Source organism: Rattus norvegicus, chromosome 2, assembly GCF_021556685.1.
Source record: "Rattus norvegicus strain SHRSP/BbbUtx chromosome 2, alternate assembly SHRSP_T2T, whole genome shotgun sequence".
NCBI classification, from domain to species: Eukaryota; Metazoa; Chordata; class Mammalia; order Rodentia; family Muridae; genus Rattus; species Rattus norvegicus.
Window position 1 is genome coordinate 46,552,496 of NC_141535.1, and position 72,089 is coordinate 46,624,584.

Consider the following 72,089-nt stretch of genomic DNA (forward strand, 5'->3'; position numbering starts at 1 on the left):
AGGTACTTAATCTCAGGCCTACCCTGAGAAGGAGAATATGGTTTTACTCATCCACAATAAATGCCTCAAAACCATGACTGCCTCTTTTTATCGGGATCTGCAGTGGGGAGCTGTGGAGAAGGCCTTCGCCTACAGAGCTGCTGTCTAATCTCCCACAGAAGGTCTCTGTGCTCCCCCAGCCACTACCATCACCAAGCCTGCAGCCCACCACCTGCAAGCCAAAGATTCCCTCTGTCAGCATTTCCGTGGCTCTCAGCAGCACCTGGGTGTCCAAGAGCCTGAGAACCAGACGGCGCAACCTCCTTGCAGGCCTGGGGATCCCTGAGCCAGCTCAGGCTGCCCTGTGCCTCAAAATGTGCTTCCCTACCCCTGAAGCGGTGTCCCCTGCAGCTTCCCTAGGCCTGACACCGGCAAGGTGATGGCCCGGGGTAAGTGCAGTCAACTTCCCTCGTCCTGCCTCCTGATTGGCTTGTGCCCTGTGTCGGAGCAGACAAGGAACCCCATAACCCCTACATCTGAGTACCTATAGTTGATAATACTTTATTGGATAACTAAGTATTTTTAAAAGCACTTTACACATTAAAAACACCTTAAAAATTCTTACTATAACTTAAAACATCCTAATAGTTTGGAGTGACTTGTCAGAGTGTGGATACCTGGATGAGGTACCATTACTGCCTTGTGTGGATACCTTATTGCCCTTTGAGGAGTATGGATGGAGGGAGGGGAGATATTTCTTGATATCCATAAAGACAAACACAGACTTCCACGTTTTATTTGGAATGAAACCAGAGTGATAAAAAGAAATCATTAATACAAGTGAGAAAAGAATATGGCTCCCTAACAAAATGAATTTCTAAGGAACAGAAATATACCCCAGCTGTGCCATGCTCTCCCTATAACCAGCTACCCCCGAAGAGAAAGCCAGTCTGCAAGCTTGTCCTGGAAAAAGAAGCAAGTGACTGGCAGATCCAAGAAAACCACTTGTCATCTCAATGTGCACTCGACGGGGCAAGCTTGCTTTTGATCCAGGTCTGATATTTCTTAGTCAACAGGGTGTAGACTCCAGGCTTGTTGGAGATGCCACATTTATAGCCCCCAGAGACTAGGGCATGGAAGACACCTTTGCAGATCAAAGGACCACCAGAGTCACCCTGGAAAAGGAAAACGGGCAGATACTTAACCACAATCTGAAGGTAAAGTTCCCTAAAGCCACCGTTGTTTTCAAGTGTTTTTAACAGTCTTTGATTTCTCTTTTTTTAATATTTATTTACTTTACATATGAGTACACTGTCACTGTCTTCAGACACACCAGCAGAGGGCATCAGATCCCATTACAGATGGTTGTGAGCCACCGTGCGGTTGCTGGGATTTGAACTCAGGACCTCTGGAAGAGCAGTCAGTGCCCTTAACTGCTGAGCCATCTCTCCAGCCCCAGCCTTTGATTTCTTTGTGACTCAGAGTGCCTAGCAATAGCCTCTTATTCAGAAAAGGCTCTCATGGCTGTGTCTGTCTGTCTGTCTATGAATGCCTCTCTTTGTGTTTGCCACTCTGTCTGTAACTACGAATTTGTCTCTCTGTTCATTTTATGCTCTGTTCTCTCTGCCCTGTGTCCATGTACACAGCCCCTTTGGCAATCGGTGAGTTTGGAGCTTTGCTAGTTAAAAAGCAGGTAGGCATAAAGTTTTAAATTATCCACCGGAACTAAAGAAAATCTCAAAGTTGTGAATTTCAGTTTGACACTAGTGGGCTTGGAATCAAATTATCATTGAGCCGGCAGAAAAGAAAAGCAGAGAACATTAAATGTCAGGATGGAAGAAGATGTACTTCACCTTAGTTCTCCCCCCTTTTGTTTGATTTTGTCACTCTTGCACATTTGAAGATGGCGTTGTGCATGTGACCACTTGGTGCCTGGGGTGGTTAGAGAGGACCCACTTTAACAGATCACACAACCGAATCCTGTCACAAGTGAAGCACCCACAGAGGAGTGCTGTGGCCTTTTGGTCAAAGAGTTGGCTTTCAGATATGAGGACCAGCTAAGGATGCTTACCTTGCAGGAATCCTTTTGGCCTCTGGCATCCCCTGCACAGATCATGTCCTTGGTTATAACAGGTTTATGGTTGTAGTAGCTCTGGCTGTTGCAGCGTTTTCTACTTATGATGGTAACAGTGACTTCCTGCAGTGTATCAGAGGTGGTTAACACATCTGGCTTGGTGGATCCCCAGCCAGTAACCTGGCATTTAGTTCCATCTCTAATATAGTTTTTGGATCTCAGGTGAAGCAGTTGGACATGCTTGTTCAGTTCTGCAGCCGTGCGAAGCTGACCGACAGAAAAATGAGTCAATTATTCTTCCCCAGCCATTTTCTGCAATTAGATCTCATTTGACTGTGCATTGGGTGTGTGGTCCCTCCCACACACCCAATGAGTCTGACGCTGTAGTTTTGACTGTTTTTTTCTGAATGTGCTTTCCATTCTCCATGGAGAACACTGGTGTTTGGGTGGGGGAGCTTACATGGAGTATGAGTTCCACCCCGTCTGGAGCAAACTGGCCTTTGCCCTGCATTGGATGGTTTTCTGCGGAATGACATGTATAGGTCGTGACTTTGTGGGCTGGGCTGCTTCCTGCTGGAGAGGGCCCCAGAGTATGGTCTAGACTACATTTGGACTGGACAAAGCGTGGTCTAGACTGAGTTTTAACTTATTTCTGATTCCCCGAAGTTACTTGGTTGGCTCTGTTACATAAACAACCGTTGTAGTTTTCAGTTGCTAATGTAAAAAGCATTTGTGGGAAAGCATTTCCTGTGAATCCCTGGGTCTGCTGACATGTTGCTCTTCTGTACGGTGAGTGGTAGTGTTGGCTTCTATTGTACAAACACACCTTTGATGCATTCATGATTTTTTTCTTTCAGGAGAGGATATGGGATAACGTGAGCCTTCATAGACTATTTCAGTCACCACAAACATGGGAGGGTGCTGCCGAAATGCCTTCATGTGGTCAATTAACTGAGCGACCCCATGTGAGAATGTTGAAGGGATAGAGGGAGGCAAATCTACCTACCTTTATCAGCATGATGTCATTCGTTCCAGACTTAAATCCTGAGAACGGGATGAATTCCTTAATCTCAAATGTCTGTTTCATGGGCTCATTCTTTGAAAGAGAATGTGCTCCTAAAACAACCGTGGGAGAGTGGCCTCTGGAAAACATGAAAGGGCAAAGACAATGGAGGCAACACAGTGGTGGCCAAACCTTCCAGTCAGAGCAGGAGATGACAGAGAGCCAAATGCATGAAGGACCAAGGATAGACTCCATGATGTAGGCCCCAGTATCCCATCATGGATCACTGGTATCCTGTCCGTGGGCTCCATTACTAGTACCATTGCGTCTTTCCAACAGTGTTAGATGTTTAGATGACTAAGGCGCGGACACGATTACACCGGCTCATCTGTCTGAGGCGATTCCTTTTAGGTAGCATGGGGCCTGTTACATAGCAACCAAGGACACTGGAGTACATTCATAGCCAGAGGTGGGAATAGGAATGGTTTTGCTCTGGGGAGTTTTGGCAATGTGTTGGGACCATTTGTGGGTTGCAGATTATTTCCTGTTGTAGTGTATTTCCAAAAGCCACTTCAAATAATTTCTGGGTACAAAGGTGCTAAAAATGACCAAGATATAGCCTAGTGGTTAGAAGGCTCCTCTGCCATGCACCATGCTCAAGGTCCTGTACTCAACACACACACACACACACACACACACACACACACACACACACACACACACACACACACAGGAACAAGAAAAAAAAGAAAGAAATATGCCAATGCCGTTCCCATCATAAAAGACTAAGGCAGGATTACTACAAATTTTTCTGTAACTCAACTGGTTACATAGCCTTTCCTTAAAAGGAAACTCTTATGTTTTGGAAACTCTTATGTTACTGGAAAAAGAAATCGAGGCAGGGCACAGCAGACACACATGCACTCACACACACAGATCTGTGTTCTTAAAATTAAAAGGGGACACGGGAATGTAAAGCAAAGGAAGGGATTTTGTTTCGAGTTCAGAGACCGTGCCCAGGCCTGCTGTGGGAGGTTGTGCACATGGCAGACCTGTGACTGCCTGGAATTACCACTTCTTGGTTTCTACCAGAAGGGCTTATTTTGAAAATTCCAGCTCTATTTGTTGAAAAGTTTGCCTATTGCAAAATCAGAATGCGGATGGAATTTCTCAGGGGATGCAGATTGGATTTCCTAGGATTGATTCAAATTCAAATCCAACAGGCCCACTAACCCAAAGCTCTGGAGGGCTAGGAAGATACAAAACCCCCAGGATCGACAGGCTAACAGGAAAGTGTGCGTGTCTGGAACAGCTCTCCCATGGACAGACAGACAGACAGACAGATGTGAAGTCCAAACCCTGCTGGGAAAGGTAGATTTGGACGAAGGGAGATGACCAAGACCTCTAGGCCTCCTTCGGCTGTCACGCAGTTCCTCGACTAGCTATTGACTTTGAGATGTTTTGGTTAATTTTGTCTCCTTTGTTACAGGCTAACTAGCCCAAGCAGATCATTGATTTTCAACTGTCCTACCATGGTCAAGCTTTCTGCCTGTGGAGTAAATATAATTACCTGAATTACAGAATTCTCTTTTTTTGTTTTATTTTGTTGTTTATTTGTTTGGAGACAGAGCTCTTCCCCTCCCTATTCCCCGAGCCCCCGAGACAGGGCTTCTCTGTGTAAGTCTTAGAACTCACTTTGTAGACCAGGCTGGCCTTGAACTCACAGACATTCACCTACCTCTGACTCCTGAGTGCTGGAATTAAAGGAGTGGTCACCACCACTTGACTGATTCTACCTCTTTAAAACAACAACAACAACCCCTTTTTCTTTAAACGCACACACTCACACACACACACACACACACGCACACACACACACGCACACATGTACCATGGTGTGTGCACAGAGGTCAGAGGACAACTTTCAGGAGTCATACCTTAGGTCATCAGGCAGCTTGGCGGTCAGCTCCTTTACTTAATGACTCCTCTCCCAGAACTCCATCTCTTTATTTGAGTCTAGCTATGAATTCGCACAGAAGAGAAGTAACTGTGCCAGGCTCATTGATCTGTACATCACACAGTATTTCTAGGAGTAGCCTTAAGCATGCGGAGGGATTCGTATGGAGTTCCCCGAGTCCCACCCTGACTGTCCTGTAATAGAATTACATGCTGAGTAGAAGCACACTATTGCTTATAGCATGTTTTATCCTTCACTGTCTGCTGTAGATGACTGTCAATACTGCCTCAATGGAGCCCAACAATGCTCTAACCCCGGTGAAAGTCACTGGGTTGCATTTGTCTCATTAGACCTCTAATTGCTTCAAAGCGACCCATCCCACACAGAGAGGGCACAGGAGCCAAACCCTGGGTTTGTACACCAAGGATAGTAGGATAGTGTTGTTTCCATGCTGCCAGCCTCTCTCACTCTTTTCCCTGTATCAAACTTCTCTAGCATCTTGCTTCTCTGGCCAGTCTGTCTTGATGTTGAGCAGAGCTCCTGGTTAAAGCCGTTCCTGAGGTCTGGCATCAAAGGCCGGGTTCCGGTGTCTTCGGATCTCTCAGACAGAGAAACGTGGCTGGCTGTCAGAAAGCAAAATACTCCCAGTCTTGTCCCATCATCCATACAAGAGGACCATCACATTCATTGCCACGAAAGGCCACAATGACAATAGGTGATAACGTTTGCTAAGGTCTTGGGCTTTGCCCACTGCTTTTCATACATTTCCTTCACTAAAGCAGCAGCCTAGTGAGGTCCTGTGAAGATGATCCTCATTTTACAGAGGAGGAAGCAGAGATTCAGGTAAATTGAACCCAAGAATGTAATAGGTGGAGGCTCTGGGATGTTCATCCAGGCAGGATAAGAGCCCCTGATTTGGGCAGGGGATGTAGTAGGACAGCACCAGGATAAGAGGTTTGCTTTTGATCTGTTAACGTAAAGTATGCAAAAGCACTTTTCTCTTAATGTATTTCCTCTGCCTTTCTTTCTTGTAGACAGGGTCTCCATAGGTGTTCCAGGCCAGCCTCGAACCAGAAATCATCCTGCCTGGTCTTCGGAGTGCTACCATGGATAACTGGCAAGACACTGAGGGAGGAATAGAGCACATGGGTGGTGGAGAGAGAGAGAGAGAGAGAGAGAGAGAGAGAGAGAGAGAGAGAGAGAGAGAGCCTTTCTCCCAAATTTGGCTCACTCTGTCACTGTGCTGAAAGGGAGGCCTGGCTGGGTAAACTGTTCCCTTGGGAGCCTTTGAGTACATTTGTGGGAAGCCACCATTGAACTGTTTCATAAATATTTTGAATTTCATAAGGCTTAATATTTTTCCAAGCAGTGATCTGCCTACATTTTTACACCCAAATGTCCCTTGGAGGAAATTCGATCCACATATTTTGGAGTTGTTTATATGCCAGCCATTTAAAATAATATTTAGCAAGTTTTTTTTTCAAAAAAAAACAAAAACAAAAACAAAACCCTTTTTTAAAAGGTCCAAGACCACATTTCAGTTCTTCCTCCCTCTATTCCTCCCTCCCTCCCTCCTTCCCCTCTCTCTCTTTCCTTCCCTCCCTCCCTCCTTCCCTTCTTTTTTCTCTTCTCTTTCCTTTATCATCATCATCACCATCATCACCATCATCACCATCATCATCATCATCATCATCATGTTTTAAACTATTTCCTTCCCTCAATTTGGGAATATGCTTTTCTTGAGTTGAATCTTCTAGACAGATTTTTCTTTTTTTTCTTTTCTTTTTTCTTTTCTTTTTTTCTTTTTCTTTTTCCGGAGCTGGGGACCGAACCCAGGGCCTTGTGCTTGCTAGGCAAGCGCTCTACCACTGAGCTAAGTCCCCAACCCCTTCTAGACAGATTTTTAATAATATCATCGCCTTCCTGCTGGGACTTCATACACCATGTGCCACATTTCACACTTAGCCCCACCCTGAACCCTCTCCTTTGTTTATGCTGCCTGCTGCATTTGTTGAACATATCTACGTTTAGCTCCTTGTCTGGGGAGCTGTGAGTGGTCGCACATCTGGAGAGACCTTTGCCTTGAATGAAATTTTCTAGTGCTGCAGAGAGAAAGACAGAAGTCTGTGTGGGCGGGGGAGGGGGTGCAAGGTGAGTGAGGATATGGTGGGATCCAACAACTTTGTAGAAACAGAAAGGGCGTCTTTCCCTTATTTTCAGTTGTCTGAGCTTCCAACATGGTTCCATTAAAATGGGACAACCATACACTATCCAAAGCAGGGGGAATCAGAGTCAGTTGTTTTCTTTAGATGCTATTGATGTCTATATATAACAATCTTTGGAAGCCATGTATATATATTTGACAGTGCCTATCGATCCTTGGCTAGTCTGGAGTTCAGTTTTCAGACCAGGCTGGCATTGAACTCACACAGATTGCCTGCCTCTGCTTCCTGAGAACTAGGATTAAAGGCATATGAAGCCATGCCTGCTCACTTCTTACTGATTTTATCCACGTTATTTTGTGTGAGTGTTTTGCTTTATGTATGCTTGTGCACCACGTGCACGTGTGCACTGATCAGAAGAGGGCATTGGATACCTGTGACTGAGTTAACAGATGGTTGTGAGCCACCTTTCGGATTCTGGGAATGAAACCCTCATTTTCTATAAGAGCAACCTGTGCTCTTAAGCAATGAGCTATCTCTCCGGTCCCTAAGATAAGTTTCTAAGTGAAGGGCTACACTGTTGTAAGGAAAAGAGAAGTGAGATCCGGGATCCAAGCTTTAAAAAGCAAATGGAAACAGAAGAAACAAAAGCAGAATACTCAAGGGGTCGCCACATCAGGGGGGTCTACTGTCTTACCTTTGCAGCAAGGTAGATTTTATACTGCATCTTAAGCTGAGAGGGACTTGGAGGTTGTCCTCCATGGTCTGAAAAGCTTCCCTTTAAATACCCCCAAGCCCAATAATCTGCTCTGCTTTTTATAAAGCCTCTGAAGTGGCGCTCCCCCAACCTCAGGAAGCGGCTGTCTCTTACTGCTGTGATTTCCAATCTAGGAATTCTAGGGTGAAGGGTAAGGCTGGGGAAGTAAGGAATCTGCAAATCCATCGTGAGTGCACACACGCAGAGTGTCCTCTGCAACATATCTGTGCTTACTAAATGTGTCAGTTATTCTGAAATACCTTAAAAAAATAAAAACACCAAGTCTCAAAACCGCACCAAGAAAGAGACAGTAACTTTCCCTTGCACCCAGGCTTCCTTTCAGCAATTTCAGTTGCTTGTGGTCAACTGCTGTTGAAAGATTACATGAAATATTCCAGAGACAAATGATACATGCATTTAAAATTACATGTTAGAGTAGATTGATTTAATTGTCCTTTTATCGCCATTGTTAATCTTACTGTACTCAGTTCCTTGACTAGACTTTATCTTATGCGTGTCATTTATCCTGGACATGGACCACCACATACATGGAAAAGCACAGGGGACTCACCGAGAGTAGCAGTGGGCGGCTGTTAGCACCCACTGCGGATGGATCAGGACTCCTCCACAAATATGCTTGCCGCGGTACTGGATGGAAGCCATAAAAGGCCTGGAATGTGGCTGTACTTCTCTCCCTCCAATAATTTCAGTATGGAAACCTGCAAAAGTTAGCCAGAAGATTTTTACATGATCCAGCAATGGCATCTAGTTCCTCTGATAGGAGACAGCATTATCCTTATATTCCGTTCCAAGACCAATAAAACAGCGGTGGTACTCAACACTCTACTTCTCCTGGTTAGCAGTTGTATAAACCGAGACAGGTAAGAGGGACAACACTGTTTACAACATAATCACTGAAGACTCACATCGTGTGCACACGAGCCGGGGATATGAGATACTTACTCTCTGAAGACATATAAATCCCGGCCACAAGGAAAACCAGAGCAGATGAAGAAAAGCTCATAATTACAGGGCCTCGGTGTCGAGGAGCGCCGAAGAACTGCCTGCTTCGTGGTTGATGAAGGAGATTCTGAAGACGGGTTTTGGTTCTTGTTGTTCTTGCAAGTTTCTCACCTCACGTCCCCAGACGTGAGCCTTTTCACACCCCAGGTTTCAAAGCATCTATCGGTTTGGGGGTGGGGAGTTTTAGTTGCTGTCAGTGTGTGGTGGATGAGGGTTCCTGGTACAAATGGTGAAGGTATAAAATCTACTCAAGCTATGAGACCCCAGTGAGTTGTTGACAGTCCAAAGCTATCCTTTGCTCTAAAGCCGTGGTTCTCAACCTGTGGGTCATGACACCTTTGAGAGACTCATATCAGATATCCCGCATGTCAGATATTTGCATTATGAGTTCCTACAGTAGCAGCACAATAAAGCTGTGAATTATCAATAGAATAATTTTATGGGTGGAGGTCACCACAACATGAGGAACTGTATTAAAGGGTCACAGCCTCAAGGAGGTGGAGAGCCAGTGCTCTAAAGCCTTCTTCTCCTCAGCATGAAATGGCGCCTATCAGGTTTAGTTCCTCTCTGCTTCTCACTTGGGCACGGGTTTGTGATGGAGAAAGGCAGAGCCTTGCACAGATCCTCATGGCTTCCGGTGTGACTCAGTTGTCATGTGACTATCATCCAGGGAAACCCATGTGTTTCGTAGCATGCACATTTCCTTTAAATGTGACCAGATTTGGTTAAATTTTAGTTACATTTTTTTTCTGGAGATTTAATAATGTTATTAAAGAGGAATATTGGTAACATATTTTAATTCAAACTCTCTTTGACTCAATTTTAATTGAAAATGACCACATGTTTACCCAGGGCCTTAATAATTCTTTAAAAAGAACTGCATTTCCTCGTTCTTCCCAGGAACAGAGGACAATGCAAAGCTGGGTCTCTTCATGAACATTCTATCCATCAGACTCAGGGTTCTGCGGAATTATTTTCATACTTAGTATGCAAGTTCATACATTATAATGTAGGTTCAAGCGTACTTACATAGATTAAGCACGAGAGCCCTAGCCTTTTCTTTTTAAGATTTAAAGATTTCAAAAAAAAAGTATTAAAACCAAGACTGTTATGCTTTGTAGATGGCAAGAGAAGCCTATAAAATTGTTCTCGTTTGACAAGAAAATAAGATTGAAAGTTAATATTATCCATTACATAGCATAATTTAATGATAGGTAAGTTGAATGCCTTAAGCGGATGTTCAAAATTCTCTTTCATTTGTATCTTCCTGTCTCTCTCTGCGTGAAGAAGACGGGACAGCAATTGTACGTCCGCTACACTTGAAAAGGCAAACTGCTAGAGGTTCATTTGCCCAAGGCCACAGTGTTGGAACTGGGCCAAATCTCCTGTATTGCCTGCAGTTGCATGGAAATTAATAATCTAATGTCAGTACTGGGTAAGTAGTATCCCATGCAACCCTGCAAAACTTTCCAAACACTGAGCCAAAGGAGCACACCCAGGGCAGTGACTTCCTACTACACTCAGAGAGAAAAAGGTGAGATGGCGGGAGGGAGCTTGAGAAAAGCCACAGGCTTACCAAACCAAACCTGTTAGCACCACCCAAATGTCCCTCGAACTGTCAACCGACCTCCAGTATTACTGACATTCCCTCTACTGATCCCTAGTGAGCCTTTTCCCCAAGTTGCCAGGTGGGCATGATTGTAGCTGTTCTTAACCATATCTTCTTGATGCCGGGAACAGACAAGGTTGGTTGATTTGTAAAAATGATTGGGATGCAAGTAAGATGTGAACTGTAAAGAATGGTTTCAGCATGGCGTGGTTGAAACATCTCTGCCAGCTTACTTCTTTACAGTAAGGACTCGCACCTGCATAGCTTTTGTTACAGATGGCTAAACGTTTCATCTGGATTTCCAGGGAGGTGGCTGCCCCTTCACCTTGTTTTATGGGTGGAGAAACTGAAGCTAAGACGGTCTAGATCACCCAGCTAGCAGATAGCCCCTAAACCCGTATGCGCTGGCTCCAGACTTCATGTTTCCTTCAACCTGACTACACTGTCTGCCCCGTTCCCTCTAAGAAGCCCCTGGCTTACACACTTCAGGAGGTAAGCTGGCTGTGCCGAAGGGAAAAAGGATTTAGCTTTGGACACTGCAATTAGACATGGGTGAGATTTAGTTCAGTTGAGAGGAGAGGCTTGTAACTCTTCTTTTTGTTGCTGACCTGGAAAATTCTGAGAATTGTGTAGGTCTTTAATAATGAGTTACTGGGTTTTGGCTCTAGACCCCTGTGCTAGTTAATAGTATCGTCTGCGATTGTATTTGGGATCCTGGATTTGAAGACTGTAACACGATGAACTGGGTCATCTCATTGATTTCTGGGTGTTGGTTTTTTTATTCTGTTGAGTCTGCTGTGGGGAGAGCTATGTTTGCTTTGGATGGCTTTTACGGCAGCTGTACTCGTCAGAGCAAGTGCACGGTGCTCAGCCTGTGACCGGATCCGCACATCGCATCCGGGCCTTGCGGTCCTCTGCTGTGTTGTTTAGCTGTCACCGTTAGCTGCTCTGAGAGACGTTTGTGACGATTCTGTATTTTACCTGACAAACCAGCTGTCCTGATGCTTCCAACACCACATGTTTGTCCCTTGGGGGATGTCTTTTGTGGCTCAGTCACCTGTGTGCTGAGTCATAAGCCACACTATATAGGGACTGTACCTCTTGAGGTGTGGCTGATAAACTTGCCAGTTCGAGACCTGTTTATGATTCATTAGGAGCTAGACAAAGACAGAAACTGAAAGCCAGCATTTGAACAGTTCCAGCAATTCAACAAGGCCTTACATTGATTTTTAAATGAAACATAGTTTACTCAATGATATTAAAAAGTTAGGCATGTCTTTTGTATGCCTTTGTTGTTTAATTAATTGTTATACTCATTTGTATTGAACAAGAGTGTCAGTCCATGATGGACTAAAGGTCAAAACAAGTTACAACACACACTGCTGGCCTGCCCCAGTATAGGACGAAGAAGCTCTGAAGACATGACTTGGAAATAGATGAGTGTCAAAACTTCCTGGTGATTTCCTGTCTGTGTCCTTTTAAAGCTGCTCTGTCTATGTGGGAGGTCAGGGCATGCAGGTGTCAGAGGAGGTCAAAGGGCACCGGATGCCCTGGAGCTGGAGTTACAGGAGGTTGTGAGCCATCTGACGTGGGTGCTGGGAACTCAACTTGGGTCCTCTGGAGGAGCAGAAAGCTCTCTTAATTGTTAAGCCATCTCTTGAGCCCCATTTTAAAATTACTTTAAATTCCATTTATTTATTAAGGTGTGTGTGTGTGTGTGTGTGTGTGTGTGTGTGTGTGTGTGTGTGTGTGTGTCTGCACACACTATGGCATATGTGGAAAGGACAACTTATGGGAGTGGATTCTCTCCTTTCACCATGTGGACCCAGACGTTGACTCTTGGTATCAGGACTGGTAGCAAAAGCCTTTACCCACTAGCCATTTTTCACGCCACGCACACACATACTTCAGAATCTTTTAAAAGAATCTCTCATCATGTCCCCAACTCTGCAGCCCTCCCCAGCCTCAGATTCTTGAGAATAGCGCTAGTAGAATTTTACTGCATCCCCCTCTTAGAGACCTCCATTGTGTATGTGTGTGGCGGGGGGCGGAGTTGATCTCTGTCTGGTAGTGGTTTAACTAATTTGTTTATTAGTTAAACTTACAGTTTAATTAATTCACTTGGCAATAGTCTAATTAATCTGTTAGCAATTATAGTGAAACTGTGGTTTGGCAATTGAACTTGGGAAGAACACTGGGTGCTATATTACAATACAATGTTCAAAGGACCTAAGAAAATGTAAATCCTATAGCGGGTAAAAGCCGTCTTGCCCACAAGGGTCTTGACATGAGTGACCTTAAGAACAAAAACAAAACGTATCAAGGTGAACAAACAAGTGTGCCCTGAGTGTCAGAGCTGCACTTTGGTATAAATCGGGCTGAGAGGCTGGAGGCTGGGTTAAGGCGTTTCCTACGCTGCTTTAGAAGGCTGCCGTGTGTCCTCTCTTGGATAGTCATGGTGATGAAACTTGTTTTATCCTCCTCTACTTCGTCATTTAGGCAGAACGTATTTCTGCACTATTATCTTTATTTAATATTAAGGATTATTTTCTAACCTCCACCACTGCTTCAGAAATACAAGGAACACTTTAACACCCTCCACTCTTGGACCTTTCCGAGTCACTTGTGAACTAAACGGGAAGAGGACAGACACTGCCTGCCCTGAGAAGGTCTTGACCTAAGCAGAAGCCACAGGCGAACACCTCAAGGGCCTGGCCAGTGGGATGTCTGTTGGAACGGCCTGCCTGGTTCTCCTCATCTGCCTACTTCTTCCTCCAGCCTTCAAGCTGCTGCTTTATGATACGTCCTCCTGTTCTTCTTCAGGGTGGCCTTGAATTCCATTGTCTGAGTTCAAATGTTGTGAAAGAGATGGGGAAAAGTCCCACAGAGGGTGGTCCCTATGATGTCACTGGACCCAAGGCAGGTCGCTCACACTGTCTGCAATGTTTTTCTTAAAAGATTTACACATGTGAGAATCCTGTCAGTAGGGATGACTGCCAAAGAAGGTCTGCAGCCTTGACCTCTCATCCAAACTCCGGTTTTATTGGAACACAGGCCTTGCACTGAGGAAAGTGAACATTATTTGGGCATAGCAGAGTGTTGGGGAGAAAACTGGGGTCAAGATGTAAGAAAAACTAATTGTGTGTGTGTGTGTGTGTGTGTGTGTGTGTGTGTGTGTGTGTGTACATATGGAACACTTATACTCATAGGGAAGTGTAGCTATCACACCTCATCAAAAAAGCTTTCTCCTCCTCCTCTTCCTCTTCCTCTCCTCTTCCTCCTCCTCTTCCTCTTCCTTCTCTTCCTCCTCTTCTTCTTCCTCCCCCTCTTCTTCTTCCTCTTCCTCCTCTTCTTCTTCCTCCTCCTTCTCTTCCTCCTCCTCTTCTTCTTCCTCTTCCTCCTCTTCTTCCTCCTCCTCTTCCTCCTCCTTCTCTTCCTCCTCTTCTTCCTCTTCCTCCTCCTCTTCACCTTCTTCCTTTCCTCTCTCTCTCTCTCCCTCTCTTTCTTTCTTTCTTTCTTTCTTTCTCAGCAGATGGAGACCATTACAGAAACCTAAAACTGGTCAAATTCAGAGAACAACCACATGGTGCCAGTCCTAAATGATACATCTACTACACAACCCTTACTCATAAGGCTGAGGGAACATGATGGAAAAGGGGGTGAAAAGATTTTAGGAGCCAGACGACCAGGAACTCAGTCATGAGATTGAGTCTTCCATATTGACAGGGAAACTACTACATACTGAAATTTCAAGAATATGCTTAACTAAATAAGACCCAAACAATGCCAATATCAGTTGACGCACCAATTCAGGTGAGGGAAATCTCACTGGGTGCTGCCCCCAGATAAAGAGAAATTAACAACTGATGGGAGATGGAGAATTTGTTTTCACCTGGCTGAGTCCTCTAATTGGTTATTCAAATACAAAGTGATCATGCTTAAACCATATACATATGAGCATCACTAAATGAACTCAGTATATTGTATTTATATGTATATATTAATATAATATATTATATTATATATGTATAAATAATAAAATAAGTCATGCTACTCAGCTTCTTCTGGAGTTTTTGTGAGTAACCCTGAGACTCCTAGCAGCTGGGGATATGGAGATATCCTCTGGCCACATCCTGTAGCCAGACAGGACTTCCAGTGAAGGGAGGGGGTCACCTACCTAAACACAGAGTCTTCAACCCACAATTTGTTCTGCCTACAAGAAGTACAGGGATAAATACAGAGCAGGCATTAAAGGAATGGCCAACCAATAACTGGCCCAACTTGAGACCCATCTTATGGGAAAGAGCCAGCCCCTTACACTATTAATGATACTCTGCTGCGCTTGCAGACAGGAGCCTAGCACAACTGTCTTCTGAGAGACTTCATCCAACTGCTGCTGCTGAAAACAGATTCAGAGACCCACAGCCAAACCATAGGCTGAGCTTGGAATCTTGTGGCAGAGTCAGGGGAAGGAATGAGGGAGCTGGAGGAGTCAAGGGCACCACAGAAGACCTACAGAGTCAACTAACCTGGGCCCGTGGGGAGAAGGGGAAGAGGAACAGGGCTGCGATCAGGCTGTAAAGTGAATAAATAAACAAATTAATGGAGAAATAAAGAAAAGAAAAATAGGCCATGAATTTGAGAGGACATAAGGGTGGTATGGAAAGGGTAGAAGGAGGATGGGGAGGAGAGAATGAGGTAAATATGATGTATATATACATATATGTATGTATATATGTGTATATATAATTTGAAAATTGATATAATAGAAAAGAAAAACAGAAGATAGCACAGGCATTAAGAGGGAGGAAAGGAATAAGCACATTATCAATGAAAGAAGGAAACAATCAAAGATAGCAGAGCTTATAATGAATAAATTCCACTTATAGTTGAACAGCTCAGACATGTGAGATATGTCCCATATTTCACATATAAAATATGGTGACATTTCATAACAGGAACAGGTATAGTAAAAGGAGCGAGTAAGGTGATGAGTTTACCACCGAGGGAAACATAGTAATTACTATAGTCAAGCCAAAACTCAATAAATATTATTCATTCACTCATTTAGCATTTCATCACTTTCACTGGGAATTAATTAATCTAGAAACTGCCAAGCAATTCTAATTATAGTTGGCAGAACTGTGGAGTACGGCGCTATAGGAGAGCACTTGTCTATTAATGTAAGGAACATGGAGATGGACATACATTCCCAAAGGTTGTTGGCTAGCCAAGTAACACAAATGCACATGTGAGTGCACACACAGATTAGTGTGTTTGCTAACACACACACACACACACACACACACACACACACACACACACACAGAGGCTAACGTTTAACTTCCAACATACAAGCTAGCTTTCAACTTGTTCTTTTTCCTTTCCCTCCTCCTGAATCTGGAATCACATGCATAAGTCACGGCATCGAGCCCTACCCTGCTCTTTATCACAGATAGTTCTGGATAGGTCGAATACTTTCTATGAAGAAATTAACTCATTATAGATGTTAAGTGAAATGGTAAACCGAAAGCAATGTTTAACTAACCTGGGGTCATAGGAGCTCACGGAGACTGGACCAATGGGGTTATGCTTTTCACCCTTCCCAGTCATAGCACGACCCAGCTTCAAGTCTCCCATCTCTGAACCTTCTACCTGGAGCTAATTCTAAATCACTTTGCTATTTTTTTTCTCAGATTTTACTTGAAAGCACATAGTTGCTGGAAGCCGTAGGCTTATCCTTTTAGGGTGAGAGCAAGGTAATCATTGTACTGTAGAACTTTTCTCCTGGCTTGAGAGATGGCTCGGCAATTAAAACCATTTACTGTTCATGGAGAGGACCTGAGTTCAGTTCACAGCTCCCACATTTTAAAAGTAAATATGCAACCCCTTTTTGCTAGAGAAAATTCATCTGACACTAGGTTTTAAAGTAGAACTTTTATAAAACTTACTGATGATAAATCTTTTTAAAAATGTTTAAAAACTTACTTTATGTATACAAGTACACTGTTGCTGTCTTCAGACACACCAGAAGAGGGCATCAGACCCTATTACAGATGGTTGTGAGCCACCATGTGGTTGCTGGGAATTGAACTCAGGACCTCTGGAAGAGCAGTCAGTGCTCTTAACTGCTGAGCCATCTCTCCAGCCCTGATGATAAATCTTTAAAAAAAAAAAAAGAAAAGATTTTAAAACAATTCTTTAGCATATTTGTGATTTGATCTAAAGAAAATTGTCATATTAAGGAGATTGATGTAATTTTTTTCTTTACATGAAGATTTTAACATCAGCTGAATATTTAATATGAGTGTCTTGTGTATTTTCAGAGTTGCAGATAGTTTGGTTTTATAATTTTCAGTCCTGAGAAGGCCACTGCACACAAATACGTAGTACGAGCTGACAGAAGTCCGTGTATGGTTAATCTAGAAATTAATGAAAATTCTATCTTAATCTCAATCCAAACGTCATGTGTTTATGAATCTCAAGTTGGAAACTCAAATAGCAAGTTCAAAAATCAAGCCCAGTACATCTGAAAAATAGACTAATTTTCCACTTAAATACTGGGAGATGGCAGTATTTCTCTGCCTGAACAATGTCTGTCTCAGCCTGGAAAAGCCAAAAATCTGCTAGCCCTTCCGCCCACAAGGCTGGATGCGTTAAAATTCCCGATTTGGTTCTTGAGTCCTGGAGGGTACCTGGAGAGAGGCAACAACCAAGATAATTAACTCAAAAGTCAACCATGAGGTGAGACGAGCTGTTTCCGGCAGCACTGGACCACAATGCAGCCTGGGCTATGTGTGCTTTGAACCAAGCATGCCACCCTGGCGCACAGAGCCAAGGAACCCTGCCTACAACACCTCCACTCGCTCAAGTCTGAAGTGTTTTGAATTGTGGTGGTAATTCTGTATGCATAAAGTTTTCCACTCTTGTACAAATTATTCAGTTATGGAACACAGAGACTTTGACAGTGCTCTCCAGTCACTGCCCTCAAAGGAGTGCCTAGAAGCTCGGGTTTTCCTTGTTTCCTGTTGTAATCCAGTCGACAACCAACATTAGCCATTATGAGCATCTGTGTATCGTACCAGAAAGGAATGTCTCAAGCTGCAGGTGACAGAAATGAATCACATACAGGCACTCACAGAACAAAGGAACAGTACTTTCTTCCAATAATAAAGACAATCCGAGAGGTCTTGCTGTCTCAGTGATCCTGAGTTTGCCATGCCGGGCCTCCAGATGTCCTTTTGTTTGAAATCTGTGTGGAAACTCCCAGACTTTGTAACTCTTGTATCCTTTTTGTGTCTTATTTGGATCTCTATTGCCATGATAAAACACCTTGACCAAAAGCATCTAAGGGCGAGGAGAGGGTTTATTTCACCTCATAGCTTGTAGTCCTTGAAGGGAAGTCAGCAGGAATTTGGTTGGAACCTGGAGGGAGGCACCTGGGAGCAGGGACTGAAGCAGAGGCCATGGAGGAGGAAAACTGCATATTGACTTGCTGCTCCTGGCTCGCTCAGCTGGCTTTTCTTACAACGCAGGAAGCCCTGCCCAGGAGTGCCACTGCCCAGGAGTGCCACTGCCCCCCAGTGGACTGGGCTCTCCTCTATCAATTAGCAATCAAATGCCCCAGGCTTGCCTATAGAGGAGCCTCTAAGTCTGATAAATGTCTTTTAAAAAAATCAATTCCTGTTCAGATTTAACTCTACTTGTGTCAAATTAACAACAACAGCAGCAGTAGCAGCAGCAGCCACCCACCTAACCAGAACAACATGCATTTAAAACCAGCATCACATGGAAACCACCAGTCAGTTGCTGGCTTGAGTGAAATCTGGGACTCCTGGGACCACAGACACATTGACCTCCACATGCTTGGACAACTGAAGATAGGGAAATATATCCTGGAGAGGGCACTTCATGGCCAGCCCAGTGAAGTAAGACACCCTAGATCTCTAGAGGCTAGAGGTGCTCTTTCTACAGGTAGCATCTTTTCAAGGAGTTTACTCCATATCCTTGAGCCTACAGTGGATGGGGTCTGGCCAATTCCTGGGACGCCCATAGGCCATCTTTTCTACTGTCCTGATTTAAAACCTTTGGCTTTATGGTAACTTTAGTATCTCTTAGCAGTCACGCTTTACTTGATCCCATCTCTGTGCACACCTTTTATTCCTGTGTAAACTACAAATGTCTCAAACCTTTCTGTTCCATTTTTCCCTCATAGTTCTCAATGCGATTCTGGGTAAAAGCAGCCATCAAGGCCCACTTTATAGTCCAAATGCTGGACTGCCTTGAAATGTCCTCCTATATTGAGTTACCGCACCGCCTTTAAATCTACCATCATGCAAAGTGGCAGGATGCAGACAAATTGTAGAAAAGCTCTTCGCCTGAGCAGAACTGTGGATCTCCTAGTGAAGTTGGAGTGTGTACACTACACCCCAATATCTTAGAAAATTCCCAAGAGAACACTTCATCTTTTCCTCTATAAATTTGCAAGAGAATAAAAGGATGGTAAGACAATTATGCCAAATTAGACCTTTAATCAAGAGATTACAAATTATAATGTCTACTACCCTTCCTGAATCTATGAAGAAAATTAAAAATACACTATAATAATATTCATAGTTGTTTATTTAGAGCATTTGCTTCTCAACTTTAAATATTAGTCTTTTATTTCTTTACGCCCATAATATCAGGAACCAGAGACATACTAGAGTCATTTTGAGTAAATGTTTCCAAGGGAATTCACAGAGATAAAATCCAAATAACATTTAAAAAAATTATGCTAAATTAAGGTCTTCATTGTTTCAGTCAACAAAAATTTGATGTTGAGAACCTTCTTTTCTTTCCCGTTTTGTTCAAGATAGCAGCCATATTTCACTGTGAGAGATGTGATGCCAATAGTTGAATCCGTCTGCATTTTAATTTAGTATTTCCTTCAGACATTCTTTGAACATGTGTCAACAGGAAAGACTGTTTCAAAATCTACTTCTGTTCGTTCCTTGCTTAATAAACAGAGTGAAGCTTGGTATATATCTTTAACTCTCTCTACATTTTCTGGATTTTGACAAAAAGCACAAACTCATAAAGGCCAGTCAACATCAAGTTCTGAAGCAGGTGAAAAGTTGGTTATAGGGAACTTTCTTCTTCTAGTTTCAAGGTTCTTGTTTTTCTTAGCTGCCATCCTGTTCCCGTCTCCAAGGATTTATTGTTAGACAATACCACCTAGGCCAGAGAACATGCTGAAGTGTTGATGCTCCAGTGAATTCTCATTTAAAGTCCTCTTGGTGTTTCTTAGCATTGAAAACTTCCTTCGAAGATGTAGAGGAAGCCTCTGAGATGAGGTGTCTGCTGTGGTGGTACAGATGGAGAAAGTTTGGGAAGGGAAAGTTTTGGGAAGTTTGGGAAATATTTGTCACATACATAGGCTGGATGCAGAATGATGTTCTGATTATGCACACTGTCGGGTTGCAGATAAGGCAGAAGGCTTTGAGCTGCTCTAGCTAGGAGGATGTTTAAAAAATGGTCACACTAGAGATGCTAAAGCAGATGGGTTTCTGTTTAATATGTGCTTGCTTTATGGGGAGGTGATTGTGAAAGTAGTCTTTATTCAGGGAGTACTGTTTATGCTAAATATCTCTGTAAAGAAGCAAAAATCACAGAGACAGTATGGGGCTTCTATTCTACAGATAACACTGCACACACACACGTACACATACACATACATGTAATTATGGGGATAATAAACAAGAAAACTATAAGAAGTTGCATAATAACACAGAATCAGATTAGGAAGAAAGACCACCGCTCAGTGGCATTGCCTTTGTGACCTTAGATTGGTTTCAGAAGCAAGCCATATGTCTTTGAGCCATGAGTCTGAGAGGAGCGGCCTCGGGACACACACAAGTAGGCAGCAGCACCAGGTAACCAACTATTCATGCTAAGAAGTCAGCCTAAGTCCAAGCCACAGAAGCTTGTAGAATCCAGATGAGAAGGTTCAACATTCCAGAAGGCCAGGAGGGCTTAGCAAGTCAGGATTCAGTTAGAAGGGAAACTCTCCAAGAGGGATGTAGGCTTTCCATTTCCAGACATCTAGAACGTTCTTCACTGTGTAGTCTTAAGCCTTTGATCCCCAGGATGTTGTTTTGTGAATATGCCAGAAGTAATCAGGAACTAGGGGAGACTACGAGAGGGATTATATGCCTCTTCCTTAGAGGAAAGGCTTAGAAAATTGATGGAAAAATCTGTGGGTCAAAAACTAATACCATGTAAAATGGTATTTTATTTAAAAATATTTTTTTTCTGGGACAGATATCTTAATTCTCAATTTTAAAAGCAGCAACACTAACTGTTGGCCACAGCTGACATTGTGAATTATGTATTGAAATTACTAAATGAGATTACTATTCCCGTGGGAAAGCAAGAGACAAAAACAGCAGGCAGGCGACATTTTGCCAAGTGGATTAGAGTGAAGACAAGTCTCTTTAGTAATTTAGTAATGAAGGCTTAGTCCTTGTTAAAGTACATTTTATAGATGGAGAATGGAGTCCTGGTTGTGAATCAGTATCAGCAGAGAATACATACGCACATGCACACATGCACACATGCATGCACACATGCACACATGCACACATGCACACATACACACATGCAAGGAGTACCTGAATGTAGACAGTGTAAGAAAAAGACCCAGACAGTTGACGTGATAATCATATTCTGTTACCACCACTTAATGAGTGAATGCAATGTTCTCACCCAAACCCAAATCATATTGTTTTATTCAAAGCATATAAGTTTTTCAAGGTAACTGTTTAGTTAATTTGATATAAATAGATTCAATTAATTTTTCACAGATCTTTTTATACTCTAAATTCCTGAGTTAAGGAAATAACTCATGGATGATTTTTGGGGAGCAGGAAGCAGAATTTCTCACCTAATTTTAATGTTTATATTTCTTTCAGGATGTTTTAACATCCTTCTTGGATCACAAGTCTAGAATTAGCAGGATCTTGACAAGGAACAGTGCCTACTTCAATAAATTCTTATCAAGACACTGATCTCACTCAGGTGTTTCAAATGGATACAAGTTCATGAAGGGCTCTGTCCCAGAAGATATAGTGACCGCAGGCACTCAGGGACACAGGGTAAAAGGAGGCTATTGTTGCTGCTGCTTTCCCACCAAAAGGAGGGGCTGCAGAACAGGACGAAGAAGATTAAAGCCAGAAAAGAACTATCATGGGCTTTCTCTTTCCTCCTTATATTTTCTCAATTTCTTCCCATGCCAAGCTACCAAAAATCTGGAAGGCAAGGGATTCTGGGTAAAAATGCTACATACAAGGCACAGAACAGGACAGGAAAGAAGAGAGACTATGTTTAGGATGGGGACATGTCAAGTGGAAAAAACCCGTTGCAGCACATAAGAAAGCCATACTTTACACTTAGACGGGACACTATAAATTCTTGATCTGACTACAGAGAGGGAGCAGGTGGACAGTTCTCGTGGACAGTACATGACTGTATGTAAAAGTAGCTCACCCTGGAGAAGTGAAGCTGCCAGCCCCTCCCACCCCCAGAGCAAAGGTGACCAGTGGATTTCTCAATGTTTTGGGGGAATCGATCCTGGCCTATTGTGATTATACCAGCAGAGGGCTGATGTTCCCCTAGCAAGAATGCTGACATGGGGATTCTGCAGCTGGCTGGGGCACCCTAGAGCCACAAGACTCAGTCTTCAGCTCCCATCACATCAGGGAAGGTCAGCGTCTCCCAAGAACAGGTTGCTGCATTGATGGATTGGGCTGGATTTGAGGTATTGACAGACTGTCTAACCCTGTGTCCAGTCTCTTCTCACACCATGGAAATTGCTGGAAGGCTGTGAAGTCCCAACTCTAGATTTGTTTGGCTTCTATACTGCTTTTGATGTGTCCTGGGGAAGCAATCTGTCTTCTCAGCCAATCCTGACCTGTCAGATCTGGTCTGTACGAGGTGTACTTCCCTTTATACTAGCTTTACTGACTACAAGATCTGAGACGTAGAGGAGGGGAAGACACAGATAGTTCTCTCTTCCTCAACCCGCTCTCTACAGTCTCAGTGATCATCTTGCTTGTCGGTTCATGAGGCCACTCCCACTGAACCTTATTTCCCTTCATTGCATGGAAGGCAATGAGTGAGACAAACGTTGAAAGTTATGACCACCACATTTGACATCAACATCACATCTAATTGGATCTCTGTGGGCAGATGTCATCATGGGCCAGACAAACAGAAAAAGCAAACAGACATGCCCACGAGACACATAGTTATGCAACTCCATTTGACTAGATTAGTTCCTTGTGATGCTTAGCGATGTCTATATTTATTTCTGTACGCTTTGGAAATTGTTCAACTGTGTCTTTCATCCCTCCCTCCTAAGGGGGGGCTTCGACTTTCATTCATTTTGTTTGGGGGAAGGTATTATAAAACAGGGCACTTTATTATGCTACTGAAATCCCCATTGTCTAAAATCCAAGTGGCTTTAGCAACTAAGTCTCCTGTTGAATCTTCTTCTTGATTCAATCCTTGAAAAATTAGTTGGGACAGATTAGAGAAATCTCCGTGAAATGAGTCTTTTCGTTTCTGAGGGGCAGTGAGCTGGAAGGCTCATCCGTCCTTTGATCCTCACTGACTTCACTGATCCTGTGAATCTGTGTGACCAATCTCACACAAGCTCTTGTTATTCTGCTCCCTTGGAAACTGTTGGGGTGTTGTAAATAAAGCCCACTCTTGGCCTTCAGGCTCTCAGCTGGGTTCTGTAGTCTCCCCAACCCCCCAAACCCTGGGGCAATACTGAAGCTTCCATATATGTATGCTGAGTCTATTAAAATAAACCATCGCAGTGGCTTGAGATAACACCAAGCTTTTGTGTGTGGACTGAGCTCTGTCCACCCTCTCCTGCCCCAGAAAATTTGTTAGTGGATGAGGTTTAGTGGATGAGGACACAGCCTGAGCATCTGTCACATCCAAGGACTTTCTCTGCTTCTTCTTTCTTTCTCAATGTCCATCCACTTTGGTACCTTAAGGACACCAAGAATCATGGGCTTATAAGGAACCAGAACATCAGGGAAGTCTCTTTGAGTCCTAGCCAGAGCCCACATTGTCATCAGTATATTTTGAGTGATTACTACTTGCCAGACGCTGAACTGTGAGATCAACTCTAGGAAGCAGGTGCACTCATGTGTCCCTTTATGCAGCTGGGAGATCTAGGTTCAGATACAAACAATACTATTAACAACTGTGCACCCAGGGTTCACGCTTGAGTAGTCTTGGCTCCAAGGCATGTATTTTATACGGTGAGACAAATCAGTTGCTCCTGTTTCCCTGAGTGACGGTCTCAGTGCAGTGGGGAGGAAGAATAAGAATACACAGATAGTACATGTGTCAGCTTTCAGGAATGTGCAACAATATGGCATTGCGGTGGCCTTTAGCATTTTTGTTTGAAAAGGGATGGAGGGATGGAGGGCAGCGGGTGTGAAAAGTACCCTGATTCCTGGTTGAGATAGGTCGAATTCTCGGGGACCCTAAAAGGGATGGCAAGCACATTCCCAGTCTTCCAGGAGATCAGGGCCTTCTCAGCTCCCACAGACCCCTGTAGAAAGGTTTGAGACAGATCACATTGGGCAACGCCCCAAGCCCCTCCTCCACAGGTAAGGTGGTGACCACAGGTCATGTAAACTCAAGACAGATTGGTCATAGAAGCAGGACCACATACCCGACTATGTAGACGAGGTCTTCCCAAGCTCTCAGGCCAAAGCAATAGGAAGTACCTGCTGTCAGACACTGACCCGTCCATCCAAAAAACTGCATTTAAGAATCATGCTTAAGAGCTGTAACACTGTCACTTGGTGAAGAGATCTGCTCTCCCGAAATCACCACTAGAAGCTCCCCTGTACCCCTTGATGGCTAGTCAGTCTCCTGCTGGCTCAGCCTGGCCCAAGCAACCTAAGAGGCAGCGGTGGAAAGAAGCAGTACCAACAGTGGGGGAGGTGGAAGCAGTCCCCCCTCCCTGCCTGAGTTCTCTCCCCCTTCACCAGAACCAAAGCACCTAGCAGGACCAGAGATCTCCTTTGAAAAGCCCCAGGTGCACAGCCCCACAGAGGGAGAGAGCATTCCTGACACACCATTCCCGGAACCCCTGTGCTGCTGCATGAAAGTTGGGGTGCCAACAGCTCTTTCCCTGTCACACGGAAGGCTGAGGTTTTCATGCTACCCTCTGACAGTTGCATATATTTTTCCCCTAAAGGCTATGCTGTGCCATGACCTTCTGGGGTACGTAAGTTCTGAGCCAGGCATTTCGAGGACCATGACATTTATCACAAAAGTGGCTTCTCTTAGTGGGAAACAGAAGGAACCTGCCACAGAGAGGCTATGTAAGGTGGGCAGAGATGTCATGCAAGGTTGGTGAGGTAATGCTGAGGGATGAGATCTGGCCTGGGGGAAGTCGTTGGTATCACTGAAACACGAGGGCATTGAATGAACAAGTCAGAAGAGAGACTCATGAAAACCCAGACATGCTGAACTTGGAAATGTTAGTCTCCAGAACTGTGTGATAGAAAGTTTTGCTTATAAAACCTGGTCTGTAGCACTTTCTTATAGGCCTCCAAAATGGCTGCAATTCGGACTCATTGACTCACAGCATGTCCTAATTGTTGTCTGTGGAAGCAAATCTTACACTGTCAGTGTTCTTACACTGTATGTATAAGTGCTGTGTGACCACTGCAGAGCAAGAGTAAGAAAAACTTAAGAGCTTTAGAAAATATTTATTTATGCCCGGAAACCGGGAAAGAGAATAACATTCGAAATGTAAATAAGAAATACTCAAGTTAATAAAAAAAAAAAGAAAGAAAATATTTATTTTAGATGTACATGATTTTATGTGTAAAGGGTTTGTTTTACGTAAAAATAAGTTATATATTTTAAAAAGATGAATGTAAAAGTTTCAAGTTGTCGATTAACAAACAAACAAGCAAGCAAACACACACTCTGGTTTCTTTTTGTCAGTTGAATCCCTGAGGCTTTTCTTACGACAGTTTTTATGAGTTGAATATACTCTAGCTAGGGTAATTTAGGGCTAAGGATGATGTAGGTCTAGCTTTTCTGCTTCCTGTGTCCTCTCTTCAGGTACTAAAGGTTTTTATTAGCTGCTTATTCTAACCGCCCTCAGTGTGGCAATGTACGTGGAAGAAAGCATCACTTGATACCCTGAAGTCGCCAGCTCTTCTTATTGAGTGTGAATGACTGCCAGGCTCTCAGTAGTCCCTCGGCAGATCCTTCCCCCATTCTCCCCTTCTCCTCTGAGAAAGGGGACCTTCTGAGCATCCGTCCATACACCCTTTTCCCCAGCTTATCAAGTCACTGCAGGACTAAAGACATCCTCTCTCATAGAGGCCAGAATAAGGTAGCCCAATTGGGGAAATGGTATCCACAGATAGATAAATGGATTCAGGGACAGCCCCCGCTCCAGTTGTTGGGGACCCTGCATGAAGGCCAAGTTGCACTTCTGCTACATATGTACAGGGGGAGGGAGCAAGGTCCAGCCCATGCTCACTCTTTGGTTGGTGGTTCAGTCTCTTGTGAGCCACCAAGGGTCCAAGTTAGTTGACTCTGTTGGTCTTCCTGTGGAGTCCTTGTCCTCTTTGGTTCCCTCAGTAGTTTCCCCAACTCTTCCACAGACTCCCAGAGCTCTGTGGGTCTTTGTATCTGTTTCCATTGGCTGCTGGGTGGAGCCTCTCATAGGACCATTATGCTGACTCCTGTTTGCAGCATAACAGAATTCCAATAATAGTGTCAGGGGTTGGTTCTGACCCATGGGGTGGATCTTAGTTTGGGGCAGTCATTAGCTGACCATTCCCTCTGTCTTTACTCTATCTTTGTCCTTGCACATCTTGTAGACAGGACACATTTTGTGCCAAAGGTTTTGTGGGCGGTTTGCTGTCTTTATCCCTCCACTGGGAGTCCTGCCGGGTTACTGGAGGTGGCCACTTTAAGATCTACATACCCCACTTCTAGGAGTCTCAGCTAGAGTTGCCCCATAGACACCCTGGAGCCTCGTCTGTCCCAGGTCTCTGGCCTGTCCTAGAGATGCACCCCACACACACACCAATTTCCATCCTCTCCCTGCTGCTATTCTTACACCTGATCTTTCCACTGACTCAGCTCCCCTCCCCCTCTCTTTCATCCAGTTCCTTCTCTCCATCCACTTCCAATATCTAGTTTATTTCCCCCTCTGAGAAAGATTCAACCACCCTCCCTTGGAGGCATTCTGTCTATTAAGGAGAAAGAAATCAGAATTATTTCTGGTCACAGATGGATCCAATGGACAACTTTGATGCCTTGAGCCCCTCCCACTTATCACCCTTTTAAACAGTGCTGCGCAGCGGCTTTCTCTCCAGCCTCTTTAAAGTTCCCTTCAGGTATTCCCTGGCAGGGTCATGTACCCTAATTTTTTTGTTTTGGGTACAGAAAAGGGGAGGAGGTAACCTGGAAGGTGTCACTCATAGCCTTAAGGTTTTGTCATGTTAAATTAAAAAAAAAAATAAACCAGTAGTATTGAAAAATAGCAAGATTCAGTACTCAACAAGGCAATCCTGTGCAGAAATGGCTGGTCTCCGGCAGATCAGCTTTCTAAACTAGACCACATACAAGTCGGAATTTTGATTTGCCACCTTGAGAACTACTGGATTCCATTCACTCCTAAGAGCACTGTTTGGTGTTTTATTTGGAGAGTACTTCCTAAATATATTTACAGAGGAAGGCAGGCTCAGCATGCTGTCTGGGAAATGGCGGCGTGGACTCAGGCTCCTGGTCTACTGATAGAGACGTAAGCTGGCATGTGTGCGCGAGCTTTGGAACCGAGAGTGGGCTATTAAAGTTGAGTTTTACAGCACATGCATCTTAACCCCAAAATACTTCTAGTCAGATCAAGTTAGGATGATGGTTTTCAGGCAGCTTGCAAGAGTAAGGTCTTAGATTTCACAATGTAGTAGGAAGAGATTAGAGATGGATAGAATGGAATGCATTCTACTGCTAAGCAAGCCAATAACTACCGTATTTCATTGACCCTAAGGTGTATGTTATTATTCCGTGTATCTGTTAAGGAAGGAAAATAGTCACCCAACTGCACTCTGACATAATACTTTCATATTGCTGGATCTTAAAAAAAAACCAACAAAAACAACAGCAATAACACTTTTTTTGTCTTATTTTGACAAAGATTTTCTTTATTATTTCTGTGACATTTGTAAACTCATAAGATGAAACATAAATTTAGCAACAGGTCGAACGTTCCTGAGGTGATTAGCTTTCGTATCCAGCCTTCTGAATGAATGTCTCATTGATTTACTTACTTATGTTTAAGTAGATGATGCCCTGGCTACAAGGTCAGAGCACTCCGTAAGTGGGAATTCCATTGGTCCCTTTGAGACTCCTCTGAGTACTTGACACCCATCTTGATGGTTTTAAATGTGCACGTATTGCCAGTGGAAGTGTGAAAATGTACCACAGAGTCAGTGACATGTCAAAATATCGTGAGCATAATATAATTAGAAATCCTAAGTGGGTCTCTTATAGACAGATTGTTTTTCTGTCAGAAATCCCCGGAGTGATCCCTGAATTGGTCCTCCTAAAAGGATGAAGTATGATTGGTAAAAAAAAAAAAAATGATTAGTTTGGAGGTTTCTCAAAGTTTTGAGTTTCTAAGAATTAATTGGTTTATTTATTTAAAAACTTCAATCCCCAATCCTAGAGCAGGCATGCCAAGCTGGAATCCTTGGCTGTTTCTGACAAGTTCCCCAGCTTGCTGTGATGTGGACAGCCTGCTGGCCGAGACACAGTGCCCTGGAACACCCTTGGGTGCTGTGTTGACCAGGATTTGAGATTATAGTCGTGCAAATTTCACAACAACCATGGCAGCTGACAGAAAAAAAAATTGCCTTTTTTCTTTTCCTCCTCCCCTCCCCTCTTTTTTTCTCTTAAAGCCACAACATGGTCCTTGGTCCTTCATTATAAACATCCCGGGAGCAAAGGAGCCAAGATAATTTGACATTAGATTAAAGCATGAGTCTGAAGCTGCCAGTTCATCCTAAGTAAAGGGCTTAGAAGTTATTTTTATTCCTCTTTTTCCAAGTGGTTGGCTTTAGACCTTGGGGTTTTTTTTTTTAAGTTTTTTTTTACATCAATCATTTATTTTGCCCATGTCATATAAAAGGCCAAGACCCTTGTCACAAAAGAAGCTGACCAATCTACTCAAGGTGGCCCTGATTAACATTTTACTATACTGTAAAGGGGTCGGTTCAAAGCTGAGCAAAGGAAGTGCCACATTATTAGAGAGACAAATAGCCTAACTGTTTCCTATGATACTTGGGTTAATCAGAACTCTCAGTCTTTCCAAAATTCCTAGCAAACATTCCAAATATCTTAGCAGCAGCCTCTAACGTGACTCATGAAGGCTGTATTTTATTGTGTCAGATGGTTCTAATGTTGAGCTGACTTCCAGAGCCTAAACTAATGCTTCAGTCATTTAGGGAAATGGTGGTATTAAAAGCAAAGCAAAACAAAACAAACTCTCTTAAACTAACACAGAGGTTGGGTGAGCTGTGTTTGAACGAGGTGAGGTGGGCCTCTAGGAGGTGGTTGAGTCTTCCTGAGGGGGAATCCTGAACAGGTCACCGTGGTCCTCTGTGAACTCTTAGACGAGGGAGTGATCTTACAGGGACTGAGATAAATGGAGGACTGGATGGGCCTGGGTGTATGCTCATTGCCTTTCACAGTACCGTGTGATTTGTAAGAAAAATATAATAAATTAGAGTTGAACTGTACTTCTACACTTTCCCTTTGTCTTCCCATTATCTCTTTGTGAAAGGGGAGGAAATTCCTATGTCTTATGTTTTACTGAGAAAAAGGAAGGAGACTTCATGTCTATCAGCAAAGCTGGTTGATGTCCTATGCAGACAAGTGGAAGAACTGACATTTGGACTCGGGTGTCTAAGGTCAGAGCCACACGGTCATTCAGAGATACACGGCTGTTCATATCACATCTTTTCTGTGTGTTAGAGCAGCATTTGTGATTTCTGGATATGGGTCCATATTTGGATGTGCAGGGTCACTATGTGACTGGAATCTCTTATAAGATAAGCCCAGATGTATCAAGGACTGGATTGCATCTGTCCCCCAAAAGCTGTGTTGAATATTTGCTTCCTACCATAGCTGTACTCAGAGTTGTGACTTTTGGGAAGCGAGGGGCTTGGTGACACTGACACTCCCTGTAGGTAAGTGGAATATTGGAAAGTTGCAGAAACTCGAAAGATGAGACCTACTTGGAAAAAAATAAGCTTTGCTCTTAAACTGTGTATTTTGCTCCTGATACCTCTGTCCTCTGCTTCCTGGCTGTCAAGGGTTGAACATCTCTGTCTCACCATAGCTTGTTGTCATCATGTTTTGACTCACCACAGCCCAGGAACAACACAGCCAAGTTGCTGGGGGCTGAAACCATGAGTCAAAGCAATCCTTCCTCTTTCAAGTTGATTTTCTCGGGTATTTTACCACTGAGAAAGAACTTAACACTCAAAGTCGGAAAAAGAACTAGTTACTGGAGAAATGTACCCTAAGTCTTTAGATTAGAATCTGTCAGAATTGGGAACAAAAATAGGATTTTGTGAACAGTTACAGCTCTTTATATGCTTCTAGGTCTAGACCATGTGCCCCTGAAAGAACCTTGTGAGAAAAGTTAAGTTTCTAGACTGTTCGGGGGTTGAAAAATGAACAGCTTGCTTTCCTTGCTGTTTCCAGAGATTTCATTGGATTTAGTTATCTGGATGTGGTTGTATCCAGAGATCCCTGGTAGAGTGAACACCTACTACAAAACTCAACCAGGGATCTCTGAGCTCTTTGCCACCACATCGAAATATTTAAGTCCAATAGATTGAAAATTCTTATTTTCCCGTGTTCATTCATAGACCTTCATGCTTATGGTTCTTGAAGGGCTGATTGCCCTAAGTCACTGTGATTCAGCTGTCTACAGTAATGACCAACCCATTAGGACCAATCAGAGAGCCAGAATTCTGGCAAGAAGCCTAATCAAGATGCTTCACTTCACTTGAGTCTTCTATGTAGGCAGACGTCATTATTGAGAATAGTCTGAAAATTGCACATAGTCTTGAAAAATGCATTTCTCAAAAATCAAAACCTGTTGACTGGAGATCATCTTTCAGAAAATATTTGCTCCAGTACATAAGTTCACTTTTGATGAATGAAGCAAAGCTTGGGCTGGGAAGATAGCTTAGTCAGTGCTTGCCACATATTCATGGGGACCTGAGTTTGATCCCAGCACTCAGATGAAAATGATCCTATGGTGGTATAGGATTGTAATCCCAGTATTGGGGATTGGAGGCAGAAAATTCTTGGTGGCCCACCGGTTAGCCAGCCCAGCCAGTGAGAGACCTCATCTCAAAACATAAGGTAGGCAGTCCTGAGATGTGGTAATCGAAGTTATCATCTGATCTTTATATGCATTTGCATAAAAATGCACTTGTGTACACATAAACTACTACACATAGCACATGCATATTCATACATGCACATGCATAATCACCCAAAAAGAATTAAGCAAATCTTCAGAAACTAGATTCGATTATAATGGTCATACATTTTCATGGCTCCTGCTACTGCTTAGTCTTCTTAGCTCTTTGTTGGGGAAGTGAAGTGAGGTCTAAATCATCTGGCATGTGACTTGCTTCTTATCAAACAGTTTGGTAGGACTTAGGATATTTCTAGAACCCCCATAAGCTGTTCCCATGCCTTTGACTTACACAACTGAACTGGCTGCCATGATTCTCGGCTGTTTGGCAGGTATTCTTCATGAGAGCTCTCATGAACTTCTAAGACTGGAATGTCAAGAGGAAAAGGTCGAGGAAGTTACACAGGAGCTGACATGATTGGATCACAATCTAGTCTGACTCCATTTAAGCCCCAATGGCTTCTTTCTTGAAGCCTCTCTCTCCTTCCTTTTGGGGGAAGAGCTTTGTTCTGTGGGTCAGCTCAGACTGATTAAGAACCTCAATTTGCATCTCTCGGTAGAAATAAATGAAAAGGGTGAACTAGGTGTCTGCGTTTACATACTTAGTAGTTTCTACTATGTGCTAAGTCGGTTTTACTATGTGGTAGGCCTTGCACTAGGCACTTGTAGGAATGCTATAGCTTGTATCAAAACAGGGAGACTTTCAGATGTCCCCAGTCTACGCATGGCATGTGCGTGTGCTCGCACACACAGACACAGACACAGACACAGACACACACACACACACACACACACACACACACACACACAAATAAAAGCAATTCTAATATACTCAAGATCTATTTATGAGTATTTCCACTTTCTCCTTGGCAACACTTTTCTTTAAGTGTAATATAAATTAAATCGACACTATGCTGTAGAGATAGTTTATTATGAGGGTACATTGGACTTGACCATGAACTATCTCTTGAGTTTGGAAGCCACACAGGACAATTCCCACTAGATGTTGGTTTTTTTCCAGAAATAAATCCTTGGTATTTTATTACAAGTAATCATGACGTGTAAAACAAAACACAGATTATCGCCGCACACTACATCAACTTATTTTCTTGGTTAGCACCACGGGTTCAAGGAAAGAATCACAGTGACTCTTGGAGTGTACAGGATGTCCTGGGCTGAGAAGCTCTCTGTTTGCTTCTGGAAGACCGCTTCCTATAACCCTTGGATCTAGAGGTGATTTGGACTGACACACTTGAACTTGAACTTGCATTTTTAGAGCTGTGAGAGCATCTCCTTGCTTGCTCTTTGACAGCTGAATGACGCACAGGAGGAGCAGGGTTAGGATGTGGCAGATTCCAGCACAAAGTTAGTCAGCCAGGCAGACCTTAGACACTCAACAGTAGATTTGTCCTTGCCTTAATTTTTCTTTGCTGGCTGATGATTAAAGGTGGCATCTTGACAAGCGATGCGGTGATCTCCCAATTGCCTTTGGGTTCATTGATAATTTTCCTACTTGAAAAGTTGGAGAAATTAGACATATAAAACAATTCTGTCAGCATTACTGGGAAAAGGGGGTATTGTGGGATCTTAGACAGAAGTAGTGATGAGTCCTCCCCAGATAAATTTTTAGCTATTAATGTCTCGAGATAGTGTCGTCGTTGATGAGCTCTGTGCATCCTATCTTCTGCTATCCTCTGTGGACTGTTCGGTTTAGTGATACAGATTTGGCGCCCTTAATGTGCACTTTCTCTCTGTCCAGTGCATTTATCCTGGGAGTCTTTACTTGTCCTGCACAGTGAAAAAGTCCATTTTGTGACCTCTTCTGGCACAGTTCAGTGCTTCACTCCCCCAGGTCACTTGTCACCTCTATGTATTTGATTCTGGAATCTGTATTCTATTATCCAGAGCTGAATTCTCATGGCTTGAAGTCCTAACTTAAATTATTTACTATGTGATATTAGACCAGTTATCAAACCTCTCTAAGTAACTGTTTTCTCCTCAGATGATGGACATGTGACTAATATCTAGTTCTCCTGTTGTTTTGAAGTTTTCATATGCTAACCTGTGTAATGCGCTTAGCTTGGTGTTTGCCCCATAAGTTAAATCTTTATAAAAACTATTATTATTGCCTCACTCCCAGTTAACCATTTCTCAGAAGGTGATGCTCAACAAAATCTGAACAGGAAACAGCTTAAATCATGAACCGTACAACTGGCATCATTATTCACCGTCTTGTAATTGAGTTGCAATGAACAACGGGGTTTGGGGAGCTCTGATCTTAGACTGAGATAATTCTAGTCAATCTCAAACAGTATGGTAGTCTGTCCTAGCTAGGGTTTCATTGCTGTGAAGAGACTCCATGACCATGGCGACTCTTACAATGGAAAACACTGAATCGGGGCTGGCTTACAGTAAGACACACCTACTCCAACAAGGCCACATCTCCTAACAGCACTGCTCCTTATGCTCAGCCATTCACACCCGTGAATCTATGGAGCCATACTTGTTCAACTCATCACAGAAGTCATGACCAGATTCTTAAATCTCTTTTTAATTCTGTCTCTTCATCTGAAACGTGAGTGAAGTGGATTCCTAATACTTGGTGAGGGCTCATGGGAGTTAATAAAAAAATTAAGAACAACACTTTGACAGTTTCCCAAAGACAAATCCCTGTTTTCCCAGGTATGTGAAATGCAGAAAACAAAGACGTGAAAGCAAGTGGAAGACTATTGGTATTGGGTATCTGGGTATGGAAAAGGGAGACTGGAAGGAGGAAAAAGCAAAAATAATAGAATCCATAGATTCCCACACCACTCAGAGATTCTCTTAGTGTAGTGGTAATGCAGAAACTCACAAACAGTAAAAGAGCAGAGTTCAGCCACAAAACTGACATTTATACCACATCCCTGTCCTCCAAGGCTCAGGGACCACTGTGGAAGAGGGGACAGAATGGTTGTAGGAGTCAGGGGTCAGAGAGGATTGGAGTGAGACAGACACTGGAGTCATGGAAGCTATGGCTGCCTGTACAAGATCAAGCCAGCCAATATTACAGTATGGAGGGAGGAGGCACATGAGTTCCTCCCCCACCCCTGTAGCTGAGGAGCTACTGACAATTGCTGATGTCTGGTAGAATGAGGGTTAGTTTCCTTTAAGGATATGGCTCCTGCTAGGTTGGCCTGAGTCCAGGGAATGCTCCCATACCTATGAGTACATGGGAAGCATGAGTTGGGTCAGAGACTTGCTAAAAAAAACAAAACAAAACAAAACAAAAAAAAAACAAAAATCAATCAAACAAATAAACAAAAAACAGAATTTGGGAGGCATTGGGTATGTGAGGGGTAGAGAGGAGTTACAGGGAGGAATGAGGGGTGAATTAATAAAAATATATTTTTAAAAGATTGGGAAATCGGAGGACTTCATATAAGCAAAGTATATCCCACGTATGGGAATGTCAAAATGGATCACTTTGTGTATGAACTACATAATGGATGATTTTATGCAATTAATATCCACAGAGAACAGCACTAGGCACATGCTATGTACTCAGTAGACCTTAAAACTATCATAAACGATGAGGGTCCCACCTGCTACAGACATGTTTGCTCCTGGAGAGATGAATACAGGATATTTCAAGTTAGAGCGTCATGAAATTTTGGGGAAATTTGGGAAGCAAAAAGCCTTGCCTTTATTTCACACTTCCCCAAAATGGACCCTGGTAAAGCCTAGAGATCATGTTACAGAACTTTCAGAGGTCAAACACTCTGACACCATGGGCTCTCCACAGAGGGCGAAGAGCTCTGTAGTCTGTGACAGAGAGGAGTTACCCACTTCACCAGTGCATTTCTTTACCAAGTGGTAGCGACTTTATTTTTATGTTGACAATTGGGTCGGGAGCTTAAAATGGAGTGTACAGTTAGTGTGAGGACTTTCCTGTCTTCTCTGACATCTAGCATCTCCTCCTTGCACAAGTCTTGTTATACAAGGTCCTGGGCCAGCCAATACTTTGAGAGGACTATTGTTTTCCTTGGTGGGGCCACACTCTGTGTCCCTCCATAGCACTAAGACCTGGTTCCCTGGTGGGTAATGTTTTCCCTTCCCCATGACTTACCTCTCTGGAGCAGTGTTCCGATTTCCCCGCTGGCTCACTTGTTTCTTTGGGCTTACTGCCTTGTTTGGGAAGTTTGAACCAAGAGCTCTGATAGATGCCAGGAGGTGAGAGGAAGGACCGGATGGATGCAGTCACTGGACACACAGACACGGTGATGGATGAGCCTTCTCCCCAGGGGGGCTGGGTCAGGAGCAGTCCAACTGATAAGTTTTACCAGAACTGAGTAATTCAGAAACAGCGCCAGGACAACCTCATCTCTCTCTTTTGTATTGATTAAAGAAAATACTTAGCTGCAGCATGTCTGACTAAACACAGCAACAGCAAGGACGGGCTTGAACATGGATTGCATAAAGTGCTTTAGAAATATCAACCGAGGAGGAATGTTTGAGGAAGGAGGAAGTCTTTAAAAGGCCTCTATCCAAATATTTTCCTTCTTCTAAGTCTCATAAAAGCACAATATAACTATTTCTGCTTCCAAGTGATCTCGTAGCTATTTATTGAGGAAAAACTCCAAATGTGTGTCATCATCATCATCATCATCATCATCATCATCATCATCATCATCTACTTGTTAGACGCTTCTGTTTTGCTTCTTGTCTGTATCAGCCTCCTCTGTGCTAAGGGACTCTGAGACAAAGCTACATCGTAAGTGTTATGTTGCTGTCAGAGCAATTCCTGTGCAGAAGGGGGCTATGCTATGCAACCTTCGTTATTCCCCCTTCTCAGATGTCCTTGAGTCCCTGAGACGGATGTGCGTGGAGTTTTTCAGCCCTCATGCAAAACAACCATCTAAACATAACAGATGACATCAGCTTGGGCTTTTCAATTCCTGGATGGCAGCGGCGTGTTAATCCAGCCTTCATCCTGGATTTCATAAACTAAAACAAGAGAGGCTGGCAAGAGCACAGCGCTGCTGCTGGGTTGAGGAAATTGATGACGGGGAAGCATGCGGGCAACACAGTGTATAAAACTCAAAAACGTGTAGGCAGAAGCTCAGCTACTACTTTGGACGGCTGCTTCCCGCCAGCAAAGACCACGACGGCAGGGGCCAGCTGCTGAGACATGAAGAGCCTCTTGCTACTGACCACGCTCCTGATTCCTCTGCACCTGGGCATGGCCTGGAGCGCCAAGTATGCGGTGGATTGCCCGGAACATTGTGACAATACTGAGTGCAGAAGCAGCCTGCGTTGCAAGAGGACAGTGCTGGATGACTGTGGCTGCTGCCAAGTGTGCGCTGCGGGGCCTGGGGAAACCTGCTACCGTACAGTCTCAGGCATGGACGGTGTCAAGTGTGGTCCGGGACTGAAGTGTCACTTTTACAGCGAGGAAGATGATTTCGGTGACGAGTTTGGTGTCTGTAAAGGTAAGGAGCAACTCCTTGCTTCCCACTGTGCAGGGCTCCCGGAGGGCATTTAGTCGGCCTGGGGAGGTGTGTTCCTTCCTCTAAACTGCTGGGAGGATGCGTGGATGCAGGTGGTGGGTTTGATAGAGAGAAGAGGATATTGGCAGGGAGGTTTGGAAAGCAGCGTGCAGGAACCCCGAGGGCTGCAGCATCCCGTTCACTGCGTGCATTCAGATTTGAGAAGGAAAAGTTGCGGCGGTAGCTGGTATGCCTTCTTTTTCTGAGAGGCTTTAGAAACTTGACGGGTAGCCTGTTACAAATGGTTTGGTGTCTGGTCCTCTGAAAGTTAATGATTGCAGAAGCCCTCTTGAGATAACCTCTTAAAGTGGTTTCTAGCCCCTGAGACTTTACCAGCCTTTGATCTTGAAAGAGTTCAGCGGGAGGAGCGCCTTACTCAGGCTTAAGCATTTCTGATGAACACTGGTGTGCTTTATGGCATAAGGTGGGCTTAAATCAGCCCACAAAATAACTCATGTTCTTGCAAGAGAGTCCCCTGAAGTATAAAATAAATCTAGTTTTACTTTTAAAAATTTTCAGTTGAGCAGAAAGTAGGAGATGTAAAATAAGCAGAAATAATAGTAACCTAAAAGTCTTTTTTTTAAGGTGGCTGTTTTATAGATTTAAAGAAAAGAAATGAAATTATAATTAAGTCAGAAACAGAGTAAATGGTGCATTGATATACTTGGTGACTAAATTAATATTTTTAAATGTATCAAAAGAAAAGAAAAGGTTATTTAAAAGTCTGCATACATAGAAGCCCATAGATATATAATCTCATCACAATATGCTGTTGTGATTAAAAGACAGTGTGTCCATTCCTGCATGTAATACAGTTGTGTAATACAAAGAAGCTGCCAAAATTGGAGAGCCAGGTTCTGAGAAATTTCTAAATAACTCAGACTCTATGCAATGACAGTCCTTCCTGGATGACATTCATCAAGAACTAAGATAATCTTACTGATTGTCACTTTAGAAATCAGTTCATAAATTAGCCATCTTGAAGTCTACAAAACTAGCGAAAGTAAATTCAGAAGTAAATTCTAGAAAAAATCTGGAGATGTTCTTTGCACAGATTATTTTTTGATCAAGAACAACAAGAGGTGGGCTAGTAAGGACCTTTTCTTTGCTGAACACACACATATATGTTTCTTTCAACTGAATGGGCTTTGTATTTTCTGGAAATCACAAGGCTTATCTGCCAAGAAAAAAAGCACCTCACATAAGGAAATTAGGGAGGAAGTGGTTAATGCAGCCCTGTCCTATGAAACAGCCAGCGAGCGCATGTGGGGGAACCGATTTTCCTCTGGCATAAAAACACCTTTGTAAGTGCGGTTATGAATGGACAGTGAGCGGGGTAAAGAATCCAGCGGTGAGGCAGTGGTTAGTGAACTGAACTATTAAGAATCTATTTTGATTTGCTCTTTCTGGCACTCTCCGTATAGCTAGTGAGGTCAGCTTTGAACCGTTTTCTTGCTGCTGGAAATAATAGGGTGTATTCACCACCTCGGCAGCCTCGTGGAGTTCTCGCCCCTGCTGCAGGTGAATTCCCTCCTCGGCCACGTGACAACCGAGCACTTCCGCTTGTACATCCAGATGACTGGGGTTTGTTTGTTTGGGTTTTTTTTTTTTTAGTTTCAATGTTTGAAACTAAATTTCAATGTTCGATTCCTGTGTTGCTTGCTAGAAATTGGGCAGCCAGCACTTGTTTATGGAATAAATTCTGATCAGCACTCAGCACAATAGGGGCCACCTCGGACCTGAATCTGGGAAGTGGGCTAAGATTTCCATTTTGAGCTTCTCTGAAGACTGCCACATCCTAACCCTGTGCTTTTCTACCAGAGAGTTTTCCCAAATCTGTCTTAAGGACTTTTCTTCCCAGGCTGATATCAGATTGCCCTATCATTTGAGTGACAGTGCTGAGTCTCCTTAAAGACTTACTTGATACACACACATTTGGCACGGTCATTCGGTGTTCTGTGGGGTGGCTAAAACTCCTCTATGTCTGACAATGGGTGTGATTATATGGTAGCAAAAGAATGCATCTTCTACCAGTGCTTCTCAACCTCCCTTCTGCTGCAAACCTTTAGTACAGTTCCTCATGTTGTGGTGATCCCCATCTACAAGATTATTTTTTTTATACTTCACAACTGTAATTTTGCTGCTGTTATGAATTGTATGGCAAATATTTTTGGAGGTAGAGGGGGTTGCCAAAGGGGTCACGACCCACAGGTTGGGAACCACGGTTCTTTACAGAGTCTGCTGAGTTATCCTACTAAGAAACTGTTATGCTACAAACTCAATCTTACAATAACAGACAGGCCTCTTTACTTCATTGCAACATGTGTTAGCCTAAGAATTAAACACTGGCTATGAAGTATTAGGCTCTGAAAGAGCTCTTCGTCCTTGGTAGGTGTGCAAATCCTCAGGTGTGTCCATCCTGAGGTTTCTTGCTCCCTTAGCATCGTATCTTTGCAGAGAGCTTGGTCAGTGACTCTCTTAGCAGCTGGGCAAGTTAGTGAAGGCCTAGTACTCTGAGAGATTAGGAATTTTACAAGCTCGAAAGCAGATTTCGGACTGACTATTTCATGGTCAGGTGAGCTGGCAGGCCTCTTAGCTCTAGTGTAGATTAAGGACATACTCACACCAATCAAAATAGTTGAGGAGGTAATGCTTATATCTCTTTAATTTCCCATCTTCACTGAGCCATGCCCAAGAAAACCTGTGAGAATCTGTGTCATCTGTACAGAAAGCAAATAGAGTAAAGACTGGTCCAAGGGCGGGGCTGGCAAAAAGCCCCGGTGGGGAAAGGCACCTGTTGTCAATCCAGAGAAAGAACCCACACTGGAAGGAACCAATTCAGTACGTTGTGCTCTGGCTTCCATGAGTGTGTTACACACACACACACACACACACACACACAGAGGCCCACTGGCATATGTGCACAGATATGACTGCACACATGCTTGCACACACACAAACACACACACAAAGAGGCCCATAAACACATGCATATGCAAATACATACACATATGCCTGTACACACACACACACACACACACACACACACACACACACACACACACTGAAAACTTAAAGAAGGAAGGAAGGACAAAAGAGAGGGAAGTATTTTTAAAGACTGGTCTAAGGAGATTTGTTCTGTATAACTGACTTAAGCTTCGAATTGTGATTTTAATTAATAAAACCTGAGGCAGGCGTTATCTGGTTGTCCTGTACGGTTTCACATTTATGGCTCCAACTTTCAACTTTCAAACCCTTTTGAGGGTTGATTTGAGGAGTGATTTCCACTCATCAGTCAAGTCCAGGAGACTGATTCAAATCCTAAAGTTATCACCAGTGCTGGGAGGATGGAGCCCTGTGCCTGACAAGCAACTTCTCTCTACCCTCAGACTGTCCCTACGGCACGTTCGGGATGGATTGCAAGGAGACTTGCAATTGCCAGTCGGGCATATGTGACAGGGTGACCGGGAGGTGTCTGGACTTCCCCTTCTTCCAGTATGCAGCAGCCAAGTCGCCCAGCAGGACCTCTGCCTCCCAAACAGGTAAGTCAAGCGGGGCCTTGGCCTCAGTAAAAACTATGAGTAGAATATGGTATCGGTCTAAATGAGCTCGTTTTGTTTTTCCTCAGGGGAAAGGCAGGCAGCCTTTGAGTTTGGTAGCCTTTGCTATTTTCAAAACAAATCTCATTGATAATTCTGAGGAGACCATGGATTCTCATAAAGCTTTAATGAATTAGCAAAGGCAAATCTGCCATTTAAGAAAAGTATCCATCCAAGATAGGCAGAGTTCTTTGAACGCTTTAGTGATCTGTTGACTCACTAGACAAAACTATCTCTTTCCCAACTCTACACAGAAAGAGAGCAGTGAGGTATTTGTTGGATCAGCCTTAAGAGCAAGAGTAAACGATACAGAACATTTCTCCTCCTTCTGCCTCCTCCTTTACGTCCCCTCCCCTCCCTCCTCCTCCTTCATCAAATGGAAGCAATAAAATGGAATAATTGTGGGTTTATGGATTTTGGAGCGGGTAAGAATTAATCCCTGTGGTGAGATCCAGGGAATAATAAAACTGTAGCAATGCTTACATGCGGTTGACAGGTCCGGGCTGTTTGGTTGTACACATAACCCTCCCTCCATAACTAACAATAAAATAAAAAGCAAGGCTCAAGATCGTACAGTTATAAAGGGTCATTTGGAGAAAATGAAATTCACTCTTAAACTCTCAACATTTAGCCACAACAACTGCCCACTGATAGCAATAAACTATACCTCCTCCAGGTGGAAAACAGGCCCTCAAGTCCATTTTATTTAGGTTGTGCTTCTGCCCCTTTGCATATGAAATTCAGCAAATGCACTTATTTTTTTTCTGTTACCATCTTTGGATATGGTGCTTTTATGTCAATTCATAGTTTTAAGTATGACTGTGGTCTTATACACCAAATTTTAACTTACTAGATGAATATCTTCGTGGACATTGAGTCTGGAAATTGGGACATTATAAACAGATTAAATCATGTGATTTATCTTTGTCATCTTTGACAAAGTAAAAAGGGGATTTAAGACTTGAATAGCTTTTTTGTCTTTTTTCCCTGCCCCTTGAATAGCCTTTTATCTGAGTTTAATATAAGACATGAAGACAAATCCTTTAGGGTCATCAGTGTATCTAGTGTTTCATATTCACCACCTCCAGCTAGTTCTAGAACCTTCTGAGTAAGCCAGGACTCACTCAGTGGTTTCCTCTTCCTCACATTCTTCCCAGTACCTGGATACTATCAATGGAAAATACCAATTGCTCTCTCTCTCTCTCTCTCTCAGTTCTGGGAGGGCTCTGAAGCAATTGTTTACGAAAGAGATTTGAGATCTGTGTTCTCAGTTTACCCTGCAGACTCAAGCATTTTCAGTTTCCTTTATCTTTTCTTTTTCTTTTTAAAAATTTAGGCTTTTTAAAAATTACTCACCATGTAACCTTGGTTGATCTGGAACTTACTGTGTAAACCAGGCTGGCATCAATCTCACAGCAACACATGCCTCTCCCTCCTGAACGCTGGGAGTTGGGCGTGTGCCACCATTTCCAACAGTTGTTTTGCTCTATTAAGACCATAGTTATAAAAAGCTGTGAAGAAATAACCATTGAACCTTCAGTCATTGAGGTTTGCACCTAATTCTTTCTGAAGGGCAGCATCTTACCATATTGCAGATCTTTGCTGGCTTTGTTTTGGTTGGTTGATTTTTGTAGTCTTGGAGACGGAGGCCAAGGCGTGGTATACACTGGATGAGTGTTCTACTATCAATTACATCTCCAGCACTTTGTTGTGACCCTTTGGTGGTACTTGGGATGGAGTGTCTGGGAGGCGACGATGGCTCCTTGCAACAGTCTCCCTGATGGGGACTCTTGATTGGCAGACCTAAGTCCCTCCTGCTATGACCCATTGGCAGTCTCCCTTTGGTTGTGCAGCCTCCTTCATATAAGTTTGCCACTCTCTTCAGGTTGCTTACGAATGACGCTGATGTCTTGGCTGCTTTATACAAATTCTAGAATGTTAGACGTATTACGAGATAATCATTATATACTGTGACCCCAAAATATTTATATTAAAAGCGAGGAATGGAGGTTCTTACTAGAAATGGAAGAGGAAATCAGTTGGTTTTCTTTCGCTTTGGATCCATGCTACTTAAAAAATCCTTTATTCGTGTAATCTTAGTGAAGCTCAGGTTCAGGAGGAAGGGAGCAGCGTCTGAAAGATAAGGACAGGCTACCCTGTTTGCCTATGCCTCGTCCACCTGGGACAATTCTCTGTGTGCCAGAGTCTGCAGGGAGGAGTGTGTCTCCTCAGTCCTGCCACAGGCTTCCCATTAGCACCTCACTAACCCATCAGAGTCCACCCTTTGAGGACAGATCAAATAACTCCCAAGTCTACCATCCTAGGTCTACCAGTTGCATGGGAACTTCTTCAAATTGCTACCTGCTGCTAGCTATTGTCCTCTTGGCTGGTGTGATTCCGGGTCCTCTCCATCTCAGTTTTAAATTTTATTCCTTTTTTTGGCAGCCAGTCCAAGCATGGAAACTCATGAGTCCCGTTGTTTCAAGCTAGGAATGCTCCAAATCCATTTGTCCACCACGCCATGCTAATCTTGCTCCATTGTCTTGCGTGACGTGCACTGTGAACACAGCCTCACTCCTCTTAGGAGCAGATTTCACTCTAAAAAAGAATTCTAAATGTTATAAACCTTTCCCATATGAGGAACAGGAGGATCTACCTTTAGGAAAGATAGCTGCCTTCTGGAGCGATACCAAGAAGTTAATTCATCTCTTACACGATCTCCCTTAGAGATCTTTGTGCAGCATCCGATCATTTCCTGAGTGCACATTGAACACTATCACGTTGTGAGCATTGGTATCCATGCTGAGGATACAGGTGAGCATGTGGAAGAGACAGCGAAGGAAAGAAGTCCTGCTTTTGTTAAGTTAGCGGTTTAGGGATAGAGTAAGAAGGGTTGGGCTACAGGTGAACCATAAGGGGAGGTGATGCTAGGTGTCCATAGAGAAACGATGTGAGGGCGTTATCTTCGTTGAAGAGTGGTCTGGAGCTGTTCAGTAGAGATAACAGAGGATTTTGAATCAAAGACATTCAACTAAAAGACAAAACCAAAATAAGACAAGTCTACCCTTGACCTCTAACTTACAGATGTTTGGACATGATTTGTGTGCCTTCTAATTTCAGAGCGCGATGCAGCCTCTGGAGATGGCAATGCTGTGAGAGAAGAGATTGGAGACCGGAACGCTGCCCGGCCCTCTGTAATGAAATGGTTAAATCCGCGCTGATCCTGGCTGAGATTTGCCAAGAGGAGGCTCCACTTTAGTGACCAACTTTCAGCCAACATTCTAAGAACCGTCTAGAACAAAGACTGTGGACATGTAATTTATGGAGATCAAGTGTGATTCAGAAAAAAAAATGTAGGCTATACACAACCCATGAGACACATATGACTGAACAATTTAGATATTTGTCAAATATTTAAATTCATGGTTTTGGTGTGTGTGTGTGTGTGTGTGTGTGTGTGTGTGTGTGTGTGTGTGTGTGTGTGTGTCATCACCAAGGAACTTGATATGCAATTGAGATGGTCTTACTGTCAAGGAGTAATCCAATCAAAGCTGAGGAAACTGTGGGTTTGTTGACTTGCGTGTACGTTCTTATTGAGATACAGGCTGAAGAAGAGTTTGGAGTAAGGGACTGTGGAGATGGTAGCGAAAGTAGGGGCTATCATATTTGGCTCCTCCTTGTAGTAGATTAAAAGTCATTATTTTGTTTTAATTGTGGGAAATAAACAAGTCCAGAAAAGCCTTGAAGGAAGTGAGATATTGGAAGCTTATGGGAGTCTAAACAACTACTTTGATTGGAAATTCTATTATTATAGCTACATATATCTGATGGGAGTGGGGGTGGGTAGAGGAGGTGGACAGGGGAATGAATACATATATATATATATGTTATATGTATTATATATATTCCCATCACTTCCCATCAATGGTTTAAACACTGTGGGCCTTGAGAAAGATCTGGGAAGTAGTTTGCCTCCTGAGAAACAGAACAGGATGAAGATGAATATTTATGTATTTTTATAAACAAATCTCATAATTTAAATGCTTCTCTAGCACCTATATGTCTCACCGTCTTAGAGAAATTGCCCAAATGTTATTTGTTTAAAATGGGTTCTCAAACACTCCTACATGGAAATGTTGTTATTAACAATTGCACTAATATTAATAAAAATGTAGTTACTCTAGGTTTATAAAATGTTGGAAATTTTAAAAACCACTATATCTCAAGTGATAAATCAGAATATAACTTTTTAGACAGTTTGAGAAAGGAAAGTTAGTTTTCATTGGAAATGTGTCAGCTTTAAGGCATAGTTCATTTTCATTTTTTATTCTTTCACACTTGACTGATGAATGGAACCGAGGTTCCACCTGAAGGACCTTAGCGCAAGAAGAACTGTTGTACTGGCCGAGGCTGGGGGATATTTGCCTGAGTGTTTTATTTGGAGTGAAGAACTTATTTAAGAAGTATTTCATTATTTACTTATATTTTAGTCTCAAACTTTGCCAACAGAGTTGTGAATGTACTTGTGGGAAGATCCTTGAATGTAAGCACAACCGGTTGTTGGGTTTTATTTCAAAAGGACAGTGTATTGTTGTTCAATAAAAATGGCACAGCTGTTCCGAGTTGACTGGTTTTTCTTTTAAATTTTACTCGATCAGTAAGAAAGCTAATTCACATTAGAGGACAGGCCCTTTAATTGAATTTTATGCTGCAGATGCATCTCTGAGCCAACACAAGGGGTAGAACATCTCTGTCTTTGGTTGATTCAGACTGTGATCCTCCTGAAAAGTGGGTCCCTATATATGCAGACATTTTTATAGTTTTATTCACTTCTGGGTTGTTTTTCTTTTCTTAAGCTTATGTTTCTATCTCAAGCTCTGTCTGTCTGTCTCTCTTTTAATTCAAAACCAACGAAATCCACACCTTGGTAAGTCGTTAGCCACATGGCGTGTGGCACACGTAGTGTCTGCTGCAGTATATGTAGCATATAGAGTGGATCGCTGTACCAGTATTATCGAGGTTGATAAGCGGTGACTCACCGACCTCAGCCAAAATCCTTGTTTTGTATTTTGTTCCTTTTTGAAAAGTAGAAAACTGCCATGGAACTATCACTACACCTAGCTCCAGGTTCACTGAGAAAATCCCAAATAACCGTCCCGTTCACCTGTTAACTCCTGAAGGTCGCAGATCTGAGTGTCAGCGTCGGCTGGTGCTCTTACTCATAATCGACATTAGCATTTTATTTTCATTTGCTTCCTAATGGTTTTCAAAGTAGTTGCGCCTTTTAAAAATGAGGACAAAGGCAGATCTTTCAGTACCTCTGGAAGAAGAGAGAAGGAGACCTACACGGTGAAGGCTGTGAGGACCACACCGGAACCAGAAGGAACTGGTGACTCTGCCTCTCGTTACAGAAGCATTCGAAGCACGCCGATTCAATAGTAGGGAAATATCTGTATATTTTAGGGATCCAGCTTACCTGAGTTTTCCTAAATAGTGGAAATTAGATGAGAGTTAGATACAAAGTCGCATTTTAAAAAGATATTTATATTCTTACTAAGTTTACATTTAAAAAGTGAAAGCCTATGCTATCTCCCCCTGTTTCACGATATTCCCTTAGGGAGTGAAGTGACTCAGGTGACTTTCGGCTTCAAATCTAAGCCCTGAGTTCACTGCCTTCAGCGTGACCATAGATAACAAAATGAAGAGTGGACTTGTCAACTCTAACTTCACCCACACCTTCTAAGGTCCCAGAGTCGTGACCTTTACCCCGGGTGCTAGAATTCATGCATCCTAAGTTGCCCTGTAGTCTTTTGACTAATTCTGATTGTAGGGTCTCTGAAATTTTCAGATTCATGGAATCCAGGCCTCGCCTCCCTGTCACTGAGAACCTCACCAGGTGCAAGCAATAATTTCAGGACAACGCTGGCGTTAGCCTGATTAGACTGCCACTTCTTATAAAAGGCAATTCGGAAGGGCTTCTGCTTCTCCTGTTTTATTCTTCCTTCTACATGGACGTTTACATGGAGGTGGAGGACCCACAAATGCAATCCAACAGCACGCAGCTACCTCATTTTTTGGTTATCCTAATCATTTACCTCATATCCCACTTTAAAAGGGTGCATTATGTAGAGAACTACTCCTCCTGGCAAGGTATAACCAATTTTAAAATCTGTGGAGTGCTTTGTTTGTTTGACTTACTATTTTTAAAAAGAGGGGGTGAAAACTGTCCAAGTAATTTTAAGTATAGAGTAATGACTCTCAAAAGTTAGCGTCTCTGGAACCTTCTGGAGCCTTCAGTAGACCACATGTTGCTGGTTCAGTAGGATTTGGGATGGGGCCCATTTCAATCACTCCTAGGTGATTCAAGATTCTAGAAACCATAGTATGAGAATGACTGATAGAGGATCATTTAGATGCTTAGAAATGAAATAAGCTATAACTCAAGTCAAAAGTGAATTGGTTGCTGTATTTTCCTTTTTTTATCTTTATTAACTTGAGTATTTCTTATTTACATTTCAATTGTTATTCCGCTTCCCGGTTTCCGGGCCAACATCCCCCTAACCCTTCCGTCTCCCCTTCTATATGGGCTTCCCCTCCCCATCCTCCCCCCATAACCACCCTCCCCCAACAATCACTTTCACTGGGGGTTCAGTCTTGGCAGGATCAAGGGCTTCCCCTTCCACTGGTGCTCTTACTAGGCTATTCATTCCTACCTATGCGGTTGGAGCCCAGGGTCAGTCCATGTATAGTCTTTGGGTAGTGGCTTAGTCCCTGGAAGCTCTGGTTGCTTGGCATTGTTGTTCATATGGGGTCTCGAGCCCCTTCAAGCTCTTCCAGACCTTTCTCTGATTCCTTCAACGGGGGTCCCGTTCTCAGTCCAGTGTTTTGCTGCTGGCATTCGCCTATGTATTTGCTGTATTCTGGGTGTGTCTCTCAGAAGAGATCTACATTCGGCTCCTGTCAGCCTGCACTTCTTTGCTTCATCCATCTTATCTAATTGGATGGCTGTATATGTATGGGCCACATAATGGAATGTTATTCAGCTATCAAAAACAATGACTTTATGAAATTCATAGGCAAATAGATGGAACTGGAAAATATCATCCTGAGTGAGGTAACCCAATCACAGAAAACACACATGGTATGCACTCATTGATAAGTGGCTATTAGCCCAAATGCTTGAATTACCCTAGATTCACAGAACACATGAAACTCAAGAAGGATGATCAAAATGTGAATGCTTCACTCCTTCTTTAAAAGGGGAACAAGAAAACCCTTGGCAGGGAATAGAGAGGCAAAGATTAAAACAGAGGCAGAAGGAACACCCATTCAGAGGTTGCTGTATTTTCTAAGCAGTTGGTATACCTAATTTTTGTGTTTTGTTTTCAAAGCAGGGTCTGACTATGTATCTCTGTCTGTCCTGGGACTCTCTAGGTTGACAAGGTTAGCCTTGAATCCACAGAAATCCTCCTGCCTCTGTCCCTCAAGTGCTGGGACTGAAAGCACGCATCAAGCACTCCTTCTGGCAAGGTGTACCCAATTAAAAACCTGCGGAGTGTTTTGTTTGTTTGGTTTACTATTTTTAAGAAGGGAGTAAAAAATGTCCAAGTAATTTTAAACTCTAGAGGCTTAAAGAGGCTAATGCAGGAGGATCTCAAGTTTGAGGCAATGTCTCAGAAAGTAAACAAGAGATGATACCAGAGATACTTGGGGGCTTTGTAAGGACAGATAGGAGATCATCAAAGATGATGGGGTGGAAGACAAAGACTCAGGAAGCTATAAGTTGTTTTCTTATGGAAAGAAAGACACTGAAGAAGAATGGCCAGCCATGTTATTTGTCCCCCATAGAAACAGCTGAACGTGAAATGGTCTCAGGGAACTGGAGGGCAGGAGGTGGAGTTCTGTCTGAACCACGGGAATGCATGACAGATGAGCACTTTTTCCAGAAGACTGTCTGGGAAGGTCAGAAGGCAATAAGCCTACAGCAAAACGGCAACTTTACTTAGTATCAGTTTGTTTCTTTCTGTCCTACGCACTCCTTAACTGAGAGCTGGGGTTCAGTGTGCAGGATCATCAGGGAGAAGGGATAGTAAGGGTAGTCACCAACTTCCCCGTGAACTCGGGACAGTGTGAAGCCAGAGTGTGGTGATTTGGGTGAGACAATTCAGTGGAGTCTGCTGGAGGGGACCACCGAGGAGCTGCGTGTGGCGGTGCACAACTGGAATCAGGGTCCTTGGTGAGCTAGGTCAGGGGGATGGTCACAATTTTGAAGATGGTGAGAGCTACAGAGTAACACAAAAAGAATCCAAAAGAGCATTGTTGTTGTATATTTGTTGAAAAAGCTCATGTTACCAGTACCCCTAAATGTTGCACAAAAATATGTGCATGGACCACTCATGAGACCAGTGATGTTTGTTTTATTCTTTGTATTTTTATGTAGTTTTTTTTCATTTAAATTGGGAAAAAGAATAAGATCATTTCTATTTTCGATTATTAAGATTTGATCCTTCAAGAGTTTTGAGATATATTTAATCACCTGGGCACTGGGCTGTGAAAACAATAACTTCAATCCAAATGGATGGAGGCGTTCACACAGACCCTGCACATCCCGTAGCTTTCGGTGGGAGCTGATATTGTCTCAACAGAAGCAAACTTGGGGATCCTCAGAAAGCGCAAATAAAGGTCTTTAGACCAAAGGGCACTTTTAAAATCACAATCCACCTTCTGTACCTATGCTATCTGCTTCAAGCAGGTGGTTCGGGCCACCAGGGTTTTAAAAGTATTTCCTGACACCTGTGGAGTTGGTAAATATTTCCTGTTTTTGTTGTGTCTAGAGAAAACAGGAATTAACAACTTGGAAGTGCTCATCAAACAGCCATTGTGGATGACCTCTACATGGGCAGTTTTCAGCGTGAGACACTCGATTTCTTCAAATCTACCCTAATGATTTCGCTAGAGAGAGAAACCATTGTTAGAATAATCCATGGAACTGAACGGCAGAAGGGAAGCGTTATCTTCAGGGGAGTGGCACCTATCAGTGTATGGGATCTACCCAGAAAGCCAACAGACAGATGGAGCCAGGACGCACTGTGCACCCTGCCTGTAGCTCTTTGCTAACCACATAGTTAGCACACTTTTAAAAGGACAATTAACATCTTAAAGTTCTTCTGGAGGGCAAGAGGGCTGAAAGTTTTGCATCAGAGTGAGTCAGGGCTGTGTCACTTGGTGACCTCGGGTAAGCTGTTCAAACTTCATCCCCTCCATGTCCTCTGTGCGAGGTGTGGACAATGACTTATGTCAGTGTTGCAACAACCACTACGCACGCTCTACACAATCCAGTGGCTCCCACCGTGGCTCCCATCACGGCGCCTTCCTTAGAGCAAATCTCCCAGGAGCAGATGGGCATTGGTGTCATTATCCAAGCCAATCTCATTACTTCCTTTAAATTCAATGTATTCATTGCTGCAAGACTGAAACATTCAAAGTGACCCCCATTTACAATAAATAGAAAACTGACTTCAAAACAAAATTAAAGCTACCCATTAAAGGTTAATAGCCCCGAGTCGAAATTCAGTTAATATCGTTAGAAACGCTCACAATTCTACAAAGGGGTGACTATTTTTAAAGACAAATAATAGTGTTTTATTTAGTTCTCTGAACAATTATTAGCATATGCCTCTTAAAACAGAACCAAAAAAAAAAAAAAAAAAAAAAAAAAAAAAGGACAATGCTTCGGGGAATGTGAAGGAGCCCTGCAGATGTGGCCCAGGTCCCTGTGCGTTATTTTTAGTTTTCTATTCCTGCCTTTTATTTTGGGACTTGGCTTGCTTCCTTTGTGGCTTCCCCTTAGCTTATTCAGAGGGTTCTTCCTAATATAATGCATTTTAAGCTCCGTTTAGAAAAGTCCCAGGTCTTGAAGGAAACCGAGGAATGCTGGCCTGCTCAGGAACTCCTTGGCCTCTCTTGGCAACGGGGACTTTTTTTTTTTTTTGTTTGAAAATAACCCAGGAATTCTCGCACCTTGCTTTACTTTCTAGTTATTTCATGCACCGGAGCTCCCGCGTGGATTAGAGATTCGAGAGATACGTAGATACCGAAAGCCTTTTTCGTGGCTAAGAGGAGGGATTTGAAAATGAACCGTTTCCAGTCGGTTTATATCAAAACAGCCCGCGGCTTTAAAAATAAGGAAAGAGGCTAGTGAGTCTGAAGCTATTTAATCTTTAGTAGTGAGGCAGGTGACCCCATCAGAGGAGCATCCACTGTGCACAACATGGCAGTTGGAGGTGATGGTGTGAGCCCTGATGGTCCCTGACGCTGCAGAGATCCTGAGGAGGCGAAACACTGGAGATCCCAATAGTGCGCTTAGTTGGGTTTTTTTCTTTCTTTTTCTTCTTTTAGTCGTTTTATTTTCTTTCGTTTTTTAAAAATTTTTTAATTTTTTATTTTATTTTATTATTTTTATGATTCTTTGGTAGCAAGTAGAACAAAACAAGAAAGGGGAAATACTGACTTCTAAAAAAAAAACAAAAACAAAAACAAAAAAAAACCAAAAACGTAATTTATTGGTAGGGTGTGGGCTGCCTCACAACATGGAAAAACCCACATGTTGAAGAGGCTGGCTTGGAAAATCAGGGTTGAAAGGAGGTGAAGGGCAGATGGCCCCCACCCTCACCGGGGGCTGCCAGCCAGTAAACACTACTCGGTGCCCTAGCCTTTCTGATACTCAGGAAGGTAGCCTCAGGTGTGGTGGCCCATCTAGTGAACAGCTTAACTGGAACGAATACTCTTCCTTGTAGGTAAATTGCAGTTTGGGATGTGTCCAAAGCCAATGAGAGCTGTACCTGCCGATTTAAAAAAAACAAAAAACAAAAAAAAAAAAAAAAAACAAAAAAAAAAACAAAAAGAGGAGTGGGGAGTAGAAGAAGGCTGAGTTAGGAAGGACTGGCTAAGTTATTGCCTTCCCTAAGGAGAACTACACTGAGGAGGGGTCCTAGGTGTGTCCGCCAGTAGCTGTAACTCTGAAATTCAAAATTCAGGATAAGTGTGAATTTCTTGGCGAGCCTTCATAACATAACATGTGGGAAAAGTGGGGTTAGAAATTTCCCTCAATGCCTGTGCATGTGTGGTGTGTGGTGTGGTGTGGTGTGTAATGTGTGTGTGTGTGTGTGTGTGTGTGTGTGTGTGTGTGTGTGTGTTCTTTTCCTTGAGTACGCAATACAGAATCAGCTGCCTTCCTTGGTGCTCTGTATGTTTTTAAGTGAGGAGAGAAAACGTGCAAGCAGGAATCCACTTCCTGGGGAAGAACCCGGGTCAGGGCATCAGGCAAATCTTCCCAGACCGAGTTGTTTACGACCAAGACTCTGGAATGTTAAAGCGTTGGGAATCTCTTCTTGGGGGACGGTTTTCCTTTGTGACTTTTGGAATGACACACCTTCGGTGTGATGAAGGGGACTCCGCTCCTTAGGCTGTGGGAAAAGTTTCTCCCTTGATGACTCGAAAACATGGGCTTGTTATTCTGAAAAAGCCAAGCACATCCTCATTCCGCACAAACAATGTGACACAGACCTGGAGCAGGGCCAAGGTTTTCTATGAATAGAACACAGCAGGGAGCCCGAGCCTCTCTTCCCATTTGCAAGGCAATCCCGAAGCAGCATCCAAGGAAAGAAAATGGCTTACCTGCTGTTAGGAGGTAGAGGTGGAGAGGATTCTCCACTATCCTCCCACACACTAATGGACCAGAATCCTTGCTTAACCTAGCAAGGGCGTCAGGGATGATGCTGGCGCTATCAGCAGAGATGGATGCATCTGCCTTTGGGTTGTTCTTGCACAGGATGGAATTCTAGGGAGGAAAAGTAGGGTACAGTCCCCCTTCTTTACAGGAGAGGTATTCTGTGACCCTAAAGAATTCCTGAGACCGTGGTAGTACTGGCTCCTACATATTTTAATGTTTTATATAGATATATGTGTGATTTATAAATTAAACATAATAAGAAAGCAAAAGTAACTAATTGATAAAATAGAATGGCTGTAACAGTATAATGCAACTAAGTACCGAACTCCTGCACTTAGGAGCGATTACTAAATAAAATAAGGGTTGTTTGAATACAAAGCATGGGGACGCTAGGTTCAGCTCATCAAGTCAGCTACTGAGGGATTAATGGGCAGATAGCATGCAGCATGGTTAAGCTAGAGCAAGGGGTGATTTGCATCCCGATGCCCAGGATGGGATTGGGGTGGTGTGAGTTTGGTCCCAGGGATTAGAACAACAGACCCTTTAAAACCTCCGAACATGGTATTTCTGGAATTTTCCATTTAACATTTTCAGGTTATGGATGTCTGTCTGTAAGTTACTGAAAGAATGAACAAGAAAAAATGTAAATAAGGAAGGATGGAGCGCACACAGAAACAGGATGGCCTTCTGGTTTGAGCTGTGTTGTGTTTTGTGGACATGATGCTTTTATTTGAATTTATTGATTGCAAAGAACAGAAACCCATCTAAGAACACCTAAAAATAGAGGTTACAGGGGCTTTATAAAGATACAGCAGAGAAGACATGCATCGCCCTATGGGAACTAAGATGACTGCTTCTTTCTCACTCTCTGTGGCCCTTCAATTACCTTCTCCCTTTCTGTTACCTTCTTTATGTTCACTTTCTCCTCCTGCCTATCAAGTGAGTTCTGCTTAAAAATAACAACAATAATGACAGGGCTTGGAATATAGCTCCGTACTAGACTGTTTGCCTAGACTACATGAGGCTTTAGATTCAATCCCCAGCACCACAAAATGAAAATAATAGCAATAAATTATCACATACTACTCAAAATAGTTACTAATGATTATTGTGCACTTGATCTACATATGTTCCGAATGTTTTATGTGTTTTGTCTGTTAATTCTCATGACCTCATGAGGCAAGTGCTGTCTTTATACCCATTTTTTCAGATGGGTATACTGACACATATGGGTAGAATAGCCTCCCTTCGACTGTGCAGTGTGCAGCCAGCCCCATGATCATGGGGAGAAATGACTGATACTTTATGGTGCACTCTGTTGCTAGGCTACAATGTTTAGCAAGTAAGATATTTATTCTCAACTTAATGATATTCTCAAGTTACCATGAATTTATTTGAGATGCGATGCCAGTCAAAGGAGAGAGGCATCTGGATTGACTCACATAACATAGGTGGGTTCAGCCAGGCTCAGGTTTGACTGAATCCAGATGCTACAATATATGGTTAGAATCTCTTGCACTCTCTGTGTCTCAGGACTAGGTGAAATCAGGGATGACACCTGATCTAATAACTTCAGAACTTCTCTGATCACTGCGGAAGAAATGTTCTAGAATGTGGTATGACTGGACAGACTCAGCCCCTTCCTGGGCTGAAGAGAGGGGATGAACTTTTCCACAGAAAGAAGGACACCCAAGAACAACTGGAAATTGCAGAGCTGTAGGGGCAGAGAATGTTAACGCTGGTGCCCCAGCCTTGTCTAGATCTGCTGTCTCTGGCAGGAGAGCATTCACCGCCAATGGATTTCTGTTTTATTTTTGTTGGAGTTGCTACTGTTTGGGGGCTCAGTTTAACACTCGGCCACTCCAAACTCAGTAAATGAGCAGAACCCTTTCTATTCACCCAAAGACTCTAGTTCGTGGGCTCTGTGGTGCTTGATCTTCATTACTAACTTGACTGGATTTAGAATCACTCTCTGGGAGATTCCTTTACGTTATGTTAATGAAGTGGAAGACCTGCCCCAAATTTGGGTCACACTTTTCCATGGCTGGAGTCCCAGAGTCAATAAAAAGGAGAGAGCAAGCGGAGTTTGTCACACTCTGTTCCCTGGTTGAAGATACAATGTGGCCAGCTGTTTGCAGCTCCTGGGGCCATGATTTACTTCGCGTTGAACTGTCTCCTTCAACTGGGAGCTGAAATACATTCCTCTTTCTTTAAGTTACTTTGTTACTTATTTTATCACAATAAGTAACCACCACAGGCTCTGCCTACTTTCTCACCAGAAAATTGAGAAATCCTGTCTCCACTAGACTCTTTGTTTGACTCTCGTTTCTCTTTGGTTTCCAAGACGTACAATATGATTTATTTATTTTGAGTTTGCAAGTCAAGTTCCTTCACACTCACTTGTGGTTTCTCTGAGTGTTGCCTCCGTGTGGGCCCTGGTATTTGGTCAACATTGAGCAAGTTTGCACTGAAGCTGCTCTGTACTTGGCAGGGTGTTGACACATCTCAGCTACAGTCATGGGAGGTGAGGAGCTCGCTGCTGTGGGAGACATTGACAGGGTATGCTGGAGAGCCATCAGAAGCTGAAAAGAATGGATACGGTGCCACAATGCTGGCCCGGAAGCCCCAGTGTTCTATGAAGTCCATTTGCTGCATGGACTGCCAGCCCTCAGCTGTGCCTACTGGGATATCTACTGAAGACAATCTTTCTGTACAGCTGCCTGCATACAAACATAGGAATCTTTACAGCCAGTTCCCTTGTCCTGGTTTGGAGAGCTCTGGATAGTTCTTCCAGCTTTAGGACTCCCAGCAGGTTCCTCTGAGGCATTGTGGAGAGAGTCATGGATGGGCTTCTCCTTTGTCCTTCTCCTTCCATTCCGAATATGGTACAATGAGAGGAAAGCCCATTAAATCACCTGGTTCTCAAATTTCAAATTAGGGTGTGTTAGGCAACCTTCCAGTACTGCGATAAAATATCAGCGATACTTAAAGAGAGGAAAGAGTGATATTTTTGTTTGTTGTCTGTGTGTGTGTGTGTGTGTGTGTGTGTGTGTGTGTGTGTGTGTGTGTGTGTGTGTGTGTGTTTTCTGAATTTTTTCAGTCCAGAGTCTCTTGACCCTCTTGTTTAGGTCTGTGATAGTCTTTTAGATCATGTCAGGAGTACATAATAGAAGAAGTCTGTGTTTCTCAAGAGCAAGATGGCTGATGTCTTGGTATGCACTTCAAGGTTGTACCTGACTTCCTTCTACTAAGCCCCACCTCTTAAAGATGTCACAATAATTTGGGAACCAAATCTTTGGTTTGGAATCAAAACAAAGATGAACTTTTGTGGCTTATTCAAGATCCAAACTATAGTGTTTTACATATCAGGGAATGCAGGTTGAGCCCAACCTAGAGGGTTAATGGACATGCAGGCTCTTGGTAGAGAAAGTACAGGGCTGCAAGTGCTGCCATTCTGTGATCCTTTGCCTGGAATCTTTTTTGCACCTTTCCCTTCTGCCTACAGGGGGCGCCTTTGTGCTATTCATCAGCTGGGAGAAACCACCTTGATAATTTATTTGTGTAGTGGTTGGGTTATTCTTTTGCAACAACCATCAAGCCTCCAGAGAGTGTCTTTTGCCAACCCAAGCTCTAGATCTCCAGAGAGCAGACCTCACTTAACTTTGGATTAACTATAAAAGAGATAAAAAATATGTCTGGGAAAGAAAACAAGATGGGAGTGAAATACAGTGTCTTGAATTTGAGGGGAAAAATAAACTAAAAGGAAATCCCATAGGTAGTGACCAGAACTTGAGCCCTTCCAGTTCTTGTTTGGTTTTGTTTGTTTGTTGTTTTTCAGTCAATCTGAAGAGAAAACGAGGTGAAATGGAAATAATCTTTTATATTTAAATGTATCGCCTAAGATAATGGGAAAATGGCCAAGAAATCCATTGCTGTTTGCAACTTAGGCACAATGAACATGCGTTTCCCAGGGTCATACACCTAACTATTGCTATAGCTCACCACTGTACACATGAGCTTTGGGTGAATGATTGACATGAGCCAGAGAAAAGGTACAACTCCATCAGAAACCAAAGAAACCCTGGATGGAATATCAAAAACATCAAAGTGGCAAAAATTGGAAACTTTTTTTTTTTTTTTGGAAAGAGGATTTTAAGAAAGTGAACTATTTTCAGAATTACCTCAAATTGTCATTTCTTTGTTCCCATGGAAAGTAGAATGCAAGCTTAAAGATAGGGAGGACATTGTGTGTCCCCTTGATGAATCTGGCCTTGATGAATTACATGTTAGAAGACACGTAATTACGTAGTTATGAATAGATAAATTAATGAATGAGTCTTGTCTCAATTGATCCACCCTGCTTTGTTTCACAAGCTGCCTGCCAACTGATTGAGTGATCCTCTGCATTTATCAACACCTTTTGTGAACCAAACAAAGATGGGAGAGAGAGGGGGGGGGGAATAGTCAGAATGGTGGTGCGTACAAGTCTTCCAGGGATTCAAACTCATGGAAGAGAGTCAGAAGAGTTGACCTGAGAATAATGTCTACCAGAGAGAAGGCAATGAAACAAGGAAAAAAGCATGGGAATTTGTGAGATCAGTGCACATGAGGGAAATTTAAGTAATTTTATATGACTAATGAATCCAAGAGGTAGGAAAATTTAATATGAAGCTCTAGAGGAAGGCTTGATATGGACTCCAGAAAGTCTTTAGTGCTGTTATGTGATGGCTGATAATTTTCTTCTGTAGCAAACAGATGCTAAAGATGACACGCTGGTGATGATGACCTATACAATGGATGAAGAGTAGAAACAGAATGGCTAGCTCTGAACGCTGTTGTTGTGACTTTCACGCAATAAAAACGTATTTTAAAGGTGCTTATGCGGCACAACCAACAAGAATTTAGTGACCAGTTGTATGTGGGGGGGGGGGGGGGTGGTTCTGATGCTGTAATTGGGACTCTGCATGTGAACACTGAAAGTCCTGTTCCCCAATTGGTTCTTGATCAATCAATAAAGACTCGAGCAGCTAATGGCTGGGCACAGTAAGTGGTACTTGCAGCAAGGCGGGACTTCCAGGTTCCTGCAGGCAGGCTAGCAGAGCGGGAGAGAAAGAAAGACTCGCCATGCTTCAAAGGGAGAAAGAGCCACCAGCCATGTGAGATCTGGGGGGCTGAGTGGCCACTGGTCGCCTCCCCTACTGCACCTGGGGTAGCAAGTGGGAGATTAGAACTGCACCTAAGCTGAGGGTAGATTTAGAGGTGTTCGGCTGGGAGTGAAAAGAAGAGCACAAAAGCCAAAGAAGGCTTAGAAGAGCCCGGCCATTGAGCTAAAGCATATAAAAAATAACCCAGTGTATGTGTGTGTGTGTGTGTGTGTGTGTGTGTGTGTGTGTGTGTGTGTGTGTGTCTTTCATCCATGGATCCAGAGTGGCTCCTGCGTTGGGGCTGGTAGTGTGATCCGGTCCACCCAGAGCCTAAAGCAGGGTGGTAGGAACTACATACTACAGTTGTACGTGGGGCAAAAGAAGGGTAAAAACCTGAGGATGGATTTGAACTTTAAATTTGAATGCTAGGAAGGTGTTTGGGAACTGCCGATGAAATAATACACTTCCTGTCTAAGACACAAGTAAGTACCCATTGGCCATGGAGATGTTAGAAGCACAGCTTTGTTGCTTGGGAACAATATGACTAGCAGAGTTGTTGTCTGATGTTAGTCTTATTCTCTCCCCGCTTTAGTGGTGAAAACATTGGAAATCTAATAGAAGAGTTATTGCCCCCCTTACCATTGCTAGTATGTTCTAGCTTTGCTTAAAAATGGATGCCCAGGGAAGATGGCAGTACCTGTGGTCATGATGAATGTGCCTGTGCTACCCATGATCACTTACATCTGTTTGCCTAAGTTGATCTGAGAAGGTCAAACTACAGAAGTCTACCAAATTAATCACAAGGATTGTTTACTAGAAGTTTGACTGCAAGGATTCATGTGAAGGGTCAGAGAGGCAACTATATAGATGGATGTCTCGGAGGCAGAGAAGCCGTCTGGCCAACCCTCCCAGAGATTCCACCTGCCTCTGCCCGAGGTGCAGGAAGTGAGCTGTGTTCCATTAACACTTGGGCTTAGAATGTTGGTTTTTAAAGACTCTGCAGAAATGCAAAATAAGCAAAATTGCAGAAAGAATTTTGAGATATGTTTGACATCAACCATTAAGATAAAAATTGCTTTTGAGAACTGCTAATTTTCACCTGATGGAGGGTCTGGAAAAGAATGATAGTGCTGGAGGGAGCTTGACCAAATGTTCCATGGACAGACATATTCTAAATGTCCTCTTCCTGTCCTCCTGTTTAGTTTAAATGGAAGATCTTTGGCATAATTTTTTGTGGGTCTCTAAACCTGTCATTAACTTTATATTCAAAATATTCAGCCTGGTGTTTAGTTCATAAACAGCGTTCTACCAGGCCAGTGTTTTCTTTTGTGTTTAATTTAAAAACAGAAAATATTTATAATAGTCAAGAACCAAAATTGCTATTGTCAAACCACAATGTCACCAACATTTTTTAAAAAAACTCTCCAGAGATAACAAAAATTTATTAGAAGAAAAACTCAAAAAAATTTAATACAAAGTTACTCACTGCAAATTAAAATAAGTTCCCATTTCATGGTTTTAATAGCCACAAGACTTAAAGTGGGTTTTGTTGTTTTGTTTTGTTTGTTTTATTTTTAGGAAAAATTGCAAGCATGTTTATTGTTGAAGTCATAACAGATTTCTGCCAAAACAGCTCAATATTATAAGTCTTAAGTAATTTTTTTTTGTTGCAAACACATAACGTGACAAAACTTAGGAAGTGTCAGGTTAAAAAAGACAAAATAAATATCCTTGTGAACAAAAAATGGAAGACAGGTAATTGGACTGCACAAGCCTGAAGTCTCGAGAGTGTTGAGTACTGTTAGAGATAGAGGTTTGGTTCTTTAAGGACAATCATGAGCAAGGCACCCATGCCCAACAGAGACCGAGAATCAGACTCAAAATGAAAGGACAGGGCAGGCTTAGGACAGGCAGGCTTCTGCATGTGTGAAAGGAGGTTGAGATCTCTCTCTCAGGAACTTCAGGAAAGCTTTGGGATTAGAGGGAAACTGCCAACATTGTCCAGGGAATTAAGCTGGTCTTTGGCTACATGGCTGGATCTGTAGCCTCTGCATAAAGTACTCCCGTCCAAGATTTCTGTCCTACTCTAGAAGCCAAGCAGAGCAGGTGGCACCTAATGGAGAAAATTGAAAAACCATTGATTGAGAATGTTATGCTGAGAAGGAAGACAATACAAAATATGTCTTTCCCCCAATTTTCACTCAAACAATATGACTGAACACCCTTCTAAAGTACATGTCAAGAAAAAATACAATAAAATGCATAATTGGAGAGTAATTCTGCTAAAAATAAGATTTTTTTTTAGGGGGGGTAGAAACCGAGGACTTAAATCTTTAAACAGAAACAATACATGTGTGCAAACAAAAAGATGGGTGTTCAAAGCAAAGAACTAGGACATTGAACAAACTAAAAACCCCAGAAATATAAGAGATGATTTTGAAACAAAGTATCAGGAGAAGAAATAGTCTAGGCTGGATTTAGATGTAGAAGTATGGATTCGTAGATGGTTCTTGGAGAATTAGAAATAAAGAAGCAGAAGGAGACAAAGCCTCAAAGAGAAGAAAGAATGTGTCGAAATTCTGTCTTTCTCTGATTGGTGTTGAAGATTGAAAAGGAACAGTGAAGAGTCAAAGGCTAAAGCAAAAAGATGTAACCTCTCGGGTTAAAAATACACATTAAGGCTTGAAAACAAATCTACATTTAGATACCTCATGGTTAGACTGCAAAATACTACAGACAGGAAAAAAAATAGTTACAAAGTAAAAGATGTTATCAATGGAAATGTTACTAATCTAGAATATTTACTGTTTTGGTTGTAAATTTCTTGCTGGCAACAGAATATGGTACTAGAAACAAATAACATCAGTGTACAAGAAAAACATCAATCTAAAAGACTTTCCTTGTTGTTGTTTGAGACAGGCTTTCCCTTTGTAGCCCCGGCTTTCCTGCAAATCTCAGTGTAGATCAGGATGCCCTTGAACTTAAGAGTTCTTGCTGCCTTTGTCTTGATCATTATGTTATAAATATTTTCTATTTTAAAATTAAACACAAAAGAAAGCACTTGCCTGGCAATATGCTGTTTATAAACTAAATGCCAGGCTGAATAATGCTGAGATTAAAAGTGTGAGCTAATACACCCAGCTCCGTGAGCATTTTTATACCCAGATCAACTATTAATGAAGAGTGGAAAACAAATTAACTGTTTCAGTCATACAAGATGGAAGGAGCTTACCTCTCATATATCCTCAGCAAAAGAACTGCCATGCATCTGCTACAATAAAAGGAAAAGGAAATACATGGAAATAAAGACAAAACCAATCATACAAAAATCAAGTTTTTAAAAAGTTGAGAAACTATTAATTTTTTATGAAAATCATTATTAATTGCATGTTTGTGCATACATATCTTAAAAGTAAAACTAAATTTTTAATTAATTAATTTTGTATTTGTGTGGGGCAGGGTTTGCCAGGGAGTGCATATAGAGAACAGAGGACAATTGCAAGGATCATTTCTCTCCATTTTGTTGGTTCTGGGGCGCAAATTCAGGTTATCATGTACTCTCTCTCTGTCTCTCTCTCTCTCTCTCTCTCACACACACACACACACACACACACACACACACACATACACACACACTCCTATATGTAATAAAAAGTGAGAGAAATAAATTTTAGTTTCTTGGTAATTATAATAAATGAAAAAGAACTATCCATTCTTCAGTTAAAAGGTACTTACATAGTTGACAAAAAGATGAATCTCCTTGCCTTCTAAAGTTATGTCATAAAGCAAATCTATATAAAAGAATGAAATTTAAGAATAGGAATAATATATTTAAGGCGAAGATGATGAGTAATATTTGGATATTCACAGTTTTAAAGATTTTATTTTTCACAGGCATGTGCTCATTTCTCTTTACAGAATGAAATATAATAAACTGACAGACACAGCTAATCTATAATAATCAAATCAGAATAATTAGACGGTCTCCATCTTTAACCACTTATTTGAGTACTTGGCCTATGAATTTCCATCTTCAGGATCATTGTGAAATATATAAGTTGCTGTAAACTATACTCTCCCCATAGAACTATAACACTAGAATTTATTCTTCCTCTTAGCTGAATTTCATGTATTCTGTATTCTTCAAAATGTAACATGATCGTGAAATTACTTTTGCATTCTCTTCTCTAAACCACCAGTAACAGTTATCTCCATAAAACAGTATGCTTTGGGTTCACAATTCAGAAAGACAAACTACTTACAGACACATTTGTCAAAATGGTCTTTGAAGTATTTAGTTTTTAAACGAAACTTGCTTGTTTAAACAAATTTTGTTTTTAATGAAATTGGCTAAAATTTAGAAGACTAAGTCAGAAACTGTATTGGTCAGAGTCCTGCTGGCACATCCTTGTTCACTGAGAAGAGTAGCTTACACTCCAAATCTGGACATTAGGGGAAGCACAATTCTTATCCTAAAACATATCATTGTCTGGCGTGATGGTTTACCTTGCAATCTGTGGTCCCCTGATGCAGATCCCAAGAGAGAGTCTTACATGTAGGTATTTACTAGGGGAGGGGCTGGGGAAGAGGGAAGAAAGAAGAAAGAAAAAGGGTCAGGAAAAGGCACTGTTAGCTTGGGACATCTGGTTCTGTTGGAAACCTTACGAAGTATATTGTCATGAAAATGCTCCTGCAGAGGGACAGAATAGCACTATAGCTACATGCCTCCTGCCCTATTAACTAAGGGAGGCTCTCTGGGGGGGCAAATCTACATTTTCAGGACATTCTTGCTCTTGCACACATCGAGATTTCACACATTAGAGAAACCTCAGAGGGCCAAGTGAGATGTCCCAGAACCACTGTGGGGAAGTACTTCAGGACGCATCTTAATGAAGTGCATCAAAGCTCCATTGCCTTGGAAGTGGCCACAAAACATGGTATGGAAGAGAAGATTTGAGGTAATTCACAAGAGGTAATGGATAGGATCCCGAGGTCCATCTTTAGAGAAAGTGCGTAAGCCTGGGCTGACTACACTGCAGTTGTAGGTTAATGAAGTGAAGTCAAGAACCTAATGGGTTTGATCACTGGGCTGTCCACTCGATTCTGCATGCACTTTGCTGCCACCATTTGAACTCTTAAACCCACAGGTTTGTAGAACTCGTGCCCTTCAGGAAAGCAAGAAAAGAGCTTGAGAGGAGGACAGGAGGGCAATGAGTGTGGATTGCTATTACCAAAATTAAATTAAAATCACTTCAGAACATTCGCTTTTTACTGGTTGATTCTGATATTTGATTGCCAGCCCCGAAGGGGGGTTGATGTTGCTCTTTAAGTGTTTTTCTCACCCCAAGATCCCTATGTTGGAATTGAGGACCCAAAGTAATAATATTGAAATGAGAGACATTTAGGAGCTCATTAAGGCTATTAATCCACAAAGGCTCTGCTTCTATGCATGGAATAAAACCCCTTATAAAAGGTTCGGGAGGACTGGACAATCTCTTTTGCTCTCCTGTCTTCTCCATGTAAGGACTCGGTGCTCACTCTACTGTTACATGCAGGCACAGCAACAAGACGCCAGGGCTGGAAGCAGGGAGTCTGCAGCAGAGACCCAATCTTCTTGCACATTGGCTCAGGCTTCCCCAGCTTCTAGAGCCTTGAAATGATAAACTTCTGTTCTTTATAACTTACCCAGCTTCAGTCATTTTGTTATACATTTGTTCATACAGTTCAGATACAGTGACATTATCAATGAAACATACCCTCACTTCTCAGCCAGTACATATATCTAACTTCCCATGAGATGTTTGTGTCCTGTCCAATCTATTTATTTTCTGTTATTCAGGATAGATGTTGACCTTTGGTCAAATCACCCATGGCAATGGAATAGCCAAGGACTGAAACTTAAACAAAGGATTGCAGTTCAGACAAATGATTGGTGCATTCCTTTTGTAACTTTCTTATTCTGGAGAAGAGATAATTTGCTTGTTCATTTGGGCATGGGCACACTTTGATTTCAAGAGTATCGCCATTCCTACCAGGAAACTGGATATAAATAAATGGTACTTCTAGGTATTCAAATCTATTATTAAGTTGGACACCCTTATTCAAACACTTAGCTTTGTAAATAGAAGACTGAACCAAAGCCCAGTGCATAAGGATATCTTTCCCCTGTAGTCATCTAACACTCTGGGCTTCAGTGGACATGTACTGATGGTTTGGACGGTTGACAAGAGACTAGGAAGTCCTGGCGCTAACAGCCTGTTCTCAAAGCCTCTTCTGTCCCCATTGCTTAGAGCAGGATCCCACCTTACCCCCAAATGTTGTGGTATGATGTGTGTCACAATAGTTACAGGTGGGTGGAGATGGAGATCCCTGGACCTTCTCATTCTCACTGCAGCTTCTGTCAAAGGCAGCCTCATCCATTTACACACCGTGCTGAACAGTTATTCCCTGTGTGGGCCACAGTAAGGGAATGAGACTTTTACAAGGCCACGAGCTTTAATTAAATCCCAGGTGTGTCCCCTGTTGGACTCTGAAACATCATATTGGTATTGTCATCCACAAAAACCACCCTTAAGAATCAAACTATTATAGCTGTGTATGGCTTTAGTCCCAGCACTTGGGAAACAGAGGCAGGCAGATCTCTGTAAGTTTGAGGTCACCCTGGTCCAGGACACTCAGGGCTTGTTACACAGAGAAACCCTGTTTCAAAAACAAACAAACAAACAAACAAACAACAAGCAAACAATTTAATCAAAAAACAAAATTCCCCTTTCTAAATCTTATAATGCTATAAGTATGTTTATGGTTTGTGTTGGGCAGCATTCCTAACCTTCAGTTACATGGAGCCTGGGGACCACACTGCACACACCTGCACTTGACCTCTGAAGCTTTGTAGCTTGCTCTGCCCTCTTCCAGACTGACCCCTCAGCACTCTATAATCTCAGGGCTATACTACATGGGAATCTCTCTCTCTCTCTCTCTCTCTCTCTCTCTCTCTCTCTCTCTCTCTCTCTCTCTCCTCTCCTCTCCTCTCCTCTCCCTCCCTCCTTCCCTCCTTCCCTTCCTCCCTTCCCCTACCTCTGTCTCTCTGTCTCTATCTCTGTCTGTCTTTTGTCTCTGTCTCTCTGTGTCTGTCTCTCTGTCTCTCCCATCTCTGTCTCTCTCTGTCTCTTCTCTCTCTCCTTCCCTCCTTCCCCCTCCCTTCCACCACCTCTGCTTCTCTGTCTGTCTCTGTGTCTCTGTGTTTCTGTCTCTCTCTGTCTCTCTGTCTCTGTCTCTGTCTCTCTCTCTCTCCCTCCCTCTCTCCCCCTCTCCCCCTTTCCATACACTCTTTGGATCCGTCCAGTGACTGCCTTGGCTTCCTTTGTATTCCTAGCATCTTGTGACTCTGCAACACAAAAGCCAGAGCTTCCTCCCTGAAACTGTCTGCAGCTGAAGCACCCTCCTCCCTGTGTGCTCACAGATCCCTGCAATGTTTGCACAGCCATTTGTCACATTCTGCCCCTGATGTTAGTTATTAGTGAGTGGAGGCCATTTGGCTTATTTGCCTCCAGCCCGGTGCTGGCTGGGTCTTACACATTCACTAGGTGCCTGCTCACTGGATGGACATTGCGAATACAAAAGGGATAAAATCAGCATTCTCATTATTATACATCACCATGGGCCAGGGCTTCCGGGGCCTCTGTAAGTCAGATAATGTGCATAGTCTGCAGCGTCCTCTGCATGGGAAAAGCATGTTGTGGATGGAGAAGCTGAGGAACAACTAGGCTGGCTGCCTCCAAGTGAGGACCCAGAGCGAAGTCCTGCTGAGTGGCTCTGAGAACGCCGCAAGGCCAAGCATAACCCCATGACCAGATCTAAGCCTGGAAGGGGAGAAATGAAGTTTGATGGAAGCCTGGTTTGGGATTTTACTTCATGAACGGCTTCAGGTGGTGGTAAAATCTTGGCAAGATGGATCCACAGATATGAAATTCCTTCTTGATGGAGAAAGCCTCTCCCTGGAATCAAACCTAAGGTGTCCCCTGGTACAAAATGGGTAGATGGGAGCTATCTTTTCTTTGCTTGAAAAAGAATCTTCAGTTTAAAACCAGGACCACATGTCTATAAATTAAAAAGACACTCTTTGGCTAAAGGCTTCCCCTCTGTTCTTCCTACACAGGCATTGTTTATCTTGTAATGTTTACATTTTGTTATTATGCCTTGAGCAAACGTTTGAAAACAATACTTAGAGTAAATGAATTCAGTCATTAGGCTTCATTATGTTTTTTACATACAAAACATATATGTGCACTATGTGCAATGACTCTAAGTGGCCAAGAATTATGATGTCTGGGACAGCTATTTTAGCTACCGTGCTGGAGGTGATGGGAACAGGTCGGGGTAGGGGGAAGTAACATTGTATTTAAGACTGTATAAGGGAAAAGTGATGTCAAAAGTCAGTTGAACATAAACAGAACTTTTAAGTTATTAAAAATTATTGTATCTAATACCTATGCCTCTCTCTCTCTCTCTCTCTCTCTCTCTCTCTCTCTCTCTCTCTCTCTCTCTGTGTGTGTGTGTGTGTGTGTGTGTGTGTGTGTGTATGTGTGTGTGTGCATGAGTGTGCCACACTGTACCATGTAGAGGTCAGAGGGAATCTTCCAAGAGTCATTTGGAGTCCCCTGTCATGATGGGCTCTGGTGATCTAACTCAGAGTTATCAGACATGTGAACCAAGTGCCTTTTACCTGCCTAGCCGGCTTCCTGGTCCAGACAATGGAATCTTTGAATAACTGACTTTCTTATACTTACATACTCTGATGTCCAACTCAACTTGCAAGTGTTTGACATTTTAAAGGAATGGAAAGGAGAAGGAAAAGGAGAAGGAATGACAACTAGAAGTACTGTCAGCCGGTCCAAGCAGGCACAGTTCCTGCAGGATAAGTTAAAATATCATCAAACTGGTTTATGCTCTTTATTCAGAACGAAAATTGAGGGAAGAGATGAAAAGGGGAGAGATCGGGTCCAGGTGAGTTCCTATCGCTGTAAGCAAACAGAAAAACAAGAGGTTTGCAAACGTGAAAGTTTAGCTGCAACTTTCACTAATACATAATCACCTCGAAGGTTCAGTGCAGGCTAAACGACATCCGGAGCATCACATCCAGAGTTGCTCTATGAAGGGGATGGGCTGGGACTGTTCATATTTGGAACTGTTCATGACGATAGCTCTAGTTTTGTGTGGCTTCTGACAACTGAAATGTGGATAGCTGGGAGAAAGAAAGAAAGATGAAAGAAAGAAAGAAAGAAAGAAAGAAAGAAAGAAAGAAAGAAAGAAAGGAAGGAAGGAAGGAAGGAAGGAAGGAAGGAAGGAAGGAAGGAGAGGAGGCACAGAGGGAAGGAGAGAAGGAGGGAAGAAGGAAAGGGGGAAGGAAGGGAAGGAAAAAGGAACCTTCTTGTCATTTATTTTTAATAAATTTTAAATTAAAAAGCCATAGTTAGCTGGCGGCTGCCATCTTGGACAGCAGAATTCTGGACCGTCATTGGCTCACATGAGCTAGCATACTGATAGGCAGAAGGGGTTAATGAAAAGCTGTGGTGATTTCCTGAATGTTTTTAAGGATAACGATTCTTACTGCTTGGTTAAAAGCAGCCCTCAAAAAGACCATGGTGGATGCGTATTAAACTAATGGTACAGAAAGACAGAGTAGCTTGGGTGCGTTTCCTGTGTGTCTGAGTTTTGGGAACTCAGTTTTCTACCTCAGCCAAGGAGAACCCACAGACCCATGAGCGACCTAATAGATTATTTGGCAAGTCAAAATGTAAACTTTGGATACTGGTGTTTCAGAGCTCATAATAATCGATTGCATCTCATCAATAAGTCTCCTGTTTCTATTTAGTTTTTATTTCAAGACGGTCTCTTCCAGGACTGTGGAATTTCTTTTACAAAAGCACGTTCACTGAGATAGCGATCTGAAGCGCGTGGGAAACCTAGGACAAATGAATGATAAGCAATTGTCTGTCGACACAATCCCTCAGAGCTTGCCCTCGTCAGAGGGTTCAGCCCTTCACAAAAACACATCTGTGAGGTCCCCAGAAGAGATCCCATGACTGTGGTCATTGTCACGTGCCTGTTTGTTTTTTCCCTTGAGAAACTGAATGAATGAAAAAAAAAAGATCACAACCAAACAAAAGCATCAATAACAGGAAACTGTTGGTGAGAAATACCCTGATGTTCCTGTAAATTCACGTCACTAGATTCCCCAGGGACAAAGGTGCATGAACTGCACGGGTAAATAATTATGATTTAATAGAGAGACCTTGCAATGTTGTTTATGGTAAGACAACAAAAATGAATTGTTTCTCGAGGCACAAATAAGCAAATAATAGAAACATATATCAATATGATCAGGAAGTGGTGATGTTATGTCTAGGTCAGCTGCTGAAAACAATTTGTAATCTATCAAAGTATCTCCTCTGTGATCACACGGTGGGACCTTAGGGACAGACACTGTTGTCCACCGGTGCTTAGAAAGCACAGAGAAGCAGCGCGCTAGTCCTGGAGATCGGGTGGGAAGACACTTGGTCTGCAGGCTTTAGGCACATGGAGGGGACGGGGGCAATAAAGATGTTTTCCTTTTTTTTTTTAAACAAGGATTTTGATTGGAGGGCAATGTCATGCCCGTGGGTCTCTGTTATATCCCAGTAAAGCAAAGAGTGTGATTCACCGTGGTCTTCTCTCTTCATTATAATGAAGTTTTACCTGTTGAAACTGAGAAAACCCTCAGCTTGCTGCCCTCCACCATCCTTCTCACTGCAAAAAGCCTGAAAGTCAAGGTTGGGAAACTTGCAGGGAAATCAAATGAAAGTGGAGGCTTAGGAGCAGTAGAGCAGTGCACAGACAGCCACCCTGGACATCTTACCTGTGACCTCTGCTCTCCTAGGTAGTAGGACAACATCCTCAAGCCTCATTCTGTGTCTCTAGAAAGTTTGTTGTTGTTTTGTTTTGTTTTGCTTTGTTTTAATTTACCTACTTATACAGCAGAAGCTGCGGTCACATGCATCGTTCCTCCACTCATTCCTCCACGTCTTAAGGTGTACATCCTTCTCCTGTGGTAAGCAGAAGGATGTACCCTTCCCCGGATGCCCGCATCCTGATTTTCAGAACCTGTGACTATATTACCCCTTTGCACATGTGATTAAATTAAGGACCTCGGGCTTTATAAATTTTGAAGGATTTCTGAGTTCAGGGTAATTTCAAAGATCCTTTTGGGAACCTCAGTAATGGGACAGTGGGAATAAAAGCAGAGAAATCTGAGGATGCTATGCAACTGGCTTTGAAGGCAGGGACCACAAGCCATGGAATTCAGTTGGCCTCCAGAAGCCTGTAAACGTTCTTCCCTAGAGCCTCTACATGGCTTTGATTTTGGCCTCAAAACTATTGGTTTGGATTCTAACACATATAGAGATGGTGGTGGTGGTGGTGGTGGTGGTGGTGGTGGTGGTGGTGGTGGTGGTGGTGATGATGATGATGATGATGATGATGATGAACTTGTATTGTTTTTGACATTAAGTTTGTGATAGTTTGTTGCAGCCGCTTGTTTTGAGAAGAGTAGGGTAACGTTGGGGCGCTTGACAAATAATAAGGTCAAAGTTGCATTCTCAATGACTTAAACTCAGACGGTCTGGGGTGGAGGCAGTGGGCTGGTATCTCGTAAGCCTGCCCAGTGGTTCTAGTCACCTGCAAAGGATAGGGACGTCATGGAAGGACAGCTCCTTTGCAAACTCTTTTGACCTTTGAGCTCAGGGAACACGCTTTTGATGAACATTAGTGAAAGAAGCATTTCACTATTAACAAGGCAGTAAAAAGTCTCGCCTAGTCTTTAGGTCTTAAACCTTGCTTTAGATTTCTGTCGCTACCTGCGCACGGCAGATCTCCTGCGTATATGTATCTAGAGACCAAAGTCCCAGCTGTTCCCACTGCATTTCTTCCAAGTCTCGCTGTACACTAGCCATACCAAGAATGTTTCCTCTCTTGACACAATAATTCTGAGGCTTGGACACATATATTTCAGCAAACACAGCTCCCATCCTGCCACTGTAGGTACCAGGCTAGTTCACACAGGGGTATTAATCAATTTAAAAATCCTTGAGTGGGGGAGAGGCACCATTATTGCCAATTTTATGCTGACACATTTTAAGCTTCGTACACGCAAAAAAAAAAAAGGAAATCTATTAAGTTTAAGAAACTCAGAGCTGCACAGATAGAAGGTGAAGAAGTCAGAGTTTGAGGCTAACTCTGTCTAGTCCAAAGGACATCTCCTTAGAACACTGGATGAGGTAGGTGTGGTGTTGGTGTGATCCTGGACAACTCCCATTTTGGCAGCGTGAGAGGCTTATGAAATATTCAGCACAATGTCCCAAAGTCCTCCACAAAGGACTTCCAGAAGTTTGTGGATCGTTTGCTGTGGCACTTCCCCTGTGGTATTCTTCCTCAGAAACTCTTTGAGGAGCACAAACTTCCTGCCCAAAACAACATCACTCTGTGTTCATTTGTCCATCCTGGAGAAAGACTCTTTTCTGCAAATCACCTGTGTTGGTTGGGTTAGGAAGCTTGGTGATTCCACTGCAGCCTGAGACAACGAAGCTAGGATATTAGTTTGCTACTCAGCCAGAGCCAAAGGGCCCTAGAATGTCGTAATTGCATGAAGATGCTGGAATGGAGTTGGAGGATCTTTAGCAGCTTCCGGAGATACTGTGGGGTGGCAGGCTGTGAAGGGTACCTTGATTCTTGGTCAAGATAGGTCAACTCCCTGGGTGACCCTAAGAGATGGCAGGTGCATTCCCAGTCTCCTAGGAGATCAGGCCCCTTTCAAGTAGCTACAGCCCCCCCCCCAGTCCCCTGTAGAGAGGATTGAGACAGATTAGTCATGTAGGGCAACACCCCAAGCCCCTCCTCCACAGGTGAGGACGTCTCAAGACAGATCAGTCATATAGAAGCAGGACCACATCCTCAAATATGTAGATGAGGTCTTCCCAAGCTCTCAGGCCAAAGCAATAGGAAGTACCTGCTGTCAGACACTGACCCATCCAAAAACTGTATTTAAGAATCCTATTTAGAAGGATTAAAGGTGTGCAAGAATCACTCCGACGTCTGAGAGCTTCTGTCATAAGAGCTGTAACACTGCCCCTTGGGGAAGAGATCTGCTCTCCTGAAACCGCTGCCAGAAACTCCCCTGCACCCCTTACCGGCTAGTCAGTCCCCTGCTGGCTCAGCCTGGGCCAACATCCTGCAGACAGTGGCACAAACAGAGGTGGAGCAGCAGCAGAGGCAGCAGAAAGCCGTTCCCCACTCCCTGCCCGAGTTCTCTCCCCTTCACCTGAACCAGTGCACCTAGCCGGATCAGAGATCTCCATGGAAAGCCTCCAGCACGGAGGCCCACAAGGTACTTGGGATTTCTTTTTCCAGAATTGCCAAGTATAACAATACACAGTAGAAGTTTTACATTTGGTTTGTTTTCAGTCATTGGATTGGATACAGATTGGATACAGAAACTACTCATTGTACTCCATCAAGAACACAACATTTCCTTAGGTGTTAAAAAGCAATCATAGTATAACTAAGCAAAGTCCAGCTCAAGTCTTTTGAAAATTCCCAATTCCCAAAGGCCGGAAGTTGTTAGCAATTTACAAGACCCATTCCCTAAAGATTTTGTTCTGCCATGATGTCAGATTATTTCCAACAATTTACACCATAATTGAGGATTCTTAGTGTTTGCTGTTTTGCAATACTTGTTTAATGTAGATAAAATGGCCATGTTCCTCTTGAGAGACAATTAAGAAACAACAGGTATTTCAAGTAGATCTTCATAGCCAACAAACCATTGTATATATCATGCCCCTTTCACACCCACTATATTCCCATCCCCCGTCTCTACCAGATCATTGAAATGTGACTGAACTGACAAATGTTACTTTTGGTCAGGTCCACAAGCCTGCTCTCTGCAGATCCTCATTTTCTTTTCTATGTCTTTCCTGATGGTCATGTCTCTGAGACCCTTGAATGCTAAACCACAAGACTGAAAATACCTGAATCTTTGAAGGACACCTCTGAAGGCTAACTGTTGACCAGGCCTTCTAGCATGTCAAGCCTCAGACAGTTGGGTTTGTTTGGTACAACAGGGAACATTCCTTGCCTCGCACAGTATGACCGTGCACAAATGAGGTACCTTTTTGGAGTAAAGATTTATTTGGAAATGATACGCAAAAAAAGACAACACTGAAACAATCTGCATGCTTTCCCAAAATGGTTGAGGACAGTACGTATTCCTCCCCTGGACAGAGAAAATTAAAGCAGCAAAACCTTTAGGGAAAAGAGTATGCGACAGTCAGATACACAAAGGCTGCCTTCTTAGTGCTTATGCTATGGTTTCTGAGACTCCAGCCTGCTCCTTCCAGTCTGGCACTCTTGTCAGCCCCTTGTGTGGCATCTTCAATTTAAGTCCGAAGATGTGGTACATTGCAGTCCATCATTCTGATAGAAATTGTTGACCAATGTTCTGACACTGTATGCATCACTAGCCTGCCCTGGCCATCTAGGAGAGAGGACCTAGATTCCCCAGCTTAAATCTATCAATAGGTCCTGGCTGCAGCTTGAGGATCATGGATAGGAAGACATGCGTCCCAACTTGGTGGGGTCAAGCCTTTGTCCTGGAAGGAACTAGCCATCCAGAAAGCCCAGGAAGAGAGCAGAGGGCTGCGTGAGGGTTGGTTTGTCTTGTCTTCACAAAACCAGCTCTGGGACTGACTGAATAGTACACCTGGCAACATGCCTAGACTCTGAGCTTGACTGTCTGGACAGTTCTCCTTTACCTCTGACTATAAGCCACCTAATATTTCAATAAGACAGATATAATCCCATCTCTTAAGTTTCTAAGCCAATCCCCGTTGGGATCTAAATTATGAATCGTCTAAAATAAAATTAAAGCTCTAATACTCAATAACTCAGAATGG

At 42.9% G+C, this 72,089-nt stretch overlaps 2 protein-coding genes and 1 long non-coding RNA gene across 3 annotated transcripts; 1 reads left to right on the plus strand and 2 right to left on the minus strand.

Annotated features, from left to right (window-relative positions):
- Nucleotides 1-911: 911 nt before the first annotated feature.
- Nucleotides 912-8,980, minus strand: Gzmk (granzyme K). Its single transcript, NM_017119.2, is given in 5 exon segments — nucleotides 912-1,154; nucleotides 2,051-2,320; nucleotides 3,060-3,195; nucleotides 8,504-8,651; nucleotides 8,896-8,980. Coding segments are annotated over 5 exon segments (777 nt in total). The 5' UTR covers nucleotides 8,957-8,980; the 3' UTR covers nucleotides 912-992.
- A 23,033-nt stretch (nucleotides 8,981-32,013) lies between these two features.
- On the minus strand, nucleotides 32,014-35,948 carry LOC134485841 (uncharacterized). The gene is made up of 2 exons (XR_015670839.1): nucleotides 35,209-35,948; nucleotides 32,014-32,609 (listed from the first exon to the last, which is right to left on the minus strand). It is a non-coding gene; the product is annotated as an uncharacterized LOC134485841 (long non-coding RNA).
- Nucleotides 35,949-36,133: 185 nt separating this feature from the next.
- Esm1 (endothelial cell-specific molecule 1) lies at nucleotides 36,134-44,849 on the plus strand. The gene is given in 3 exon segments (NM_022604.2): nucleotides 36,134-36,571; nucleotides 40,018-40,170; nucleotides 43,348-44,849. Coding segments are annotated over 3 exon segments (555 nt in total). The 5' UTR covers nucleotides 36,134-36,270; the 3' UTR covers nucleotides 43,449-44,849.
- Nucleotides 44,850-72,089: the final 27,240 nt, after the last annotated feature.